The 72,089-nt window shown below is 36.4% G+C and overlaps 3 protein-coding genes across 3 annotated transcripts; 2 read left to right on the top strand and 1 right to left on the bottom strand.

Moving 5' to 3' along the window:
* Positions 1 to 9,940: 9,940 nt before the first annotated feature.
* Positions 9,941 to 14,664, top strand: LOC127090974 (polyadenylate-binding protein RBP47C). The gene is made up of 6 exons (XM_051029459.1): positions 9,941 to 10,641; positions 12,178 to 12,643; positions 13,598 to 13,653; positions 13,751 to 13,881; positions 13,980 to 14,076; positions 14,210 to 14,664. Exons 1-6 carry the CDS (start codon positions 10,288 to 10,290, stop codon positions 14,366 to 14,368), a joined length of 1,263 nt encoding a protein of 420 aa, XP_050885416.1. The 5' UTR covers positions 9,941 to 10,287; the 3' UTR covers positions 14,369 to 14,664.
* A 712-nt stretch (positions 14,665 to 15,376) lies between these two features.
* LOC127090973 (serine carboxypeptidase 1) lies at positions 15,377 to 18,679 on the bottom strand. The gene is made up of 8 exons (XM_051029458.1): positions 18,212 to 18,679; positions 17,041 to 17,148; positions 16,681 to 16,955; positions 16,349 to 16,594; positions 16,157 to 16,263; positions 15,961 to 16,050; positions 15,782 to 15,887; positions 15,377 to 15,632 (listed from the first exon to the last, which is right to left on the bottom strand). Exons 1-8 carry the CDS (start codon positions 18,612 to 18,614, stop codon positions 15,495 to 15,497), a joined length of 1,473 nt encoding a protein of 490 aa, XP_050885415.1. The 5' UTR covers positions 18,615 to 18,679; the 3' UTR covers positions 15,377 to 15,494.
* A 34,638-nt stretch (positions 18,680 to 53,317) lies between these two features.
* Positions 53,318 to 57,972, top strand: LOC127093637 (uncharacterized). The gene is made up of 3 exons (XM_051032577.1): positions 53,318 to 53,401; positions 55,788 to 56,953; positions 57,959 to 57,972. Exons 2-3 carry the CDS (start codon positions 55,834 to 55,836, stop codon positions 57,970 to 57,972), a joined length of 1,134 nt encoding a protein of 377 aa, XP_050888534.1. The 5' UTR covers positions 53,318 to 53,401; positions 55,788 to 55,833.
* The last annotated feature ends 14,117 nt before the right edge of the window (positions 57,973 to 72,089 follow it).

Below are 72,089 nucleotides of genomic sequence, written 5' to 3'. Positions count from 1 at the left end.
TCGAGGGAGAGGATGAGAGAAACGCGAATGGATTTTTCTTTCTGTCACTGTACATCTCACGTTTTCTTTTTTATTTATTTCATTTTTTAAAATAAAAAACAACAAACATAAAAACCATAAAAATATAATATGTTTAGTTTTTTTTTAAATAGTATATTAATGATTGTTTTTTTAGATTTCTCAATCCATTAACCTAGAACTCAGCAGCCAAGTGGCAGGATTAATTAGGGTAGTCCCCTTTTTTATTATTTAGTTTTTTATTTTATTTCTTTTTTTTAGTTTATCTTAGTTTATATATTTAAGTTAGTATTAAAATATCAGTCAGTTAGTAGGTGGTCTGGCGGAGAGGGGGTAGTTCCATAGTCTTAGGTGGAGTGAGTTCAATACTCATACATAGCATTTTTTAGTATTTTTTAGTTTTTCATTTTCTTTAGCATTTTTTTAGTATCTCATTTTCTTTTAGCTTTTATCTTTTATTATTTTATTGTCTTTTAGTATCTTGTTTCTTGTAATATCTTTTTTATGTCCATGCTTCTTTATTTAATTGCATCATCCAGTCAAAACCATTTTAAAATTATAAAAATCATATTTTTCTCGATTTAATATCGAGCCCTTTTTCACACCCTTGTAAGTCGATTGCTTTTTTAAAGCATCGCCGTCAACCTCACATAGCTTACTCTTGGGCTTTCTTACAATGAGCCGGTTCCCTTGCACTTACACTCATGCATTATTTGTTTGGGCCCGATTTTATTTATTCCATGATTGTTTAATCCCCATTTGACAAATGTACCCCACTCCCCCAATGTGTAATAATTTTGTACTTTTTATTTCTTTTATGGTTTGACTGTTTAATTAGCTACTAACACAAGAATAAAATCAACAAATTTCAAAAAAAATACAAAAGTATGACTCGATCCAACGTCGAGTGCTTTCTCAATAAACGAACCACCTCATTTCTCCCTCCTATTCCATCCCATCTTTTTCAAACTTCATCAAATGCTTGATCCAACGTCAAGCCATTTTTCATAATCAAAAACTCAAAAAATATTAATTCATATTCAACACTTTTCTCAATAAAGGTGGAAATGGAACATGATGTATATCATGCACTCCTGAGGTTAAGATTCGAGACGTATGCCTCGCCAATCTTAACTCTCGCCATCATCCAAATTTATCCACTTTGCTCTCTCAAACACTCATTCAAATTTCTCAAACGTCCATCAATACTTGATCTAGGTCAAGTCATTTTCACAATAAAAACCAAAATAACTAATTCTTACTTAAACACTTTTTCAAAGGTGGAAATGGAACATGGTGTATACCATGCACTCCTGAGGTTAAGATTCGAGACGTATGCCTCGCCAATCTTAACTCTCGCCATCATCTAAAATCGTCAATGTGGTTTCGTCAAACCTTTTTCTCAATCAAATCTAAGATACTTAAATCTTATTTAAGACTCTTTCAATAAAGGTGGAAATGGAACATGGTGTATACCATGCACTCCTGAGGTTAAGATTCGAGACGTATGCCTCGCCAATCTCAACTCTCGCCATCGTCTAAAAATTGTTAATGCGGTTTCGTCAAACCCTTTCTCAATCAAATTCTAAAATACCTAATCTTTATTAAACATCTTTGCAAATAAGATGGAAATGGAACATGGTGTATACCATGCACTCCTGAGGCTAGGATTCGAGATGTATATCTCGCTCATCCAAGTTCTCGCCATCACTCAAAATACATCAAACCAATCAAACTCTCTTTTCTCGCCGCCGTGCGATTAATCAAAAACCTTTTTCATAAACGAAAGATATATTGTCTTAAGTGATACAAAACAATGTTTCGACCACGATTGTTGAGTAGAGATAAATGACGCTTTTCCGAATGTAGATTTATAAATCCGTTCGATGTGTGGTATGCGTCCACTCCTCATCTGTTTTGGGTAAAACAATGTTTTCGTCGATTAATACAATATAGCTTTCGCTAAAATCGACCAACAAACAAACATTTTTCTACCCAGAACTACGTAAGCCTTGATTTCTCTTTTGAGATACGTAGGAGCAGGATTTATAAATCTTGTCAGGCCCACTAATAAAAAACTTAGGTTTAGTCCTTCGTTAAAAAAGTTCAAAAACATTTCTTCTCTCTTATATTCTTTCTTTCCAACCTAATAAATTGAAAAGCCTAATATTTCAACTAACACTAACGCACACAACTGACCTAATGGTTCCCGTTGAGTACAACGGACGTGAGGGGTGCTAATACCTTCCCCTTGCGTAATCGACTCCCGAACCCTGATTTGGTTGCGACGACCATAATCATTGTCGTTTTGTTTCTTGGGTTTTATCGATATTTCCCCTTTCCTTTTTAGGAATAAATAAAGTTCGGTGGCGACTCTGTTCAGTCCATCATTGCGAGCGTGCGATCGCGCTTCGCTTTGAAGTCGTATCCCCATTTTTTTCGAGGTGCGACACCGTGCATATCCCGTACGCCCTTTTTTGTACGGATACACGGGTTTTGATGCCCTTTTCCGATTTTTGTCGCTTACTTCCTGGATAAAAAAGTTTAAGGCATATTAGAACCAAGTAACTTAACAATTGTATAATACCATAATTAATAGACATTACATGGAATTTTTCGTTTCTTCGTTTGGCGACAAAGTTATCCCATTCATCGGCTGAAATAATCTCGGCATACTTCATTGGCCGTTCTGCTTCAACAAATTTTCCTTCCTCATCCTTGAGAAATTTGTTGGACAAAAAGGATCGAAATCCTCGGAGTCTTTTTCCGGCCAATTGAATACAATATTTTTGCCGGCTTTCATCGATGTGAAAGGATCTCTAAAAAACATACACATGAGTGTGTTATTATAAAGTAATATTATAACAATATATGGTCAACAAATAGTCAACAAAAAAAACATATAACAATATATGGTAAGTACCTGTATCTCCGACCATATTTTTTCTTTGCCAACCTTCAAGTCCGGACTTCTCCAATTATCACATGTAATCGGAATATGTTGTCGAACAAGGAAACCAATGTAACTTGCCAACATTGAACCGTTAGGCTCAATTAGTTGGTCTTCAGCACTCCAATGTACTTCAAATTTTACACCCTTGTCTCTTGCACGAATGATTGACTTCATAACAGTCAATCCTCGTTTGATTTCTTTTTCAACATTGTTACGTGATCCATTCGCGTCATGGGTATCGTCTTGGTTAGCCATTTTATCTGTAATATAGAAATGATTCAATAAGACCCAAGTAAGACAATGATTCAATACGTGAACACATTCATATACCTTCCATTTCTCTCATGTTACAACAATCTAAACTCTTTTTTTTTATCATTATTGAATACAAACTCACACACACCTACTGCATGCAAAAGACCAATGCAAACTTATGGTGTTTGGAACATGAACAAACTTGCATCCATAATCATCAAACTTCTAAGCACAAGCTCAAACACACTTCAAATGATATCAGTTTTCAATCAGAAATAAAAAACTCAGTTTGCCCTAAACAACATTAATCAACATAATGCATAAAATGTAAAACTAAGTTTAGAAAATGCCCTAATCAAACACATGAAGAAAGTGAAAGGTAACGATGGAGGAGAGAAATACCTTCAAGGTGACGGTAACGATGGAGAAGAAAGTGAACAGTGACGGTGGACGCAGATAACTCAGTGAACGTGAACGCAGCAGCAGAAAAAGGCGACGACGACGATGACGGTGAGGGAGGGAGAACGAACGGAGGACGAGAGTAATTGCAGTAGAGAGTAATCGCAGTAGAGAGAAAACCCAGTTACGTAAACGAAATAGCTTATAGAGAGGGAAAATAAAGAGACATGCAGTATATGTTATAATTTTAATGTTTACTAAAGGGGACCTTAGAGGGAACTTTTGTAAAAAAAGCGCCCTCTAAAGGGGGCCTAAGAGGGCGCTTCTGAAAGCGCTCTCTAAGGCTTTCCAAAAGCGCCTTCTAAACTGGAAATGTACATGGACTTAGAGAGCGCTTTTTTAAAAGCGCCCTCTAAGGGTAACCTTAGAGGGCGCTTTCACTAAAGCGCCCTCTATTGTTGTCCCTCCATTTCCTCATTATTATTTTTTTGGCTTCACTTTAGAGGGCGCTTTGTTACAAAAGCGCCCTCTAAAGGGGGCCTAAGAGGGCGCTTCTAAAAGCGCTCTCTAAGGCTTTCCAAAAGCGCCTTATAAACTGGAAATGTACATGTACATAGAGAGCGTTTTTTAAAAAGCGCCCTCTAAGGTTACCCTTAGAGGGCGCTTTCAATAAAGCGTCCTCTATTGGTGTCCCTCCATTTCCTCATTATTTTTTCGCTTCACTTTAGAGTGCGCTTTGTTACAAAAGCGCCCTCTAAAGTGCGCTGTCTATTCCAATAGTATGCTCCTTATTTTTTCTCTTCACTTTAGAGTGCGCTTTTGTAATAAAGCGCCCTCTAAGGGGCGCTGTCTATTCCAGTTTTTGGCGTAGTGAGAGAAAAAATAAGGAGAAGAGTTGAGAAAATCCTAGAAGAGAAATTCCTAAGGTTAGAAACTTCTATCACCAAAAAGCTCAAGATTTTTCAACTTAATCAAGATAGGGGGGAGATTATTTCATGATAGGTGTTAAACTTAAGGCATAATGGCGATCCCTTAGGCAATTTCTTCCTTTGTATGAGATGTTGTTGAATTATGTGAGACTTGTGAAAAATCTCGATGATTATTAATTGTGGATTTTTATTCTATATTACTGATGTTGAATTTGTTATTATTGTTGTGAAATTAGTGTAAATCTCTACTAAGGATTGAATTGTTGATGTTCATATGTTATGTGATAATTTGATGAATGAAACATGAATAATTTATGTGAATTGTTATTGATAATTAATGATAATGATAATTATAGCCTTATAAGTTGAATACTTAATATAGTTGATTATATATGATCATCCATGTTCAAAACTTGATTGGGATAGGTCTAGGTAGAAGAAAATAGGTTTATGAGTGATATTTCTGTGAAAACTTAGCAGAAAATGCTCCATACTAGTTTGATTTGAATCAAGGTTTCAACATGATTCGAATTGGAGGTCAAAATTTAGCAGAAAACACTTCTGATTGGTTTGATTCGAATTAGGAAAACAACATGATTTGAATAAGAAGAGGCATATTTTGTTTAGATATTATTTTCATTGTAACTTGAGTTCTGTGACTCCGTTTGACGCGCGGTTTGAAGAGTGGAAAAGCTAACGCATAAGACTACTATATGGTAATGTCCCAAGATGTTTAAATATATAAACGAGGCCGTGAATTTAATAATTTACATATAAAGTCTATTAGATAAATGAGGCAGGAAAGGTTAATTGAGTAAGTGATGTAATATTGGGAACGTAAACCTAATGTTTCGATGAATACATGTGTAACTCCAGTTTTGAGTGGTGTAAGATATGAGTTATTCCTTGATAATATGTATATGAGTTAATTGGTTAAAGACATGATGCAAGTCTAATGCTTATATGTTTAGGTTCATAAGAACCTGTGTTTAGCTCTAACATGCAGTGATTGATGTGATTTATGTGTAGGTTTGAAGAACCAGTGTATGTTATGTATTAGGTTCGAAAGGACCAGTGTTAGCCTTAACCGAAAATGTTAAGAATCAATAAGTAAAATATCTTTGATATTTAGGACTTCGGTCCAATGTTTAGAACTTCAGTCTAGTGATAAGATTGGTACTTGATTGGTGTAAGAGGTTCATATGAAGATTGATTGCATTTGTTTGTAGCATCATGCATTCATATATATTGGAGATTACCTTAGAACTTAGGTCCAATATTGTAGGACTTCGGTCCAGTTTTGAGGATCACTAAGTAAAATAACTCAGATATCCAGGACTTCGGTCTAGTGTTGTAGGACTTCGATCCAATGTTGTAGGATGGTACCACAAGCATGTGAGTAGAGGAAATACACATTACATAATGACTTTGTATATTGTGCATTTGTGTTGAATGGATATGCTTGATATGAACTATCATTGCTGTTTATACTTTGTTTAAATTGTGAAATATATTCTCACCCCTTTCTTGTTTCTATGTTTCATCTTTGTACTTTATACATGTAATTCCCATGTTGAGACTGAGGAGTGATATCTATGTGTTTTGAAGAGAATGACATAATTGACCTCTTTAGTAGTTTTATTTTTGAGTTATGTTCATCGTATCTTTTGTTGGCTTTGTAGTATTCATTATGAATTCACTCTGATAATGTAACATCGAGATAAGATACTTTTTCTATGTCTTTTAAGTTGCTTTGAACTAAATAACTCATGTTGTGTTTTTGAATTAAAATTTTAATTGGAACACGAAAGATGAAGTTTTGTCAATGTGACAACCTTGTTTTATCTTCATATTTTTTGCAATGTTTTATAAATTATATTTGAGGTTTAAGGTGTTACACGTACAAAAAAAAGATCGAAAAGAGCCTCAGGGAAGGGTTCCAAAATTTATACCTAACATAGAGTTGGAACACCTTCGTGAAAGCCCAAGCTCCATGATGAAGTTATGAGAGGGAAACTTTCAAATGGTCCATCACGACCACCTCAAAATCAGAGAAGGGTAGGTGTACGCCCAACCTGGTGAAAAGACACCAATATAAAGGAAACGAGCAACCCTCAAAGAGTTGTGTATCCTCTCAACTATACCTACTGGAAGAATCAACCAATCTGAGGGATTGCCAACCGTAATGTAAACTTTTGCAATGACATCGGTTGTATTTAAAACAAAGGGAGTCTCAATCACTTCGGCGGCCACCTAGTGATGCCTACTAGCATTAGTTGGTTCTATTAGTAGGAGTCCCTTGTGGGCCAGTACATCAGCTTTGTAACGACCACCGAGCTTGATCCATGACACAACATCAGACTGTCCCTAACACTTCAAATGACAAGCGATTTCAACATGGCTAGGTCCCTGACCAATCACTCTTTGGTATGTCTTAACAAAGCTACTGACATGTTCCCTTCTCTAATGGAACCCTATCAGGTTTCTCTAGAAATAGAGTCTCCGAAGAATCCCTAGAAGGAACCCCATCAAACGTGATCCAAGACACAACATCAGACTGTCCCTGAAACTTCCAATGACAAGTGATTTCAGCACGACCTCTCGACAAAGTTTTCACCTGTCAGGTTTCTCTATAAATAGAGTCTCCGAAGAATCCCTATAAGGAACTCCATCCGAAAGAGATTACCTAGACGTTCCTTCCATTTTTGAATCAGCAATCATATGAATAATTTCTGGTTAAAAATCCCCACTGACATAGGAAAAAGAATGTGATTCAGACTCCGTTCCCCCTCTTTCGAAGAATAAACACTATCCTTTGAATAATTATTTTTTTACTTTAATAGTAAGTTTTCCAAATCTTAATTCTTTGATTTTTTTTTTAATCTAAAGATTTTAATTGATTATTTAATCTATTTATTTTTGAAAATATTTTTCAATATAAATAATTAAAGTCATTAGATTAATATGCAAATCGAGGATTAGAATTTAGAGTACGTCTTTAAACTTAATTTTGGAGTAAAAGTACAAAATTAATTTTTTACTCATATTAAACTAATTTGATTTATAAATCTAATTCAATTATTTAGCTGTGAAATAGAATTTCGAACTATGATCGAGTTGGTGTTCATTATCAACCATAGTCAAATTTAATTTTAAATAAATCTTTGCAAAATATAAATTTTGAAATTTGATTTTCAAGTATTTATAAACAATTTTATTTACCTTCATATATTTCAAATATAATCTATCGTTGCCCTTAGGTACTATAAGATAAATTTTATTAACTTAAGTAACACTGTCATTTTATAAATATAGAATATTCTAATTCAAATCATTTGAGATTATAAAATTAAGCTCTCAGTATTAAGCTAATATCTCAAAAATAAGTTGAATATCTAAAAGTTGATCTAAGTACTAAATTGAATTGATTGATACTTTTCTAAATTTTATCATAAAAAACAAATTGAATCTCCAATAATTTATATTTAATTATGATTTTGGCCCTACTATTTGATTTGATTCATAAAATTACTTTATATTTTTAAATTATATGTCACTTGAAAAACGTAAAAAATTATTATATAAAAACTCTTTTGAAAGTTTGAAGAAAAAAATATAAACTAAAAAAATGGATAAAATATCATTTTTTTAGTAAAAAAAAAAAGAAGATAGGTTCAAAACTGACAAAACTATCTAAATTTAAAATTAAAACATTTAAATTATGATTTATCTATAAATTTTAAAACCTACTCAAAATTCCACTTGCAAGTTATTTTCGCTCCTATTAAACTCTTTTAGCCATTTTATGAGTAATTATTTATGTTGTGAGTGTATTTGTCAACAAAAAATATTATAAATTGTGAATAAACAATATTTTATTTTTGCTCAATGTATATTTCTTTGTTCATTGGTTTAGGTATTTTGTATTATCAACTTAAAATAACTTTGTAAAATTTTAAATATATTTTACTTTGATATTAATATCTATGTATTAACTGTATAAATCTTTTTATGTATCAAATCAAATCAATATTTTATGTAACCTTTTATATATTAGTTTTTAAAAATATTTTTTATAAAAAAGTTGCTTTTAATATTAGATCTTTTTATTTAAATTTAATTTTTATAAATTAAAAGACTGATTTTTGCATTCTATAACATAAATATATAGTATTGAAAATTAAAACATACTCAAAATCATAATTTAAAAAAAAAATATTTCAAAATTAATTTTTATAAAAAAACTATTTGAAATAACTTCAAATTTAAGTGATTCTTTAAAAAATTTGTTATAAAATAATTATAACAAAATAATGAAATACTTTATTTAAATAATCTTTTATTCAAAACTTTATTTAAATTTTTTTTAACAAATATATGGGCTCAGTTTATTTAAACTTTAAAAAAATAGATTTTTATTTATACTTTTGAAAATGAATTTTATAAAAATATTTTAAAAATATTATAAGTTTTTTTAACTTCTTTTTTTTATAAATTAAAAGACTAAATTTGATACTCTATAACATAAATATATATTATTGAAGATCAAAAAATAGTTAAAATCATAATTTTTTTAAAAATTTATATCTGAAAAATGTTTTTTTATAAAAAATCATTTAAATAATTTCAAAATTAAGTGATTGTTTGAAATTTTGATATTCAATTTTTTTTAAATAAAATAATAAAATGTATAAAATGATATTTTAAAAATAATTATTCAAATTAATTTTTTATTAAAACCTTTTATTAAAAGTTTTTTTAATTTTTTTTTAAATTAAAATATATTATATTATAAAAATCATTAAAAAAAACTAAAATAAATATACTCTATATAATATTATAAGAATCATTTTTATAAAACCTAAAACAAATATCATTTTATATAGTAAAGCCTTAGATTTATTCTCACCCCTATTAAACTCGTAGCCATTTTATCTTGTAAATGTTTATGATGTGAGTGTATTTGTCAAAAAAGTATTATAAAATGTAAAAAGAAACAATATTTTATCTTTGTTCAATGTATATTTCTTTGATTCCCATTGGTTTAGTTATTTTATATTATTAAATTAAAAAAAGTTTGTAAAATTTTAAATATATTTTAATATTGATATCTATGTATATTGACTGTATAAGCCTTTTTATGTATCAAATCAAATAATCTTTAATGCTATTTTTTATATATTACTTTTAAAAATATGTTAACAAATATTAATTGCACAGGATTTGTTTTGATATACATAAAAAAAAAACTTTACACATCAGGTAAACATATTAAACTAATAAAATTTGTACTTTATGATGTAAATATTTATGACATAAGAATATTTAGAAGAATAATTAAAAATATAAGATATTTATTTCTTAAAAAGGAAAAGAAAAATACAGTGAATAATCGTTGGGTTAGGATAGAGAGGGTAAGGGCCTGGCGGCGGATCCAGGTACTGAAACTGAGACATAAACTTAAACAGTAAAGTACAATGCATCATATCCCTGATAGTTAAATCCAACGGTTAATATCAAACCCAAATCATTTAATCCAACGGTTATCACATCAACCGCGTTTACAAAGCCAACCCATGAATCCTTCATCCTCTTATACCCTCCTTGCCGCGCCCTCTTTTCTCTCTCTCCTCATTCCTCAGATTCACCCTTTCTCTCTCTAGAAACCGTTCTTTTGTATTCGTTTTTTCAGTTAGAGACAGAGACTGAGTTCTGACCCTTAATTCAATTAAGATGCAACCATCCAACGGTTCTGATTCGACCACTACGCAGGCGGAGACAAACAAACCACCACGTCAACCGACGCCTCAGGCGGTGGCGGTACCGCAACAATGGGTTCCGATGCAGTATCCGACGGCGATGGTAATGCCACATCACATGATGCCGCCTCAGCATTACGCTCCGCCGCCTTATGTGCCGTATCATCACCATCAGTATCAGCAGCAACCGTTGCACGTGCCGCATCAGCATCAGAATCATCACCAGCAGCATGGATCCAACGGCGAGAATAAGACTCTCTGGATTGGAGATTTGCTTAACTGGATGGATGAGAATTATCTTCATCGCTGTTTTGCTTCCACCGGCGAGGTCTTTTTCTTTTTCTGAAACGTTGATTATAGTTATAGCTTATAGTTTATTTGTGAAGTTTGTTATTGATTTCGTTTGTGTATATTTGTTGCATTGTGTTAATTGTTTGCATGCTTCAATTTGTCATGTTGTAGATTAGTTTCTTTCGGTTACAATTGAATTCAATTTCGGATTGTTTTTTTAAGATTAATGGTTATAAATGCGTGTTTGTGAAAAAGATTAACAAGATTGATTAAAATATTGATGCTTGTGAAGTATGGACTGTGGACACCAATGTTTTAAAATAACGGTTTCTTCTAATAAATGTGGAGCTTTGGTATAATTTATAAAACTCAGATTTTGAGAATTGATGAAATTGTGATTGCAATTGGAAACCTTGCTACCACCTTATAGATGGAAAATTATACAAATCTAAACTTTTGAGATTTGAATTAAATTATGTTCTGTATATATGTTATGTACAGTATATTACCTAAAATATATGTCAAATAGTTAAGATATATTCATGACCAATTATATGTGAAGAATTTTTCTCGACTATATATCTAGACTGTCAACATGTTTTTAGTAGCGTATATATGAAAAATACTCTTTCCTATGAATGAAATCTGAAGGACCACACAGTTTAAGGTGCAAATTAAAGTCATTAATATTTGTGAATTGAAGATTGAAGAACGGAAAGTTAATTGTTCAAGTCACCTTTGACCTATCCTATTAATATTGTGTTTGCTTGTTTGGAGACCCATTGGGGAGACATTAATTCAAATGTCTTTTCTTTTCAATGGATTTCCAAACATGCATTAAATTGTGGTTAATGAAGCTGAAAATAGTTTTAACTTTTCAAGCCAAAACGAATTTGTGTTGTGTTTTTTTTTATTATCACCACTGTGTTTAAATTGTTATACTAGAACGAAGTATGCTAGGCTCAACTAAGTTTTACTCTATCTTGAGTTGTGACAAATGAAATTCAATCTTTTATTTTATTTTAATTTATTTTCTTCCTTATTCATAAGCTACATGGAAATAGATGAAAACCAAAGCCTAACACAGTTTATTTTCCTTCTTTGGTTTGTTATCTGACTTTTAATTCGATGAATTGAAATGTTGTATAATGATGGTAACTTTTGACATTCAATGTTTGATTAGCTATTTGACAATAGATGAAAACCACCAAAGCCTAACGCAGTTTATTTTACTTCTTTGGTTTATTATCTGGCTTTTAATTCTGTGAATTGAAGTGTTGCATAATGATGTTAACTTTTGACATGCACCATTTGATGCATGTCAAAAGAAAATTGATGGGAACTTTCGGCATTATGTGTTTGTGTGTACGCATTTCTGAATCTTTTAACAGATCAGATTGTTTCAGAGTAGTTCTGATTCTCTTTTACTCTAATTTGTCGAAAATAAACTTGTATTTTGGACAACTTAATTTGTTATGACAGAAGATGTTGCTTTTTTACCTGTATTTTTCGTATTATTTCAGATATATAATTCTATTAACCTTTAGACTGTTATTTATTTTTTATCTTGCAGATTACCTCCATCAAAGTTATTCGCAATAAGCATAGTGGTATTTCAGAGGGATATGGGTTTGTGGAATTTTTCTCACATGCCACAGCTGAGAAAGTTTTACAGAATTATGCTGGAATATTGATGCCAAATGCAGATCAATCTTTCCGTCTGAACTGGGCTACATTTAGCACTGGGGACAAGGGTTCAGATAATGTTACTGATCTTTCTATTTTTGTAGGAGATTTAGCTGCTGATGTTACAGATATCGTGTTGCATGAAACTTTTGCTAGTTCATATCCTTCTGTTAAAGCTGCAAAAGTTGTTTATGATGCCAATACTGGCCGTTCAAAGGGCTACGGATTCGTCCGGTTTGGAGATGAAAGCGAGAGATCTCAGGCTATGACTGAAATGAATGGTGTTTACTGTTCTACCAGGCCCATGCGTATTGGTGCTGCAACTCCAAGGAAATCATCTGGCTATCAACAAGGTTTGCCAAATCACATTACTTGTTTCTGATATATGAAATTTTATTCTTTCCATTTGGGAAAGAAAAAGAACAGTGCATTATTGTATTGTACATTCCATCCAAATATGTTTCTAGCCACCTATTTTACCTCATTAATTTGTTCTGCTGCAGGTTGTTACTGAAGAACTATGATCTGAACTGCATTTCTTGCTAGTATTAACAGTAATTATAGTCATATGGTTTAGCTTTTGATTTCATTTTAGAAGGGATATTGTCATATCTTTCTAAATGAATATAATCTTTGAAATGACAATTATCATATCTTTTTCACTTGAAAAAAATCATGTCATGTCATTTACTGAATGCAAATGAACATTGAATAGTTTCACTAAATAGGAGTGAAGATAGTTGAGAAACCTTCTAGTTTATTAATTGCTACTAAGTATTTAATGCATGCTCAAATGTCCATTTGGTCTGGTGTGCTGCGTGATGTTTTTCTTGTAGCTGATTAGGCAAGTAGCTATCTCATGTAAATTCTTGAATTCACCCGTGCACTTATTTCCCAACTTGTCTTGGGTTTAGACCCCCTTCAAATTGTTTTTGACAAAACATGTCTCATTTTTTAATTTATATTTTGATTGCATGTCCATTTGGTCCGTTGGTGCAATGTGTGATGTTATTTTATAGCTGATTAGGAAAGTAGCTATCTCATGGAAATTCTTGAATTCACTTAAGCACTTACTTCCCAACTTGTCATGGCTTTAGATCCCTTCAAATTGTTTTTGACAAAACATGTTTCATTTTTTAGTTTATATTTTGATTGCATCGTTTGAAATATCTGTTCCAGCTTTGTGTTTATTTTGTTCAAGATTATCAAATTCAGATTTGAATTGTGAATATCTATTTCTTGAATTTTATAATGAAATCATATAATATACACGATGAATTGTTTTGTCTGTTTCTTTCTTTATTTAGGAGGCCAGTCAAATGGCACATCGAGCCAATCTGAGACAGATTCTACCAACACAACTGTGAGTTTTCTTTCTGCTCTTATATTATTAGGTTTTTCTTTATAGCAACTTATGATTAATTACTAGTTTTCTATAGCTAATCATTGATCGATTATAGATATTTGTTGGAGGACTCGACCCTAATGTTACAGATGAAGATCTTAGGCAGACATTCTCCGAGTATGGTGAGATAACCTCTGTTAAGATACCTGTTGGAAAGGGCTGTGGTTTTGTTCAATTTGCAAACAGGTAAAAAGTTTTAAACTATCTCAAATGTTTTCATTGATATGCTTTTTAATCTCCATTAATGTAATCACCATAATAATAATATTTAAAAACCTTTTCAGAAATAATGCTGAAGAGGCTTTGCAGAAGCTTAATGGGACAATGATTGGCAAGCAAACAGTCCGTCTCTCTTGGGGCCGCAATCCTGCAAATAAACAGGTAATCTTTCTCTCCCTCCTTCTCATCTCATTTCCTCATAAAATTCTTTTTAAGTGCTATAGTACTAGATTGTTTGCAGAATGTCTGTCACAGAATTGAATTTTTGCTGATTTTATCTCAATGATGATAACAGTTTAGGTTTGACTTCGGAAGCTGGCCCGGGCCATATTTTCCATCCCCTATTTATGATGGATACGGATATATGCCTTCTCCTCATCATGATCCAAGCACGTATCCTCTCGCTTATGGGGGTTACCCTATTTATGGAGGTCACCAACAACAAGTAAGCTGATTTGCAGGAGGAGCAGTCACAACAAGTTACAGCACTATCACTCTTGAAGGAGCAAACTATTATGTAACTTGTTTCATCTGTCTGAGTTCTCAAGAATCCCTCCTAATTGTGGAGTGGAGTTGAATTTTGATTACATGAGGTAGAACTGTAGGGATTCAATTAATCGTTATTTTAGACTTGTAGGAGTAATGGTTATTGAGGAATTTGGAACTTAATTATGGCAATAATTATCTTAAGAATGACAGCGTGTGTGCTTGATTGAAATCTTTTGATCCGCACCATTGACAATTGTTTGACATTGTTAGCTTTTTAATGACTGCTTCATTTGAATTCTATAAGGGTGTGTAGTGGCACAACTGTTGGGCGCTTCTGTCCAAGAGGAATATGGTTTGAATGCTAAGATTGAAATTACATTTTCGAGAATGTCACTCTGAAAATGCAACAATCTTACATTTGGTTCTTCAGGTTTTTAGAAATTGTTACACATGATTTTTTTCCCTTTAGTTATTTGTATGTTTAGAGGATGAGAATATGGTATTTTCATGGAAATTTGAAGTAACTACAATTTTCCACTACCAAATCAAGTTTAATTTGAAGTACATTTTTAGGTACCTATTACTTTGAAAGGGTGTGTGTCACTACACCCTATTAAGGTATCTTACCGAGGGAGGTATCACTACTCTGAAAGGTAGGGTTAGGATATTTTCCTAGATCTTTTTATATTCAACCCTATTGGGTATCCTACTATGGTGACCCAATAGTAACGCTGTTTATTCAAATGAAATTACATTTTGGGGAAATAATTGGTGGAAACATAGCTAAGATGGCTTCAAGAAAGAAATTTCATTATTTTCATGCTCCTCTGAAAATTTAGTGACTTTGAATTTTCATGTTGTTGTGCTGATGTTTATTTTACAGATATCAAATCTTGCTGAAACATCGTGTTATTTATTGCTCTTGTTCAATAACCACCATAAAAATCTATTTAAAAAGAAATAAACCCCAGAAAAAAAATACAATATAGTGACATTTTTTTTTTTATATAATAATGAATTATTATTTATAAATTTCATATCAAGTTTCCACGTAAATTTTGTGGATACAAGGAATAGACTTAATAGAATGATTATGGAGGAAGTTTTCCTTGAAGGAAAGATGAGATGAGAGTGAGTGTCCTTTGTGGTTGGTAACTTGGAACCATGTGTCCAGCTCCTCTAACTGTGATAAGTGTAAGTCCTTCGTAACCAATCAAATATCCTCCAACCTGCATGATAATGTAGTAACATTAATAATCTATAAGTAGATTTATCTTGTTAGTCTCCAGAATCCGACACATTCTAGTGTTCGACACTGTGTCAATGTGTTTATGTTGGTGCTTTATAGATATAATGTAATAGTTATATGGTTCTTTACCTCTTTGTCATTGTACCATGGACGCCATGCTGTATGTATTGGTAGGTTTAAAGAATTTATTGAATACCTTGTTGAGGTTATGGGAACACGACCATCTGTATCACCACTGCAATTTCATTAAACAATGTTAGTTAAACATAAAGTATTGATAATTTTTTATATAAAAGAACATTTTATACCTGTATATCCACAGGCTTATTCCACTCAATCTTAACCTATTTATAGTTGGTAGAATACTCGCCGGACTATCCGTCCAATTTAGCATATTACTGAAAATAAATTAAACGTAATCACATGTGTCAGAGTCATTTCAATGTCAAATACTAATATATCACAGACACAAAGACATTCATTTGTTCAGAGATAGGAATGTACCTGCAAGGAGACCATTTAATGGCTTTAACATGAAGAGCCTCTTGAACTTCAGGTTGATTTAAGTAAGCAATGGTATAATCATCGGAACAAGGATCAAAATTATTTTCCTGTAATATTTCATTGAAGAATCATTATCATTATGTAAAATTAACATAAAAAATGATAAAGAGTAAGGAACTATATTCAACTTACAGAGTAACTAGTTTCTGTTGCAGATGAATTACAAACTGGAGCATATATGTTGTAATTGTCAATAGTTCCAACCTCATCATTCGCTTTATTTTGATATCCAAAGCATTCATTTGATTCGTTAAAGCTCTTAAAGTGACAATGTTTTTCCATTCCTTCATGAGTTTCATCCGAGTTTAGAGCATGCGTCCAATAATAATCATACATTCCCTTCAAACACAAATTGTCATCTATCCAACCGTTCCCAACCTGCGCGATGAATATTTACGAAATGTGATTTACGCGAACGTAACCGATTAAATTTAAACAGAACAATCTCTCTAGATTTTTCTTACCGCGATTCCCTTCAGATTGATCCTTTTGTGATTTTTACTTTTCTTATTTTTTGAATGAATTAGATCAGCTAGCTGAGGAATATAATGGCCAGCATAACTTTCACCGGTTATGAAGAAATCGCGCGTTTTATACTCTGGAAATCTCTGGAGCCAATTTCGAAGAAAAATGTATGAATCTATGGATGCTTTTTTGTCACCAACGGTATAATCTGATGTATTATCTGAGTAAGAAAATCCAACTCCAGCCGGAGACTCTAAGAAGAGTACATTTGCCACTGCCAATTATCGAAACAATAATTTTTAATTAACGACTAAAAATATATTTAACCCTTAATCGAATGATAATTATGGATGATTTACCTTTGTTCCATGGATGTTTATCAAGGGAAAGTGTCTTTGCATCACTGTTAACTCTAAAAGGTCCTAATTCTTGCATGGCTCCATATCCAAATGAAGAACATCCTGGTCCTGTATATAATCAATTTTATGACATTCCTTAAATTATTCACATATTTATTGTGAAAATTATTTAATTTTCTCAAACTAAATTCAACCAAATTTAATACATAAGCTCTCAAAATGATAGATTGCCCAATCATCCATAAGGAGAAAACACTATTCCAATTCAAAAATGAAATTATTGAAATTGAATATGAGATTAATGATTAGTGATACAAAAGAAAAAGAAGTTGTACACGTTTTCATAAAGTTTAAATAATGAATAATTTTCAAGAAGTTAAAACTTCATATCGTAACTGTTTTTGAAAAGACAAGTTAATGTACATAAGTATAAAATTTGTCATTTTAGTGAATAAGTATATCTCATAAAATATGTATCACATTTAAACTATAATTAAATACTATATTTATTTATTTGATCATGAATAAACTATGATTAATCTATCCATAATCTAATCATAATTTTGTATCTGTGGGCTTTATTTTTTTTGGAGTTACGTGTTTGAAAGGAATGTTTGTGTCGATGTTGTTGTAAGAGAAATGGTAATTGAGGCAAAAATTCAAATAAGAATATTCCAATGCATGCTAATTGAGTAGTGAACTATAACTTGTAGCTATAATCAAATTTGGTGGAAAACATAACTAATGGTTTAGCTTTCGTCTTGAAATTCCACTAGCGTATACTGCCAATGTTGGCATGCAACGATTGATTTGAAATCAATTAATTATCTTATCATGAATATAGTAGCAAGAAATTGATCATGAATACAAAATTAGAAGAAAACAAAATTAAACATTGATATTTTTGTGTTACCATTCAACAATATCTTTCATATTTATCAATATAAAATAACAAAAATCAAATATATTCAATCTGATTGATTCAAATATAAATCAAATATATCTGACTTTTTACTTGTATTAAAGATATGATCCTTGTCTATACACATTCACATATTATGAATTTATGCGATTGTTTGGTCTTGATAAAAAGACGATTTAAAATAATAACAAAATATTTTTTATTTAATAATTTAAAATATCAAAATTGAAAATGAATATATTGATTTACCTCCATTGAGCCATAGAACAAGAGGTTTTGTGGAAGAATTCAAAGGTGATTCCACAAAGTAGTAGAAAAGTTTTCTATTTTCTTTTGCATCCACACTTATATAGCCTGCATATTGATCAAAATTCACTCCTTTTGGTTGACCAGGCAAAGCCTTCACTTTATCAGCTTCCTTCAACCTTAATTGTTGTTCAACATCATGTTCATGTGAAACATATTCATCACTAAAATCACTTAAATAATAAGCTTCTTCACGTGAAGAAACATCCTTTTGTTGAGACCTCTTTGATTGAATAAGCTTGTGGAGGTATTCACTTTGTTGGTTGGCTTTGCATGAGATTGCAAAGTGACGCACTAACAATATCAAAGCCCACAAAAGTGCTTTTTGTGACAAAATTGAAAACATCTTTTTGTTGTAGTGAATGAGTGTCTTTTCTATAAAAACCTCTCAAATTTTGTGTTATATATACACTTAGATTTTTGCTAAATTCATAAAGTACTAATGGATATTAATTTCTTGTTTTATTAAAATTTAAATTGGAAAATTCAAATTCATACGTTTTTCTTTTTTAGGACAATAATTCAAACGGCTTTCTATTTGTATATATAAATTAATTGTAATGTTTATCCATGCACCTCTAAGAGAAAAACTGCAAAAAGTTAATTGCATAGAATATAAATTTGAATCTAGACGTGATGTTAATTATTATTCAGCCTATATACAATAAAGGTAGCCATTTTTTTATTAATGTATTTTAATTAAATACTAGTCACTATTTTAAATAAAATTATTTATTTATTTATTGAAGAATTGTTGAATCTCGTTTATATATAAATCAAATAGGCTAATTGTTTAATGAATTATGTATCAATTATAAGTAGGATGTCTCATATCCATATGCATCCATATTGCATAGAAGAAATTTGATCTACTAGATAATAATTATGAAGGAAGTACGAAGGGTGGGAATAAACATCTAACATAATCAATATTTGCTCGTCAATTAGACACATTAAAGCAGGTGGACTTATGCTGATATATGAACCTCTTGAAGCTCTCAATTACTAGTTACCACGATTTTTCTAGAAAGTTATGTTAGATCTGCTCTTTACCATATGATTTCTAATAGTATAAAATTTAAGAACATAACTCTAAATTAACTAATCCGTATGAGTTGATAATCCATCAACTCATATCACATTAACTCATATAAAAGTTCAATCAGAATCGGAAGCGTACCTGAGTTTGTCACTGAAACTGTTGAAGGTTTGCGGGTATGCGATCTTTTAATTTGTTGAGTTCCTTAGGATTTCTCGAACCTCTTCTGATGGGGATGAAGAGAGAATCCTGATAAACCGCGTGTTTCGACCGTTCTACAAATGAGAACCATAACCCATATAAATAACCTTAGGTTTATTTCTTAATTTTCAATATTCTAATTTTGTCTCTTATCTAATTAGATATTGACTTATGGTATCTACACAATAACCTTACCTTTCATGACATTTATTATTTTAGTAACAGTTTTAATATTAATTAGATCACTATAATTTTGGATAGTTAAATAATGACCCTAACACATGTAATATTACATTTGTGACCCAAAATTTTAACAATCTCTCACCGGTCACATCTGTAACTTTACACACATGTTAGACTTTACGAGCTTAAAATTTGTCATTGTATACTTCAAGCATATCCAAATTATCTCGTCCATTAGTTATGCCAGCACATAAAACCAAAGTGATCTTCATTATATCAATCATAACTAAAACTCATCAATGATCACTAATAATGACATAAATTCATCATGAAATATGTAGCATGAAAATCACATGAAGTTAGTATGTACATGTCAATTTTTAACTGGTCTTGATTTACCTTAGTGAGATCATCCAATACCATTATTGTAAAATATGTAAATAGCTGAGCATCAAACTTTATTAGTTGGAAAATATCAAAAACCATAGTATGGATACATAATACCAATCATAGAACACAAAACTCATAAATGAATAACTCCCACTAAAATAAAGATTACTAAAACTATAAAACACTCATGTGAGCAGTGTACTAATGAAAGACTTTGGGTGAAAGACCTTTTGTAAGAGGGCCTGCTATAAAGGAGTTTATCCTTAAGTGTTCTATGGAAATTTATTCACTTTGTACCCTTTCCTTAACAACTATGAAATTTATGTAAATATGTTTTAACTTAGTCGAACTCCTATTTTTGTTGGAATATATGATGATTGATTTATTATCACAATATAACTTAAGTGGTCTTTCAACTTCTTCTATAATTCGCAACTCAGTGACAAGGTTCCTCAACCAAATCCCATGGTTAGATGCCTCAAAACATATTATAAATTTCGCTGCCATGATGTGTGAAGTTGCAAGAGTTTGCTTGGAACTGCACCAAGAAACTGCACCTTTAGCCAACATGTAGATATATCCTGAAGTGGATCTTTTACTATCTTAGCATCAAGCAAAATCTGATTCAGAGTATCCAATGATCTCTAAATAACTCATAACTCATAACTTTTTAGCTTTTTTTTTTCCAATGATCCATTTTTAGATTGATCAAATATCAGCCTAACATCCCAACTATGAACGCAATATCCATATGCGTACAAACTTGGGTATAAATCAAACTCCCTTAGCTGACGCATAAGGAATATTTTGCATTTCTTGAATTTCTAAGTTTCCTTTTAGGCACTTACTGAGACTAAATTTGTCTCCCTTAGCAATTGGAGTATCCACTGATTTATATTCCTGCATGTTAAACCTTTTAAGTACCTTTTTGATATAGCTCCTTTGTGATAATCCTAGAATACCTCGAGTTTGAACTCAGCGTATCTGAATTCCTAATACAAATAACACACCACCAATATCATTCATTTCTAACTTTCTTAATAAAAATTTCTTAGTTTCATGCATCATGCATATATCATTGGCAGTAAGCAGTATGTCATCGACATACAAGACCGGATAAATGTACTCGTTCCCACTGAATTTGTGATACACATAATCTTCAACAACTTTCACCTTAAAACCAATTGAGAGAATTACTTCATGAAACTTATGGTACCACTAACAAGATGTTTTCTTTAGTCCATAAATGAAAGTTTTCAATTTGCAAACCATATTCTTTGAGTCTTCTGACACAAAATTTTCTAGTTGCACCTTATAAATCGTTTCATCAATATTACCATTAAGGAATGATGTTTTGACATCCATTTGATGGAGTTCCAACTCATAATATGCAACAAGAGTCATGATTGTCCTAAAAGAGTCTTTCGATAAAACTGGAGAGAAAGTCTCTTCAAAGTCAATTCCTTCCTTTTGAGTAAACCTTTGGTCATAAGACGTGCCTTATACCTCTCATATTACTATTAGAATCCGACTTGGTCTTAAAAATCCATTTGTAACTAATGGGTTTCACACTTTCTGGTAATAGGACAAGTTCCCAAAACTTATTTTCTTGCATGGACTCATACTCTTCCTTCGTTTCTTCAATCCAATTTTCCGAGTTGTAATCTTGCATGGCTTGGCGGAAGTTGATTGGATAATCTTCCGTATACCATTATTTTTCTTAAGTTCTTGGAGAAAGACTATATAATCATCCGAAATAGCATTTATCATTTCTCTAGTGGACATCTACAAAGGTATTGGTTCTTGTAACACTTGTTCTTAAGGATTTTGAGTCTGTTCTTCATGAATTAGCAAACCATATTGATTAGGAGGAAATTCAACAATGTCTTGTGGAGGTTCCATACTTGCTTGAACAAAAGCAAATGTATCAATCGGTTATGGAATTGTTACTGATTTTTCCTCTAAAACAAAGTCTATAACCTTATTCTTTCCCCCAAAATCAATATCCTCAAAGAATGTGGGTGTTCCCGTCTCAAAAATTGATTTTAATCTGTGATCATAAAATTTGTAGCCCACAGTTCTTTCATTATAACCATTAAAGTAATTTCTCATTGTTCGAGAGTCCAATTTCTTTTCATTTGGCCTATAAGGCCTTGCCTCAGCTGAACATCCCCATACGTAAAAAAATTTCAAACTAGGCTTTGTCTCACTCCAAAGCTCATAAGGTGTTTTGAAAGCTGCCTTGGTTGGTACTATATTTAGAATGTAAGTCTTTAGTCTGGCAAGGTAGAATGACAAATCATACTTCTTGCCATATCCTTAAGAGTCCAGTTTCGTCTTTTAGCTATACCATTCATGCTAGATGACCCTGGAATAGTGTACTGTGGGACGATTCCACATTCCTTTAGGTATTTGGCAAAGGCCCTAGAAGTTGTTCACCTGAACTGTCATATCTTCCATAATATTCGCTGCCCCTGTTATATTTGATACTCATAATTATTTTGTTTAGTTGATTCTCAACCTCAGCCTTAAATGATTTGAGCACATCCAATAATTAAGATTTTTCATGTATAAGAAATATGTATGCATATCTAGAATAATCATCAATGAATGATATAAAATATTATTGACCATTCCAAGAAGGTGTGGGGAATGCTCCACAAATATTCGCATGTATCAATTCTAATACACCTGTAGCTCCACATGCACCATCCTTTAATGTACTCAACACAAACAATAAATTTTGTTAAGCCAATGGAATCCAAAACTCCATCAAACACTATTCGCTCAACTCTATTTTTAGAGATGTGACTTAGGCACTTGTGCCATAATGCTCTTGAATTGTTATTATCAATTTTACGCTTAGTACCACGTGATTCCATATATAAGGACTCACCAATGGTGGCTATTGTGTCAAGCGAATATAGATTATCTTGATCCATAAGTGAACTAGTTCAAACAATATTTGAATTAAAAGATAACTTGAATACATTATTTCCAAATGAACACAAATAACCTAATTTTTCCAAATAAGAAACTGAAATTAAATTCTGTCTAAATGACAGTACTACAAAGGTGTATTTCAAATCACATAAAATCCAATACACATTAATAATCTAAAATGCCTTACAACTTACACCTACACATACTTTCCGTCTCTAACATATATGTATCTTCCAACATCATTTGGCACCCGGTAGTTCAGGAAACCATACGTTGAAACACTGATGTTAGTAGTTGCACCAGAATCTAACCACCAAGTGTTTTTAGGTACTAAAGCTAATTTATCTTCAGAACAAACCAAAGTATGTAATGTACCATTCTTTGCACGCCAAGCGTGATATTTGGTACATTTCTTCTTCACATGTCCATACATTTTGTAAAAGAACACAATTATCATTTTTTTTGTTTCTTTTATGCTGGAACATTTGCAGCTTCATTCTCAGGATCATTAGTTTTATTTATTTTGCCCTTTTCCTTAGAGGTGTCAACAAAATGATCACTTTCTATCTTATATTGCATCATCCTTTCCTAATATTGCACACAAAATAAAATAAGATCATTAAAAGACCATTTCTACTTTTAACAGTTATAAGATATCTTAAACTGACTAAATTGTGAAGGAAGAAAAAGTAATACTGAAGGAATGAGAAAGTCTTCAAACAACTCAAGCTTTAATGTCTTAAGTTTTGAAACAATTTTTGACATGCCCATAATGTATTCCTTTATATTTCCTTTTCCTTGATACTTCATGGAAATCAAGTTCTGAAGAAGAGTACTTGTTTCTGCCTTATCGCTTTTCTTGAAGCGTTTTTCAATCTCAACAAGGAATTCTTTTGCATTTGTTATATCTTCCGATATAGTTCCCCTAAAGAACCCATGCATTTCACGCTTAATGACCACGAGATTCATGTGGTTGGAGCGATCTCACTTCTCATAATATTTCCTCTATTCAGAGGTACTAGATCCCGTAAGAGAAGCTGGTTGCTCCGTCCTTAATAAAAGGACAAGATCCATGCAGCGAAGAACAATTTCCATGTTCTATTTCTAGTCTTTGAAATTTATCCCATTAAGGACCAAAACTGAATTCAGATTAGCAGATATTGAAGCAATTGTAGTTGAAAATAGAAGAAAATTAAACACTTTAAATATACTAATATAAACGAAAAAACCGAATCATCGATATGTTCAAATAATGGCATAACCCATCATAAGATACCTAGTGCACCATCAATATCGAGTCTTTGGCCACTAATATTAACTACTAGTGATACTCTTGTTGTAATGGTCAAAAATTAATAATAAAACATGTTAAATAATAAATCCCTATTTGGATTGATTTATTATTCACATACAAGACCTTATAATTATCACATGTTTACCATCATAGATGTGTATCAAATATGGCCAAACACCAACTGCCCTTTGGGTCAATTGATACCATGTAGGAAGTATGAAGCATGGAGGAAGGCATATAACATAATTAATATGTGATCACCAATTACACATACTAAAGTAGGTAGACTTACATTGATACATGAACCTCTTGAAGTTCTCATTACTAGTTACCAAGACCTTTCTAGAAAGTTATGTTAGATCTTCTCTTCACCTCATGACTTCCAACAATATAGAAATCAAAAATAAAAATCTAAACTAATCATATGAGTCGATAACCCATCAACTCATATCCCATAAACCCATACCAAAATTCAATCATAGAATGAAAGCGAAAGCGTACCTAAGTTTTCCATTGAAATCGTTTAAGGTTTGTGGTTATGTGATCTTCCAATTTATAGAGTTTCTTAAGGTTTCTTGAATCTCTTATGATGGGGATGAAGAGAGAATCCTGATAAAACTGTATGTTTGAATCGCTCTACAAATAGGGACCATAATCCATATAAATAGCCTTAGGATTATTTATTAGTTTTCAATATTCTAATTTGGCCCCTCATCAAATTAGACATTGGATTATAGTATTTACACAATAAACTTACCTTTCATGACATTTATACTTTTAGCCACATACTTAATATTAATTAGATAACTATAGTTTTGGTTGATTAAATAATGATCCTAACACATGTAATATTATATTTGTGACCCAAAATTATATCAAGTTGATCCACCAGTTCTCAACAAGCAAGCATCAGAAGGTATCAACCACGAGTTTGTTCAACATGCGCAAATGAAACTATGAATCTTTACAGAAATATATTGCACACTTTAACAAGGAGACGATCAAGGTAATCAATCCTAGCCAAGAGATGTTTATAAGGGAAGTCTAGAGAGGGATGGAATTTAGGCTTTAATGGAAGAAATAATGGCAAGGGGAAATGCTATGTCAAAGGCGAAAAAAGAAATGCGGAAAAGAGAGTCAGAGGTGCAAAGGAATGCAACAGTAGGGCATCTGAGTAGAGGTTGAGAGTGATATAAAGGACCTATCTGGACCTTAGAAATAAGACACTAATTCAATGTCATTATCACTAGGAGACCCACTCCCGAATTACCACTAGACGAACACTTGCAACTATTGAAAAACTTCATATCAACAAGTTTCCAATATACTTTCCTTGTACCCTATTTCTAGGTTTTCAAGCACTGAGTCTAAAACTCTCACCTCTCAGCATCAGGGCTATATGACCTCTCTTAGATGAATCATATTCTCAAATAAACACCAATAAAGAGTATATGAAAAGCACGAAGGAAATAGAAGGTTACATGATGTTATGAGTGGTTATTGGAGATGCAAGACAAAGGGAGAAAAACACAAGAGATACTTGGTGCAAAAATAATAGATGAAGCAAAGAGGTGAGCGAAATGAAAAATAGTGAATCCTATTTAAAGGAGTGAATAGAAGGTAAAAGAACTATCACATTTATTGTTATCCTCACATGGATGCAAGAGGTATGGATGTGTCATGATTTACTATTATTCCCAAGGCATTTTGCAATCATTAAAGTACATGTAAATGGAATAGTCATGAAACCAACATTAACCAATCACAATCAAAATAATCCATGCCCGAAAAAATGAGTGCAAGTTCGCCGAAGAATGATTGCTTGTTAAGGAACATCAGATAATCGATAATCGGTCTAAAGAAAAAAATTCTCCCTTATGTGACTCATGATTAATGGGTTGTTTACAAGTCAGGTCTTTCAGTATATATCATGAAAACATTTCATCCATTCATGACTCAAGCTTGAGGGAGTATGTACATATTCTATATATTGAACTGATTCATCTAGAATGAGCCAGGTTAATTCGTTTATAAGACCATGGTTGGACTATGGTAGGTGATGAGCCGAGTTGATCATGCAGACCTAAAACTAATACGGAGGGAACATATGGATTGAAGATATGAGGGATAACACATTTATGACTAATTGAGGTAATTATGGCCTAGGATAAAATAAACAAACCCGATTACCAATTACCATAAAGAGATCACGATAATCATATGCAATCACTTTAAATGGTCTCTGATGGATCTCAAGCAAGGTAAGAGTCATAACTACTATATAAATAGATGATCACAAAGGAAAAAAGACATACACAATTCATAGAGCATTCAACGATGACTTTACTGGCCCTAATGCTCTTATCATGGCCATGGAGTTTTCTCGGGATTGCAAAATCATGGACATTTAATTTGAAACTGATTTCTTGAAAATGGTGGAAGCGTGTGAAGGAGACAAAAGAATTAAGGTTACATGGAAAATATTATAAAGAGAAAACCATCTCAGACAATGTTTCAAACACACTAGTATTGTTTTGACCCATAGGACAAAAACGTTGCAACCCACACATTGGCAAAAATAACCAATATTGTAAAAACTAAATATTGGGTTGAAGAGATTCTTGATTATATTTAGACCTAAATTTCAATTGAGTTGGGCTTAAATTAATGATTTCAATTTTATGTATGAGTGTTGTTTTCAATTTTAAATATTCTCTAATTTGATTGGTGCACCATCTCTTAAGATAAAAGTTTCAATTGAGCAATTTTTTGTATAAACTATTTAAACCCTTAAGGCTCAATGCTAGGGATATGCCACCAAGACCATTGGATGAAATAACATGGTATTTTCTATCTTAACTAGAGTTTTTGGTTCAAGATCAACTTTAGGAATGCAACATTAGGAATGCAACAATATTAAATCTTTTGATAGAAAAAGTTGCAAGCCGTTTTGGCCCTCACTATCTCGAAGGATTAATATTTGCAATTGTGTGAAAATGATATCTAGATTATACTCAAAAAAAGAGATTTGATATTTATCAATGTTTTACTTTTAGGAATATTGGCAATGCTTTCTATTATAAAATAATGAGAAGAGTAATTCGATAGATTGATTTTATTAATGATTCAAAAGGAAAACAAAATCAATTTCAACAATTTAATAAATATTTTTATATTCCCATAAACCCAAAGAAGAAAATAAAAAAAAACTTAATTTACTAAAATTTATATATTTGGAAGAAGAGATGTATTGCATCTCTTGTCACTAGAAGTTGTCGTTGTTGTAATTGTTGGAGAAAGTCAAATATATTGTTTGGTGGTGGTTAAAGGGGCGAGAAACCCACACAAGGTGAAGCTCATGTACTTATCATGGCCATGGAGTTTTCTCGCGATTACGAAATCATGAACACTCAATTTAAAACCGATTTCTTGAAAATGATAGAGGCGTGTGAAGGAGACAAACGAATTAAGATTATATGGAATATATTATAACAAGAAAATCATATTAGACAATGTTTCAAAAACACTAGTATTGTTTTCACACCAAGGAAAAACGCAAAAAAAAGCCCATATACTAAATAATAAACATTGGGTTGAGTAGGTTCCTGATTGTATTTGGACCTAAATTTTATTTGAGTTGAGCTTAAATAAATGAATTCAATTTTGCGTGTGAGTCTTGTTTTCAATTTTAAATATCCTCTAACTAGGCTGGTGCACCATCTCTTAAGATACAAATTTCAATGTAGATAATTTTAGTACAAACTATTTGAACCCTTAAGGCTATATGCTAGGTATAGGCCACGAAGAACATTGGATGAGATGACATGATCTTTTCTTGCTTAACTAGAGTTTCAGGTTCAAAATCAGCTTTATGAATGCACCAACATTAAATCTATTGACGGAGAGCATTGCAACCCATTTTGGCGCTCCCTATCTCAAAGGATTAATCTTTCCAAATTACGTACAAATGATATCTAAATTATACTCAAAAGGAGATTTGATATTTATCTATTTTTTACTTTTAGGAATTTGGGCAGTGCTTTATATTATAAAACAATGAGAAGAGTAATTCAGTGGATTGATTTTTATTAATTATTCAAAAGGAAAATAAAATCAATTTCAGTAATTTATTAAACAATTTTATATTCCCACAAACCCCAAAAAAAACTCAAAAAAAAACTCTTAATTTACTAAGATTTATATATTTGGAAGAAGAGATGTACTGCATCTCCTGCATCTCCTGTCACTAGGAGTCGTTTTATTTCAATTGTTGGTGAAAGTCAAATACATTGTTTGGTGATGGTTTGAAGTTACAAATTTATCTTTGTATTTTAAGTTAAATTTTTGGTGGACTAACCCTTCGATTTGTCTTAGTTTCTTTAAAAAAACGATTGATTTATAAGGATCAATAATTTATTTATATTAGCATTATATAAAAAATATAAAGAAATATTGTCTTAGTTTATTTTTATTGTTTCATATTATACTAATATAAGTAAATTGTTGATACTTATAAAATCAATCATTTTTAACGGTCTAGAAGTATCATTTCTTTGCATTTATCACACATGGTAGTTTGTGAGGTATCTAAGCAATAACGGTCTAAAAGTATTAGTCAAAGAGAAAACTTGTCTTTTCCATGATTTAAGGAACAATTAGTCTTCCTTTACTTCCATGTTTTTTTATGGGAGAACACAAGAAACCGTCTCTCTGGATTTCTAGCCCAGTCCCAATAAGTCTTTTATTAATATCCCAACCTCATATTTGAGAAGACCATTCACTAAACCCGGAGAGAAAAATAAAAAGTATCTCACAATCCTTACCTGAGAAGTCTCTCTCTCTCTCTCTCTCTCTCTCTCTCTCTCTCTCTCTCTCTCTCTCTCTCTCTCTCTCTCTCTCTCACACACACACACACACACACACACACATAACTATTATACTTTAGTAAGTACAATTTACACCCAATGTACGACCCTCATAAAACTAAACTAGGTCACACTTATATTCCCATCACATATTGCATGAATATTATCCTCAAGATGGTACAAACACGAGGCATCATGTCAGTCGATAGCTATTTTGACAATGATCACCAAGACACGGTAGAAATGCAAGATGCCATGGAAGAACTGTGCCACCACAATCAAGCTTTGGAAGAAAACTTCTTCAAACTTCAACATCAATAACATGAGGTCTCCCTCCCTTAAGAATTCGAAATCTCGGACCCCTAGCCTCTTTCTGACAAAATTTGGGGGGCCCCCGTGCCAGAAAATTTCAAATCCCCTTGCTAACGAAGTTTCACGGAAGGAGCGACCCTCAAAATCACGTCACCACCATCAACACCTAGATGACTATCATCGGTGCCAGTGACTCCTTAAAGTGAAATCTATTCTCTAACACCTTCAAGGATGCCTCCTTAAGGTGGTATAGAAACATACCACGATTATTAGTTACTAGTTACCAAGATTTGGTGAAGTAAATAGTCCTCTAGTTCTCGGCAAGCAAGAATAGAAAGGTGCCAACCAAAATCCTATTCAACATTCGCCAAGGGACCTCTGAGTCGTTGAGGGAATATCTCGCATGTTTCAATGAAGATAACGTCCAATTCATAAACCTGAACCAAGAGATGTTCATATGGGCATTTCAAAATGGTTTAAGGATGAACATTTCATCCTCCTCGTCTAAAAGATGGAAATACTTGATCATTTTTTAATAAATCAAGTTGGTTGAGATTCAGGTCAGGGTAGAAGAAGGCCACTTGTTCCTTATCCCATTCAAAATACTTGTCAGAGGTCTCAACCATTTTATATTTTCACTATGACAAATCATCCTCTACCTCTTTGGGAGAGAATAACCTCCTTAAGATATTTTTTAGAGTCCTTTAGCTTATTATTTTTCTAATCAAGTTTCTCGCCAGCCTCATTGGCATCTTCATATGCCTTCTTTTGAGCCTCTTTAAGCTTTTCCTATAAACACTCTGCCTCATCAATCTCCTCAGTAATTGTCTTTAGCAACTCTTGCTTCTGAGCTAGCGCCTCCTTCGTGTTGCTCAACTCATCCTCCAACTCATCGATGAACCTATCCATTTTATCATGGGTGCTGAATAATACACACTCTAATATCAGGCCCTATAGAAGATAACTCTCCACCATGTTGGAAAAATACATTGTCCCTATTCTATTCACCACATTGAAGTCATTGGAGAAATTTTCTGCAAATGAGAGGCGAGTACCAACATAAATTTTTAGCATTATGATGCTTATTCCATAGGGATGACATTGTAACACCCTCTAGTTTTATTTTAGGGACCTCCGCCTGGATGGGTGATTCATTTTGATCATCGAACTCTGCTCATTTTCCAAATGATTGTATCATTAGGTTTATATCATTATCTTTCTGGTCTTTAGTAGAGTTCGAACTCCCTCAGAGCCCTTTAGGCTTCATGGCCTTGATAGGCTAGGGGTTCAAAATGATATTCCAACTGCCTCTCTTCTGCCCTTAATCATGAGATTGCCTAGATTTTTGGATTGTCATTCCATTGCTTAACCTGAGAAACTTTCTTCTTTATATGGCGATCTTTCCTCTAAGTGACTTGTATGAATCCATTCTTTCCGCATAAGAAAAAACACTAAACATTAAACAATTGGAAAACCCTAATTGAAAAACGCCTACAGAAATTAAATGTACACAAATAATCGTCAATTTTGATATATACACACCGATCGAGTTCTTCCATATTAAACGCCTACAGAAATTAAATATACACAAATAATCGTCAAAATATTAAACTCGTTCAAAAAATTAACCGCCTCCCCTTTTGTGATGGTTAAGTGTTCAAAATCGAAGCCACGTATGGCCATAAGATCATTCGTTCAATATAAGGGAAAATGGTTGTCGTCTTTTTCCTCGATGGTAACCATGGATACACCATCTCACACCCTCACCCTCATGAACCTATCTTTCCAGTTCGTGTAATGGTTAGAGTGGTGGATAAATAAGATTCTTCCCGACAAAGCACCCAGAGTTACCCAATCACCTTTGGGTCTAGTCTTAGTACCATAAAAAGATGAAAAATGTACCTATGTCCGGGTTAGAATCTAGGCGCTAACAAATGATCTCGAAAACCATTATGAAAGCTCAACCATTGAGTTTTATTTGGGAGGGGCGACATTAATGGTCGCAGGAACCTCTAACTTGAAATGAGTAAAGGGAGTGATAACTCCAAGATTATGGACGACTGAAAGGTGCATATAGAAGAAGGGATATGGAAAATCATTTGTTGGGGGAGGGGGGGATCATGTTAGCTTGTTAGTCTTTGGAGTAAGGCTCCAAGATAATGTCCCCCTCGTCGCCCATTCTAGAAAGGTTTATCTATTTTCGGAAAGAGGCCACTATCTTCTCGGAGATATATCAAATTTCAAATTCCTCTACTTCTGGATGTTTGGATGAGCAGGACGCAATTGACAACTCTGGATTTCCTTAGAAAGAACATGAGAAAATGGGGTCAATATCACTACTAAAACCAAAGGTGTTCTCATAACTCGAAAATGTTGAACAAGTGACTCCAAACACCAGGAGGGTGAATTGTGATATTCATAAACCGTGATTTATTTAAAAGATATTTTCTTGAAAAACAATTTATGTTAGTTAAACAATTTAAACAAAGATCAAGCATTGATTAATAGGAACAAAATAATTCGAGATAAGAGAAAATAATTAACAAAGAATAAAGATATATGGTTAGAGAGATTGCACCAAAATTTATACATGTTTGGCCTAACCACTCGGCATACTCATATCCCTAATAATTTATTCTTGAGAGTTCCATTAATAAAATATTTTGATATTTTAAGGATATGCTCAGAAACCTTATTACAAGAGGTTGGATGTTTTACATGGGTTGATCCCCCAAAGCAAACATAGCTTTTGAAGGCTCAACTCACGAACCAAACATGTATTTTGAGTAGCTAATATCAATAACCAAATAGAGATTTTACAAGGATAATATCAAAAACCAAGGAGATATTTTACTAGGATAATCTCAAGAACCAAACAAATAAATCAAACATAACAATAACACTGGATAAAAAAAATTAGTACGAACACCAGTACAACCAAACTCTCACAAGTATTTTCACTCATAAGGGACTAAGACAACTTTTGTGAAATAATAGAAAAAGAGTAGAAAGTGAGAAAAAAGAGATTCAAAGCTAATTCTGGTGTGTTTTAGAATGAGGAGAAACCCTCTATTTATAGGATAAAAATATGTCTCAGAAAGGAAAATGATCCATGGAATTTTGTATGCATCTAATTAATTAAGCAAAATATGGATGGTTTTCAAATATGTCGTCACTCCTAAAGGTTTAAGTAAGCTAGTAACCAACTAGGTACGTGCATAAAACATTTTCAGGTGATTTTATAAAATGAGAAAGGCCTCAAAAAAATTGAGTTTGTGTGAGAATTGCCTTTGTATCTTAGGAGATAGTATTATACTTTTAGAATACAATGATCACTCAGACACATGACTAGACGAGCTTTCACACTTCCTCTCTTTCACAACCTTGAAGCTTTAAGATCTCTTCCTTGATTCATCATACTCAACACTTCATATGGGACTTAAATTCTTCTAACTGATGAGGCTTGATATAGCTTCTTTGATAGGCACCATTATCATAGGTTGTTTGACCATAGATCCTCTGTGACACCATCGTAAGAGGCATTTTTTTGCAAGCTCTCTACTATTGGAAGGCTCAATCATGTTACCTATCTCGTCTAACTCCATAATGATCTCCATTTTAGAAAAAAGGAGTGTGACGATAAATAAGAAAATGTTATACATGCGAGCGAGGAAGGAAGGCTGGTGGAAAAAAAATAAACTGAAGTTACTCTCTTATAGGATCAGGAGCGTAGGTTACATAGGAAATAATTATCTCTCCCTAGATGCGCACCAACACTTGCAAGAAGAAGCTTCACATGTCTCCCTTCCTGACATGTGTGAAGGAACCAACTCTTCTTAACAGACTTCCCTTCCCAAGAAATAACCATCATGAGAAACATTTAATGTTGCATGTACTTCCCCAATCAATGCTTGAGAGACTCTTTCCATGCTGCACTTGAGGGACTTGCCCCTAGTTTCGCTTGAGGGACTCTCCCTAAGCTTCACTTTAGGGAGTAATAGAAATTTTGAGAATGAAATTTGATTGAACTAAATTATTTCGCCCTTTCCAAGACTTAGTGGTTAAGGGATTGTGCATTGAGGTACTTTTATTGGGTTTAAAAGAGAACGATCAATGATAAAACAAACCGAACTAAGTGGAGTAATGTGGCACGAGCACCCAAAGTAAAGTTGGTCACCTAAAGCGTATGATCGATCACCCCTCCCTAACTGAAATCCATTATCCGTCTCATCTATCACACGTGTCGTGTAAGGTGTCTTAGAAATAACGATATGGAAGTATCAGTCAAAGGGAAATATGTCTCCCCAACGATTTAAGGGACGACCAGTCTTCCTCTACTCTGAGGTTTCTGATCATAGAAAAAGGGGAAAATGTCTCTCTGACATTCTAGCAAAGTCCTAAGAAGTCTATACAAATATACAACCCTTAAAATTAAGAAGATCATTGACTAATCCCAAAGAGAAACACACATAATCTCTCACAATCTCTACGTGAGTAGCTTTAGACTTTAGTAAGCGGCGTGCGCACACACACACACACACACACACACTCACACACTCACACACTCTCACACACACACATACACACATAACCATACACACACACACATATTAACTTATTTAAACATTTCTTACTAAAATATTACTATTACTTTATAAAGATTCAATTTTAATTTTGTTTCATGGTTTTTTTATGGCAAAAAGGTGGACCATTACCACTACAAAAATATATTAGAAAAAAGATGTAGATACAGAGGCAAAAATAGAGGGACCAAACAAAAATCCCTTAATTAAAAACTCTATACAAGGGAGTCATATGGAGTTTCTAGAAAAATACATCAGAATATCTCTATGAACTACATCCCACCATGTAAAACCATGTACATGTATCATATGTTAGCGAGTTTATCCGTGCAATAATTACCTTCCCTAAAGATATGAGTGATTAAAAAATGAATGGATCTAGTATGATGCAGGACATTTTTCCATATGTTCTAAAGAATCTAAAGAATCATGGTTCGATATGTGTTTGACTTGTCCTTAATCTCCTCATGCTCCATATATAAATGTATAGATTTATACCACAAAAATATATTATCTATTGAATTTCAATATAAAGATTATTAATGTTGTGATTCTAGATTTTGACCTTAGCAGTTTTACTAGAAAGGACATTGTCCCTTCTAAAGCATAATATGTTTTGGCGAGTGCCATTTTTAGTAAAAGTATTCAGAACATGGATGTAAAATTTGATATAACCACAAGACAAAAATCAGTTTTTAATTGTTTGCAAGCAACACATGCTCAAGATTTTCGCCTTACTATGCTTATTAATGGTCTAGGCCAACATATTTCCCCGGTAATGTATCGTACCATAATCAAATATCGACTTATGATCCCCTTATTTCCCGTTGATGATGTTTTCCCTATTTGTCACAAGGTGTTCTTAGATACATTTAGGAAACACATCATTCATTATAAGGAGCTTCCAAGATTCAAATACTGACATGACTTTGTTATGGATATCTTATTTGATATCTTTTGGAGTGCAGGGGGTATTTGTGAAGAAATATACACTTGTAAATTTCTTGACTAACCCACAAGAGGGGATATCAACACTTAGGCGAGCAGATGTTCTGGTGTACAAATGGGTAGGAGAAAAATATGCATGTGTAGACTTGACTGAGGTTTTCCACTGATGAAACTGAGGACTATAGGTTTCACTATGGCATAAACAACTCTCAAAGCCGCTTCAAGTAAAGTGACCAAGCATGAAAAAACATGTTTTGACAATCAACATGCTTTCATACCATTTTCTTTTGACACTTTTTGGTTTTCTAGCACCAAAAACAATGAATCTTTTAGAGGTAATGCAAAAGATCATACATAGTAATGTTGTGTCTCCTAAAACAATGAATGTCACTTTTAAGAGGATTAATTTTTCCATTCAAAAAGGAGTAGCGACACAACTTGTTCTCTGTTTTCCTGCTATTTTTGTATAATCTTAATTATATATTGAGTAATTAATTATTATTATCACTATTAATTTCAAAAATTGCTTCCTCTTTAAAAGAAATGATGCAGTGTCTATTATAAACAAAACTAGATTAAGATCTGCGCGATACGCGGTTGTAAATTAGTTTATTCATTTTTTAATGAATCTTAAATATGATTAGAATTTGTTTTAACAAAAAAATTTATAAATTTATATTAGACTAATTTATTGTGAATAATAATTGGGACAATAATACTAATTAATCATATATAAAAAGGTAATTTTATTTGAAAGAAAAATACATATTGATAAATTAAGAGTGACATCCAGAATTTAATTTTGCAAATTTAAATAACTATAGAGGTTTTTTTTAATTCTCATATCTTTTTAGTACTTATATTTGATTTAAATATTTTATTTTATACATTGTTAAATATGTGTACTTTTTTAGTCTTAAATAAATTTTAAAGTTTATTTGTAACTATTAAATAAAACTTCCAATATCTTTATAAATTTATGTGTATTTTTTAAACTTTTATTATATGTTGAATAAAGAGTTGCAAATTAGTTACTATATTATCTTAATTTGTTTTTTAATTAATTATTTTAATTTTTAATAATAGAATTATAAATAATTTATCTGATTTTGTCGTTGATATCTTGTAAAATATAATTTTTTCGTTGATATTGTTGGTGCAAAGGTAGAATAAAAGATGAATATTCTATTAAGAGAATGACGGCTACAAAACATGATAAAAGTTACAATGATTGTCACCCTATTTATAAGCTAAAACTAGGGTTACTAGAATATAATAAAATACTAAAATACCCTCTAACAAACTTAGGGCTAAGAAAATAATACAATTTAAATATGAATTAAATCTAATAAAATCTAATACCATCCCTTAATTCATATTCCATCAAAACTTGTAACACCAATTCCATCCCTTAATATGAGAAATTGGTCAGTCTTGATAGCTTTCGTCAGAACATCTGCCAACTGCTTCTGAGTGCTGCAGTGTACAACTTCTAACACTCCCCTCTGAACTTGATGTCTCAGAAAATGATACTTGGTCTCAATGTGCTTGCTTCTCCCATGCAACACTGGGTTTCTGGCAAGATTGATTGCAGACTTGTTGTCAATCATCAACTTCAGAGGTTTGTTTACTTTAATCTTCAGATCCTGCAATAGATTCAGAATCCACACAGCTTGGCATGCAGTAACAACACCTGCAATATATTCAGCTTCACAAGTTGACAACGCCACAACAGGTTGCTTCTTGGAACACCAAGAAATGGGACCTCCCAGAAATTTGAATAAGTACCCAGACGTACTTCTTCTGTCAACTCTGTCTCCACACCAATCAGAATCTGAATAACTCAGAAGTTCTGACTCATCCTTTCTTCCAGAAGGAAATAATACTCCATACTTCAGAGTTCCCTTGATATACCTCAGAATCCTGACTGCAGCTTGGTAATGGGACCACTTAGGTTTACTCATGAACCTACTAACCATCCCAACTGAATAGCAAATATCAGGTCTGGTATTGCACAAATACCTCAGAGAACCAACCAACTGTTTGAAGGTTGTAGCGTCCACATCCTTTCCATCAGAGTCAGAATCCAGTTTCTGATTTGTATCAGAAGGTGTGACAGCAATCTTACAATTCTTCAGTTCAAATCTTTTCAGAAGTTCTAATTCATACTTGAGCTGATGCAAAATAATACCTTTCTCAGAGTATCTGAACTCCATCCCTAGAAAGTATGTCATTTTGCCTAGATCAGTCATTTCGAATTCATTCATCAGAACTTTCTTGAACTTAGCTATCTCCTGTTCAGAACTTCCAGTCAGCAGTATATCATCAACATATAAACATACCAGAGTCATATTTCCTTCAGAAGTATGCTGAACATAGACACCATACTTCATCTCACATTTCTGAAAGCCTTGCTTCTTGAAAAATGAATCAATCTTCTTATTCCAAGCTCTGGGCGCTTGTTTCAATCCATATAGAGCTTTGTATAATCTGTACACCATCCCTTCCTGATTTTTTTTCACAAACCCAGGAGGTTGTGACACGTAAACTTCTTCTTCTAATGGACCGTTCAGAAATGCAGATTTTACATCTAAATGCATCAGAGGCCAATTCCTGTTAGCAGCTATTGCAATCACCATTCTGATTGTTTCATGTCTTGCTACAGGTGCAAACACTTCAGAGTAATCCAGCCCAGGTTTCTGTAGAAATCCTCTGGCTACCAACCTTGCTTTATGTTTGCCAATTGAACCATCTGGCTTTAACTTCTGCTTGAAAACCCATCTGACGCTGATGGCTTTCTTGTCTTTTGGAAGTTCTGTCAGCTTCCAAGTCTTGTTCCTCTCTATAGCATCAAGTTCTTCTTTCATGGCCTTCAGCCAGAGCTTCTGCTTAAGAGCCTCTTCTGTACTTATGGGTTCAGAGTCTACTAACATGGCACACTGAATAACTTCTCCTTCAGAGTCTACTTCAGTGTCTTGCAGCATGTCAAATTCTGCATATCTTCTGGGGATGTTTCTGACTCTTTGTGGTCTCTGAACTTGTTCAGAGTCTTCAACTTCAGAGTTTCTACCTTCAGATGGTTGACTTCCTCCAGAGCTTTGACCATCTGAAGGTTCTGGCATATTTCCAAAGTCTGAATTGCCACCAGAATCTGGATTACCATCAGAGTCTGGGTCATCAGAGTCTGGATCATCAGAGTCTGAAACATCAGAGTCTGGAACATCAGAGTCTGGAACATCAGATTCTGGATCACTATCAGAGTCAGAATCAACGTCAGAGTTTACTCCAACCTCAGAAATTCTGAACTCTGACCTTTCTTCAGAAGTTCTAACATCAGAATCAGATTGAGACTTATCCCAATTCCAAACTTCTGATTCCTTCACAATCACATCTCTGCTGAATTCAATTTTATTGGTTTCTGGACAATAGAGCTTGTATGCACCTGTACTGTGGTACCCTATCAGAATCATCACTTTGCTTCTATCATCCAGCTTCTGTCTTCTGGCTTCTGGAACATGTTTATAGCAAACAGAACCAAACACCTTCAGATGACTAACATTTTGCTTATCTCCAGTCCACTTCTGTATTGGAACTATTTCCTTCAGCTTCTTCGTAGGACATCGGTTGAGTACATACGTTGCGGTGGCAACAGCTTCTCCCCAGAGCTTCTGAGGAAGCTTCTTCTCCTTTAGCATGCTTCTCACCATATCAAGCAAAGTGCGGTTTCTTCTTTCAGCAAGACCATTGTGTTGAGGGGTATAAGGAGCAGTAACCTCATGCTCAATTCCATTCTCCTCACAGAACTTCTGGAACTCTTTGGAGTTATACTCACCTCCACCGTCAGTTCTAAGAATCTTCAACTTCTGACCACTCTGATTCTCAGCCTTCATTCTGAACTTCTTGAATTCATCAAACACCTCGTGTTTAAACTTAATAAGGGATACCCATGTCATTCTTGTGAATTCATCAACAAATAACACAAAGTATTTATTCCCTCCAATCGATGCTACTGGAAATGGACCACACACATCAGAATGTACAACTCCCAAGGCATGTTTTGCTCTTGGAGCAGTTTCTGACGCAAATGGCAATCGTGGTTGTTTTCCTTCCATGCAAACTTTGCATGACTTTTCAGGCTTCTTAATTGCAGGAATTCCATGTACCAACTTCCTTGAATTCAGATGTTTTAAGCTTCTGAAATTCAAATGACCAAATCTTCTGTGCCACAGCTCACTCTCCTTCTCAGCACTTGTTGCACTAAGACATTCTGAGTCTGCAGTTCTGACATTCACCTTGAATGTTCTATTTCTTCCCTGTTCTGACTCCATAATCAACTTCTGATTGCAGTCATACAGCTTCAGAAGATTGTCCTTCATGGTAACTGAAAAACCTTTCTCAATTAATTGTCCCACACTCATCAGATTGCTTCTGATGCCAGGTACATACCACACGTTCTGAATCAATGCTGTTTTCCCATTGTTCAGAGTCACTCTGACATTTCCCATACCTTCTGCATTAAGATATTTGTCATCAGCACATCTGATCTTTGTCCTTTTTTCAGAGTCAAAGTCAACCAGCCATTTCTTGTTTCCAGTAAGATGATTTGAGCAGCCAGTGTCCATATACCACCAGTCTATCAGATCCATATTATCAAATTCAGAGGCCATCAATAGCACAGATTCGTCATCAGAACTTCTGGCTATATTTGCTTCTTCTGATTTTCTCTCCTTGTTTGACCAACAGTCTCTAGCAAAGTGACCAAACTTCTTACAGCAGTAACATTGGATTTTCTTCTTGTCATACTTCTCTTTTCCCTTCTGAGCATTCTTTTGTCTATCAGAGGTTGAGCTTTCTGACTTCTGACCACCATCAGATCTTCTCCTGACTTCTGACTGCTTCTGATACCTCCTATCAGAAGTTGCTTTCAGAGCCTGTTGCTCTATTTCCCTTTCAGAAGTTCTCTCAGTCAAACGCAACTCTTGCGCTTCTAGACTGCTCTGCAGCTCTTCAATTCTCATGGTGCTCAGATCTTTGGAATGTTCTATTGCTACCACAATGTAATCAAATTGAGAGGTAAGGGATCTCAATACCTTCTCCATGATTGTTTCTTCAGAAAGAGTTTCTCCACACGCTTTCATCTCATTAGTGATCAGAATCACTCTGGAGATGTATTCAGAAACTTTCTCATTATTCTTCATGTTGAGATTCTCATATTGCTTTCTCAAGGACTGAAGCTTCACCTTCTTCACTGATGCGTCACCACCATAACATCTAACCAGTGTGTCCCACGCAGCCTTTGCTGTCGTTGAATCTGCAATCTTCTCAAACACATTTACATCAACACATTGATGAATGAAGAACAATGCTTTCTGATCCTTCTTCCTTACTTCCTTCTGCGCGTTTTTCTGTTCATCCGTCGCATCTGCTGCTACCTGAACATAACCATCAGTGACAAGATCTAGAACATCTTGAGCACCGAACAGTACACGCATTTGGATCATCCAACGATTCCAGTTTTTACCGTCAAATACTGGAAGTTTGGTGTTCATGTTGCCGTTTCCGTTCATCTTTCTACCTTGCACAGTACACTCAGATTTCTCACACAGTGTTTCCCAACCCACAGAATTAAAATTCTGATCAGATTTTGTTCAAGATTCAACACGAATCTAAGAATCAAAATCAAACACACAAGACCTCACGTTCACTCGTGTTTCCCGTGTTTCCCAATGAATCCGAACCGGAGCTCTGATACCAATTGTTGGTGCAAAGGTAGAATAAAAGATGAATATTCTATTAAGAGAATGACGGCTACAAAACATGATAAAAGTTACAATGATTGTCACCCTATTTATAAGCTAAAACTAGGGTTACTAGAATATAATAAAATACTAAAATACCCTCTAACAAACTTAGGGCTAAGAAAATAATACAATTTAAATATGAATTAAATCTAATAAAATCTAATAGATATTTGGTGAAATATGAGTGCTCTTCTTTTAGACATTATTATCTCTAGTTTTATTATATCCCTAGGGTCACTATTAGATAAAAAAAGTAAACTATAATTTATTTTGGGAAAATTTTATATTTTCATATGTGAGAAATCAATAATCTTATTGTTTGTCTTTAGTATATTTGTTTGATATGATATGAATAATATAACATTGAAGCATATATGCGCATTAAAAGATTATTGCATATTCTATTATATTTTAAGATCAATTGAAAGTGAATTATATTTGACAATTGTATAAGAAATATTTTAAGATTAAAGATATTTGTTTTAAAGTGTTATTTTTATTACAATAATATTCAAATATCAAAAAAATATTTTATAATGCTCGGGGTCACGCATAATTTTAATTTTGAAATATATCGTTGGAATAATGATTGTTTTGTCAGACCATTTAATTTAAATTATAATTTTTTATTTGTTTTTATTAGAGTTTGAACTCATAATCTTTAATAAAAAAATAGATATTATATTTTATCTTTTGAATAATAAAAATGAATTTTAAAAAGTGCACCTGTACATAAATGAAATTGGAATGTTAGCGTTAAAATGCATATATTTTTTAATATATTGTAAATAAATATATAATTCATCTTGAAAATATTATGAAAGAAGGGTTTCTTTTTCAAGCAAATCAATTTCTATAAATCAAATTTAAAATATTGAAATGAAACCTATACCACAATTTTAAAGTTTGGCATTACACTTCACGAATGAAGGTGCCGTGAGTCATTTTATTCATTATATTGTGGTCGCATCGCATTAAGCAAATTATTTCTCATTCATCTTTATCTTACTAAACGTTGGTACTCCTAGTATACTCCCTATCATAAAGCACTTTAAATTGAATTATTCCATTTTCTTAGCTACTATTATTAAGCAAATGTTAACGGAAGATTACAAATACTTTATAAATGCTTATGCTTTGATGATGCATGTATCTACAAGATGTGGTCAATATGGATGTTACATGCTTATAGTTTTGTAAAGAAAGATTCAATTATTAATAGTGTCGTGTCAATTTGGATCGAGAAAAGCCATTGTCCAACACAACTTGCCGTTTAAGAAGAATTAACCATTCTATGATTATGATTTTCTTTCCCTACTCCTTTATTTAAAAAATTTTCATGTTTTAGTTATTTATTTATAAATTCAGTTTTGTGGTCTTTTTATTTAACAATTTTTAGAATTTTTTATTTCATTCTATTCTGATTACTCGACAAATTTTTTATATATGTTGCATTCACGTGTCAATTTCACTATGATGCCACTTAGGTCAACTATTTCATGTCATATTTAAAATAAAAATTTAATTTTTATATTAAGATTTAATAACAATATAAAGATTTAAAACATTTTGTCTTGTTTAAAAATGATAATTTGAGTTCAATTCTTTTACTATTTTGAAATTTTTTATTGAAAAAATTAGTGGGTTGAGTCATGTACTATGTTACTCTCTTTAAAACGCTTCGTGACACTGCTCAAAGTTATGCAAATCAGTCAATCACTTAACCACGACGCCTCTAGGATAAAACATCTCTGTCATATAATATACGATTATTACTTGCACAGTAGATAATCGATCTAAAAATATGTTAGTTCGTGAGACACTATTAGTGCGGAGAGAAAGAGAGATAATAAGGAAATAAGGATTGATATTATTCAAATATCATTGTATTACAAAACTGAATTACAAAGTATTTATTTATATACACCTAAGTGACTTGACTACTAAGTAACAAATATAATAAACTAAATAACAAAACCTAAACCCTAATTAACTTTGGACTTGGGCCACACAACTTAGATTATATCACAACATAATCTCCTATAATCCAAGTTGTCGAACATACGCTAATAATAGTCGATTTGTAATATCCATAATTTCTTTCACAAATTCAGGAATCTCTTGATCTTCAATTCTTTGGTGAAAATATCGGCCAACTATGCTTCACTTGAGCAATGTCTCACTTCAAGTTCACCTCGATTTATATTCTCTATAAGGAAATGAAATCTAGCTTCGATGTGATTACTCTTTCCATACAAAACTGGATTCTTCGCAAGATTTATGATTGACTTATTATCAATTTGCAACACCAGAGGTTTCTTCACTTCAAACTCAATCTCTTCCAGCACATATCTGATCCAAATTGCTTGACACGCAACATAGGATCATGTTATATATTCAACCTCACACGATGACAATGCCACCACAGGTTGCTTTCTCGAGCACCATAAGATTGGGGCATCAAATACTTGAAAGAGATATCCAGTAGTGCTTCTTTGATCTTTCTTATCTCCATATCAATCAGCATATGAATAGCAAGTAACTATATCTTCTTTGCTTTCAGAGTCTCGTCGAAATAAAATTCCATAGTTTGTCGATCCTTTTAAGTATCTCAGGATTCTTCTTGCAGCCTTCATGTGTGACACCTTTGGTTCACTCATGTATCTTCTCACTAATTTGACTGAGAAACATATATCAGGTCGACTGTTGCACACATATCTCAGAGATCCGACAATTTATTTGAACAAAGTTGCACCGACTTTGTCTTCCTCTCAATGCTTCTCCAACTTTAAATTTGGTTCGACAGGTGAAGATGCAGGAGTCGAATCATCAATCATGAATCTCTTGAGGATCTCTTTTAAATACTTTCTATGATGTATCACAATCCCTTGCTTCAACATTTGAAATTCCATGCCTAGGAAATATGGTAGCTTTCCCATATCCGACATTCCAAGTTCCTTCTTCATCAGCTTTTTGAACTTCGACAGGTTCTCCAAGCTATTTCAAGTCACTAGAAAGTCATCGACATATAAGAAGATGATTGTTATATCTTGTGCCACAACTTGAACATAGACATCATACTCAGATTTTCATTTGATGAATCCCAATTCGACTAAGTATGAGTCAGTTTTCTTGTTCCATACCCTAAATGCCTGCTTCAGGCCATAAAACGCTTTGTGAAACTTATACATTTTCCTCGCTTCCTCATGTATCATAAAGCCATAAGGTTGTATGATATATACCTCTTCATCTAGAGGACCATTCAAAAATGTTTATTTCACATCTAAGTGAAACACCGACCAACCTTGCTTGCATGCCAAGGCGACTACTAGTCGAACAGTCTCCAATCCTGCTACTGGTGTGTATACTTCAGAGTAGTCAATTCTTTCTCTTTATAGAAAACCTTGAGCTACCAATATCGCATTATGTCTTACGATCAACCCATCAACATTGTGCTTTAACTTGAAAACCCACTCCACTTTGATAGCTTTTGTGTGTGCTGACAATTCGACTAACTCCCATGTGTTGTTTCTTTTGATTGCTTGTAACTCTTCGACCATAACTGACTTCCACTGTTTATCGTTTAAGGCTTTTCTATAGTTGATTAGTTTAACACATGCAAGTAAGGAAAAATGAACTAATTCTCCATTTGGTGTGACTTCATCATCACCAGTTACTTTATAGTATTGAAGTCTTGGTGGACGAGCTCTAGTTCTTTGAGGTCTTTAACTAGTAATAGCTACACCATCTTTGACTTCGACTGTGTCGGGAATGTCAACAACTGCTTCGACTGGAATATCAATAATATATTCGACTTCGACATCATTTCTTGCTTCATCGAAATCATAGCTCATCAATGGCTTTTCAATTGCACCGCTATTCCAATCCATGGTAGAATTTTCATCAATCACAATATCTTGACTTATCACGATCTTTTGATTAATTGAATTGAACAACCTGTGTGCACCAATTTTATGATATCCTACCAGAATCATAGGTTCACTCTTGTCATCAAGCTTCCTTCTTCTAGCATCAGGAACATGCTTGTAACAAATAGATCGAAACACCTTTAGATGACTTACTGATGGTCGTTTTCCATTCCAAACTTCTTTAGGAACCTTGTTCTTCAGCTTCTTGGTAGGGCACATGTTCAGAATATAAATAGTAGTGGAATATTCTTCTGCTTTAACATGCATCTCGCCATGTCCAATATGGTCCTATTTCTTCTTGTGATTGAAATTCGTTCAACATGAACGCGATTAGATATCCTTGGGCACATCTTGCATGCTTCTATAAAACATCTCCAATGTACAAACTAGATGATGTCACAGAAGACCAAGTCAAACTACGGTTGTTTGGTTTCCCACTAATTCGAAGGGCTAAGGATTGATTACTTTTTCTTATAAAAGGAACAATTCTAACATGGAAGGAGTAGAAGGACAAATTCTTAGAGAGATTCTTCACCACTACGCAGTTTGCTGAGCGAAGAGCAGAAATTGTGAATTTTGAGCAACAGAAAAATGAGTCACTATATGGATTGAGGGAAACGTTTAAACTTTTATAAAGCAGGTGACTAAGTCATAATATGAACAATATGGTGCAAATGCAAAATTTCATCAAAGGTCTCAAGAGTCAGACACGCATACTGTTAGATGCTTTTGCATAAGGATGGCAATGGGTAGGGTACTATAGTACCCGTCCCCAAACTCGCAGTTTAAAAAAATCCCCGTACTCGATCCCATACCCGCGGGGGCACCAATGTTTGTACCCGTACCCATACCCTATGGGTACCTAAGCAATCATACCCTATGGGTACCTAAGTACCCATACACATACCCGTTTATCCGCATTTCTAATAAAAAATGATAGATCAATTATAACATATCATGTCATTTTAATTACATTTAAAAAATTTGAGGATGTTATTGTTGAGATAAGAATTAGTGGTTAATTACCCGTGCCCATGCCCGTGCCCATTTTGAGGGTTTTTACCCTATCCACTGTGGGTCATTTTTGCGGGTACCCACTAGGGATGGGTACAATTTCCATCCCCACTTCCGTGGGAGGCACGTTCAGATCAATGACCAAACCACAAATTAAAGGCCTGATTGAAAAGATGTGCTTGAATGAGTATCGTTCAAAGAGTGACAGGGCATTAAAAATTGAAATTGTGGGCAGACCCAAAGGTATGTTAGCTGTTGATACCCATATTCCACTTTTAGCTTAAATTGAGTTGTTAACTAAAAAGCTAGCTAAAAGCAGCTCAAGTAAATCTAACGTGAGCCAAGTACAAGCGCTTAGGTGTTATTTTTATGGAGGAGGACATAAAAACGAAAGGTGCTCTTTTGAAGGGTCAAGTGAAGAAGCTCAATTTGCCAAAGTTCAAAAGAATAGCCCTTATTCTAACACCTACAAACTGGGATGGAAGGATCACCCAAATTTTTAATGGAGCAATAACCAAAATTCAAGTGCTAATCAAGGTTTGTAACAAGGCCAACAAATTCCAATCCAAAGGAAGCCTTCACAACTAGAAGAGACCCTGCAAAATTTCATTAAGGCCATTCAGAGTAGTTTAGATTAGGTGAATAAAAACCACAAGGCAATGAGTAGGAACCATGATGTGTCTATAAATTTTTTGGAGATGTAGATTGGTCAGTTATCTAGACAAATAGCTGCTCCACCTAGCTCGAGTAGATGATTTATAGGTAACACTATAGATAATCCTAAGAATGAATCATGTAAGGTTGTAGAAATAGGTTTTGAGGTGGCCACCAACAAGGGTGAATATGAAATAGTTGAAGAGGTTTTGATTGAAAAGGAAGAAGTGAGGATCGGAAAAGAGAAGAGTAACAATCAGGGTGACTAAGAGGAGAGAGGAGTTCCCATTGAACAATTAATAGGTAAAAATTCCCTTTGGAGAAGGACCAAGAAGCATATCCTAAATGAGCTTAATCCAAAACTACTTGATTACATCAAATCGCCTTATCCTACAATTAAGAAGAAACAATTAAAGGAAGATGAGGCAGGATTGTTTGCAAAGTTTAAAGAGATTCTGACTACACTTCAGGTAAGTATTTCATTTCATGAGGTTTTAGAACTAACTCCCAAGTTTGCTAAATTTATGCGGAATTACTAAAGGGTACAAAGAAGAAGTTGTTAAAAGAATAGGTGAACATGACAGAGAAAGATGAGATGGTAGTGCCTCAAGCATTGCCACCAAAGATGAAGGATCCAGGAAAGTTCACCATCGCTTGCACCATTGGTGGAGTGAATATACCACACACTTTATGTTATTTAGGGTCTAGTATCAATGTCATGCCACTGAATAAGTTTAAAGAATTAACAATGAGGGAGATCATACCGAGTAATATGACTCTCACTTTAGTTGATTCACCTGTTACTCATTTGCTTGGTATCGTACAAGACATGTTGGTGCATGTCGATGGTTTAGTCTTCCCTGCATATTTTTTGGTAACTGACATGAAAGGAGATTCATGAGGGTGAGTTATTCTCAGGCTCCCATTATTGGCAATTGGGAAAGCATTAATAGATGTAGAAACATGTGAACTTGTTTTGAAGTTCAACAATGAAAAAGTGGTGTTTAATGTGTATGAATGGACACCATATATGGATGATCTAGAGATATGCTACCAACTAGAAGAAAAAAGTAGTAAGGTTGACAAAGGAATGAAAACAAGTGAATTGACTGGCGTGAGAGTATCCCATATGCCTGACATGCCTTAGGTATGAGGCGTCAAACTAATGATGGAAAATAAGCGTTGAATGGGAGGCAACTCATCGATTATAACCAGTTTTTTTTGTTTTCATAATTTGCATTATGTTATTCGAGACCTTCATTAAGAAGAATTAGCCACTCGAGCATGCCCTTCCATTACTAATTTGCATCTTTAGCATTGAACAAATGAACCAAGAGAAACTTGAGCATCAGGAAAGTGACTTATAACTTGAAGGTAAAGGATAAGAAAAGAATCAGAGGACTTATACTCAACCTTGAGATAGCTCAACTAGTAAGGTTTGAGCCAAATAAATTCCATTGTTCACTAATCTTTCTTATTGAGTGCATCCATGTATTATTGTTTTATCTGGTTTGAACTATTTATGATTAAGTTTGTCTTGATTGATTAACATACACTGAGGCAATTGTTTGTTTATAACTTTGAGCCTTTTTAGTAACCCTGTGGTAATAGGTATATCCGTTGCTAACCACTTTTCTCTTAGTTGTGAGCAAAGTTCTAAGTTTGGGTACTAGAGAAATTTGGTCAAAAAGTTAAAAAATTTGAGAAAATAAGAAGTGAAAAAAAGAAACTTCTACAAAAAAAAAGGATTAAAAGAATGTATATTAAGGACCACAATTGAAATATCTCTAGTACCTTAAAAAAGGAACAAATGGGTATGATAATAGAAGGAGAACTAGGCACCTAACTCCAAAAGTCTAAACCTACTTTCCTAAAAATATTCTACCCCAACATAAGCAAGGATACAACCGAAAATGCCCTCAAATGTGTGTGTTTTGATTTTTTTTTTATGAATTATATTAAAAAATGGTCAAGATAAGCATAAACTATTTTGCATGTTGATTGAGAGATTACCTTATCCATTGAGTGAGTCAAGGTGATATGAGAGGCAGATTGAGTACTCGTTAGAGTTTGAGGATATTTTTTGATGTTCAATTGTTATTGTGCAACTTGTTTTCTGATGAGATGTGCAGTTGAAGGCAAGTTACTTGAGGACAAGCAATGATTGGGGTTGTGATGACAATCCGTCGGTGCATTAATTCAGACGAAGAAACGGATCAAAACAAGTTAAAGAGGAGAAAAATGATAAAGAAAGACCAAAGAATGCAGAAAAAGAGCTAAGTGTGAATAAATAGGGACTTAGTGAAAAATCAGGTGAAAAAGGAAGCAAAAGCGTGCATCTACTGGAATAATCATGCGCAACATCGTGCAACATCACACGCGAGATATGGATGTATCAATTGCATCGTGTGCATGGTGCAAGTTATCACGCGTGCGATGACCCTTTTTTTGGGTGTTTCTAACGCATTCTGGTTCATTCTGAAGGCTTTTTAAAGAGGATTTTGTCACTTTTTCAAGGGTTACGAAATTTGGCACAAGTACGAGTTTTGCAGCACTATAAGGGATTTTGAGAGCATTTGAAGCCATTGGAGGCCAATCTTTCAAGGGATATCATATGCAATTCTTCTTAATTATTTTTGGTATTGTATTTTGAATTATAAGTAATTAAATATCTCTAGGTTAGGTTGTGTTTGATGGATATGTTTTAATATTATTGGGACATATGTTTGACTTGACATTGCATGAGTATTTTGACCTATAATTCTATTCAGTTGCTTCTTGTTCGTAATGCTTATTTATGTGAGACACTCTGTTAATATGATTTTGGGCACATTGGGAATATTGACCATTATGTATGTGTTGGATCTAGGGAAATTGTTGTGTTTACGCTTGTTGAATAGGGATAGGAGACCCCAAGTAGTGTCTAGTGAATTAACGTTATGTTACATTGCCTAATCCTGCTTATGCTGGTGGACTAGGGGTAGAAAACCCCGAGTAGTGATTAGTGAGCTATATCATAAGGGATTGGTTATAGCGATTTTGTTAATTTGCGTGGGATTATAGTGTCAATATCATTCATGTAATGCATCGAACATCAATAATAGAGAAATAGAGGGTTCTATACACAACCTAACGGTTTTCATAATTATGTCTGAACACTTTATTTTATTTTCGCATTTGAACTTAAAAACCCCATGTTAACTATTTCCTACGCATTGCACAAATTTGGCTTGTTAAATAACAGTCCTTGTGGAATCGATCTTTTTATCACTGCGACATTATCGATAAATTTGCTAAGAGGTCATCAACATTCTAACATGAATTTGCTCAACTAGCTCTTCAGGTTGTGCAACCTCAGCTATAACAGGAGGATCAATTACATCTTCAACAAGTGGTCCAACCACATTTTCATTTGGAGCAAAACCTCCATGAGTAGTGAATGATCTAGCATTATAAAAATTAGGCAGTGACTGTAACACCTCAAAATTTGCCCTCCTCTCTTGGGACTAGCATTTAACATATTACATATCATTTTAGGTCATTAGGCATTGCATATTGCATATCATGTGGTTACATTGTGCAAGTCATTCTCCCAAGTCTTGTCCAGCAGATGAGAAAGTCAAAGTGCAAGCCTAGGGTTTATTGACTGATCATTGGCCATCTGAGGATTGGGCTGTGAATTAGGGTTTTGTGATTCTCAAAGGATATTGGTCTTCATCTTGATTGAAATGATACATCATCATCATCATGGTTTGGTATCATCAGGACATTGAAGCATAGTCCTTGAGATTAGGGTTTTGACCACTGGTCAACCCTAATCAGTTGCATTGGGCCAATCAGGGCATAATCAGGAGATGGGGTTTATGAAGGAGATGAGGATCATTTTGTGACTATATGGTGCTTATGGAGGCTAGGGTTCTATCCTTGAGCCATTTCATCAAGAGTTTGAGGCTCAACTTGATCAGTGCGTAGCCAAATTCATCTATCAATCAGAAAAGTCAACTGTGGTCAACTGTACATGATCTGATGGATTTGGAGGTGGAAATGAGTTGGATACATTTCATTCATGTTGGAACAAGTGTTGAATGACATCTCAAAGCTTAAAACTGAAGAAAATCAAGTCAGGACAAAAACTGCCAAAAATAGCAAGTGACTTGTAATTGAAGTTTCCAAAAATGGAAAGTTTTGGACTTCAAAGCCACGTGTCCAAGGAAGCTTCAAATGAAAATTTGTCCAACATGAAAGTTGTAGATCTTGCTCTCACCTTTCCAAAAAGTCCAAGAACATGAATTTCTCATTTGTGGTTGGCAAGTTATGGATTGATCTAAGCACAAAAAAGTTGAATTTCGAAGGGGCATAACTCTTGATTCACAAAGCCAATTCATGTGGTTCTTTTTTTGAGCAAACTCCATTTGACATGTACTATCATAATCCATCATCACATTTCATGAAAACTCATCACATAAAAAGTCCATTTTTCAAGTGATTTAATTTTAAAAAGTGGAGGGAAAAAGTGATTTTGAGAAATATTCATGGTTTACACATAATTTCACTTGCATTGGCTTACAAACATCATTTGAAACTTGCTTCAAAACATATTTTTGAGTAAATTTGAAGGAAAATTCATGCACTAGTCACCATGCATTTTCATGCATAGGGTGAAAACTCAATTTGCCAAAACACTCCCTAATTCATTCATTTCATTAACATTTGGCTTAAGTGTGATTAGAGAGTGATTAGTAGAGCATATATATACTCTAATCATAACAGAATGGGGGAGGTTAATCATTTTTTCACCATTTTTGGATCTTGAAACTTTTTCCCTCCAAATTTTCTCTCAATCAAAACTTGAAAATTCTCCACATAGCATAGCATTTTTCTTCCATATTCTGGTTTATTGAGTGTAGTGGATGCAGAATCAAGCATTGGATCATCAAATTCGAGCAAAATTTGTGTACATTTCAAGCAAACTCATGAAGATGGAAGTGGAAAATTAATCAAGATCTAGTTCGTTTCAAGCTTCAATTCACACATAAAGCTTCAAGTTATCATCTCAGGAGCTGATTTGGATCGTTTAAAGCCTTGGATCGTGCACATTTAGGGACTGCTCTTCAAGAGGTTCAGTTTTCGAATCTCTCAATTCTTAATTCCATTAACATGTTTAGATAGAGTTTTTCATGCTGATTAATCTGATATAAAATTCGTGTGAAATGGATAAAAAATGAATGAGTTATGCTTGCTTAAAGTTTGACATGTCAAAATGTTTTTGCTCGGATCTCTTAATCCATGGATTGTTAGGTTTAGATATTGATTGATCTGTAATCTACATTGAAAGAGCTTTCTGTTGATGTATGCATCTCAAAATTCTGGAAACTTTTCTGAACACAGCTCCGCCGTCTTCGCGAAGAAGATGGTGGAAACCACCGCTGGCCATACGCGTATCACTATGCGCCATACGCGTATCACTGTGCGTCATACGCGTATCACTATGCGCCATACGCGTATCACTGAGCCACCACTGGCCATACGCGTATCACTGTGCGCCATACGCGTATCACCTGCAGCATGTTTTCAAACTTAAAATCCATTTTATTTTTCCCTACAATTTCCATATGCATTGTTTTCCAAACTTCAAAAATTCATAAGTTCTTCATTTTTTGTCCAAATTTGATGAGACTTTTTGCATTATTCTCCTTGTGATGTGTAGGTTTTTTATGGTGATTTTTAATATTTTTTTCACGTGTAGAAAAATAAATTGCCTAGGGTTTTCTCATGTATGTCCATTTTTGATACATTTTGGTAATTGATCCATGAAATGCTCATATCATAAAATAAATTTGTGCCAATTTTTTGTGATGATTCCTGACTGGTTGATGGTCATTTATATGTAAATTTTGTGGATTTTTGATACCTGGCCTTTGAGTTATGATTTTTGGAACATAGGTGTGACAATTTGTGTCACACCTCTTGATGTCAACTTGTGGAATTTAATTGATTGGCCTATACATGTTAGAATTGAATGAAATTTTGCATGGTGTTTGGTTGACATGTTAGGATGTTGTATGAATTTTTGTAGAATTTTTCACTGCCTTTTCTAATTGATCATGATTTTTCATTTCTGGTGATTGAATGTGCAAGTTCATATGACCTAGGTTGGTAGAATGATTGGGAAATGCTCATGTTGTACTGTATGGTCATGAAATTTGGTATGAATGTTGTAGACACATAATGTGACCTCCCTGTTTTGGTCTCATCCATTTCTTTTTTGTTTTCAATGAGATATGAATTTTTGAAGTGGATGTATGCATTGATGGTGTGAATTGGAGCATAAAATTGTGTCAGTTTTTGTTGGTTTTCATTGACATGGTTCCATTTGCCCAATTGAGCTCAAATTTGACATGGTAGACCTTGATTGACCCCTGTTTAGGTGTATTTAATTTGAGATTTTTTTGATGTGTTTTGGTATGGATTTGAATGCAATAATTCTGTTTGGATGTTTGATGCTTCTTTTGAACCAATATGGATTGTTGTGTGCATGAATTGAACTTGATGGATGATATAAACATGAGACCAAGGATGTTTGCTCTTGTTTGATGTTAATTTGATGTTGGATGGTGGATACCTTGCTGTTTTAACTTTTTTCTTGCTTTGGGACCCTAGGCTTGGCCTAGTGGTCTAGTTGCTAATGTTTGCTTGGTTTTTCAGGATCAAAAGCATAATGTACATGGAGAATGATACAAGTTGATTTTAATTGATGTTGTGGATGTTTGTACACTAACATAACATTGTTTTGTAGGTGTTGGAGCTTGGGCTTAAGCCTTGAGCTTGCTTTGTGTTGTATTGTTTAAACTGTTTGATTGTTTGCTGTACAATTTGTCTGATTGAATACTAACTGAGTTTGATTGTTTCCAGGTACTTTAGTTGCTTAGTTCCTTGTGAACTTTTGCTTTGCTTTGCTTAAGCAACTTGCATTTGAGGTATAACCTTCTTACTTCATGTAGTCTGGAGACCCGGCTGTTACCGGGCCGGGCAAATTGTCTGAAGTCCTCCTTAAGAGGCAATGATTGTGTATGTTTATTTTTAAGCCCAAGCAGGAAAAGTCCTTCAAAGAAGGCAATTGGTGGAAGTTAGGGACAAGCAGCCTGTCCCCCACTATTCAGTGAGTCTTCTCCTTGCTCCCATTACATGGTTGTAGCATTGAGATCAAAAGCCCAAGATCTGTTGTGTCAGAGTCATCGAGTATAGAAGGGTTCCCCTATTCTGGACCCATGCTCATTTGTCAGCTCTCCCTGGTTAGGGATAAGAGCTGTGAGGTCTGATCCTCACTTCACCCTTTCATCTGCTTCACCTTAGCCTCGTAATGGCAAGGTTAAGAGCAAAACCAGCCTGTACAGACGACTCGCTTCGGCAGTCAAACCTGATTGATTGAGCCCCTTGTTTGGTTATAGTGCGTGTTATGTGGATATCTGATTGACATGCTTGTTTGAGATACCTGTTCTCATTTGATGATATATGATTGTGTGCTTGTGTGCTAGCTTCTTTCCTGGTTAGGTTAGTTTGCTTATGCAAGTAGGATAGAAACCTGAACTTAGGGCGACTTTGCATGACAACATTAGGCTCGAGTCTCAGCTCCCTAGTGTCGTGTCTTTCCCTCTGTTTCTGGTTAGGAGAGTTTCTCCCCTGTTAAGGGGAACTACATCGCCCTGATCCTCGTGCCAGACGAGGTATGTAGGCAGGTGGTCGTGCGAGACCACTCCGGGCAACCTTTTTCTTTTTTGCGTGTGTTTACTTGTTATCTGACTGTGCTGTTTGGTGTTTTGGTTCGGATGCCGACGTAAGCCCAGTGATTGGCAGTCGGGCTCCCCGTTTGCCCTTTCGAGTACATGTTTTGGTTCGGATGCTGACGTAATTCCATCCAGTGGTTGTCGGGCTCCATGTTTGCCACCCTTGTTTGTTTTTGTTGTTTTGTGTTGTTTGGCGTGCGTAAGCCGAACTACAGAGGCTCTGATTCTTGTTCCAGACAAGATATGTAGGCATAAGGTGCGATACCTTATCGAGCTCGTTCTCTTAACCCCACCTGCGTTCCCTGTGTGTGTGTGTGATGTTTAGCAACCTTTTCTTTATTCTAGGACGTGGATCCCTAGGAGTACCTAGGACGTGAGGGGTGCTAATACCTTCCCCTCGCGTAACCGACTCCCGAACCTTTTCTCTCTGGTCGCGAGACCATGTCTTTCCAGGTTTCTCTGAGCGTTTCCTTTCCCTATCTTGGGATAAATAACGTTTAGTGGCGGCTCTGTGTGTTTTTATTTTTAGGCTCGCCGGTTGATTTTTCGCAGGATGCGACAGCTGGCGACTCTGCTGGGGACGTGGATGTAGACCTATGCTGGTCCATCGTCCCTAAGCGAGTCCTTCCTAGCGTTTTAGGGTTGGTTTGGGTTGCTTATTGTGTGTTATTTATTGCATTTATTATTCTAACCCTTGTTTATATATTTGCATTAAATACTTGCATGCATCATTACTGTCATGTTGCCATCTTCCTCTGCAGGTGGTTCTGTTGTTTGGGGTGGGTGTTCTGAGTGGGGCTAAAACCCAGGCCCGAGTATACACCTAGGACTAGTGTGGTCTCACGTTGCCTCTTTCATGTTAGATCAACATGTGCCTGGCGGCGTGATGTGCCACAAGCCGGACGAGGCTCAGTTGATAGTGCTCATCTTTGTGGAGTATCCACTTTGTTTGAGTCACTCCATCTGAGTTGTTGACTCTGGTGACCGATCATTTCCCGGATCTTTGGTTTAGAAGATTTTAAGAGAGCTACAATGGCACACCCGAAAGGGCAAACCCATTGAGTATCTCCGCCCGATTGTCGAGACTATTATCCGCCTTAGGATGGCTTGATTAGAACTTACCTGTGAGGGGAGGGGGTTCTGTCAGATGTTTGTTCAGATAGCCTTCAGATGGTGACTTTTGATCAGAGATTCAGAGACATAACTATAAGTCGGATTTATGGTCATTTATTGCCGTGACGCCGGAGTGCTGTCCGTGACTTATCAGTGGGGATCCGTTTATTTCAGGATTCCCCGGGCCGAGTTATTTATCAGTGGGGATCCGTTTATTTCGGATTCCCTGGGCCGATTCAGATAGAGATGGTTCAGTGATGATGATGATGTATCTGTCTTCCGTTTATTTCGGAACCCGTGAGTCAGAATTGTGATTGTGTATTCCTCAGATGGTTGTGATCAGTTCAGAAGCCAGATTCAGTGCAGAGGATCAGATGACTTGGAGGATGGCAACGCATTGCATTCATTCATCAGCATCATTACATTTTGCATTAATTGCATCTAACACATGTTTACCCATATGCAGGGACACTTTTGATCGAGATTCTGGTTGAGAGACTTGCTGCTCCGATATGAGGACCGGTCTGAAGCCCGATGTTGTATACAGTTTCTTTGATCCTGAGATTGGTGTGCTGAAGGATATGGTAGCATTGATTACTCCTGACCATGTGGGGATGTTTAGAGAGTCCTACGGTGGTATTCTGAAGACGGTTTTCAGGCTCACTGACTGTGACAGGAGCGCCATCCACACTCTTCTTCAGTTCTATGACCCGGGGCTGAGGTGCTTTGTATTTCCAGACTATCTGTTGGGGCCTTTGATGGAGGATTATGTTAGCATCTTGGGTATTCAGATCCGGGATCAGATTCCTTTCCATGTTACGAGGGTAGATCCAGATGTCCTTGGGATTTCACGTGCTCTTTATTTGAGTCCGGAAATGGTCAAGGAGGGTTTGAAGGAGAAGGGAAAGCTACCTGGGTTTCATTTGAGTTTCTTGGAGGCTAATGCCAAGGAACATGCTGCAATGGGTAACTGGAAGACGGTTTGTGCTCTGATTGCTGTGAGCATTTATGGGATCGTTCTGTTTCCTAACCAGAAGAATTTCGTGGACCATAATGCTATCAGGTTGTTTATGCAGAGAAACCCTATTCCTACTCTGATTGGAGATGTGTACTACTCGGTTCATAACAGGAACGAGAAGCGGCGAGGTGGTCTGATCAGGTGCTGCTCTCAGTTGCTCTTTAGATGGTTCATGGGATATTTGCCTTCCCGAGGTGCCTTTGTTCAGATTGATCCCAGTGTCAAGTGGTCCTTCCGGTTGATGGGTCTGCGGGCTGAAAACATTGCTTGGACTCACAATGGTTTAGCTGGTCGGGACTTCGTATGCAGTTGTGGGAGTTTACCTAATGTGCCTTTAGTGGGAGTTCAGGGTTGCATTAATTACAACCCGATGCTTCTCCGGAGACAGATGGGATTCGCTATGGAGGTTCCTCCTCTCGGGCGAGAGATTCAGGAATCCTTTTACTTTCCGATTGATGGCACCCAGGCCAAGCTGAGGCAAGTGTTAGATGAATGGCGAGATATCCAAAGGAAGGGTAAGGTTCCGTTTGGTAAAGTCAATTGTCAGTATTTTCCACTTTTTGAAGATTGGTTGCGGAAGAGGATTGAGTCTACATTTCTACCGTTTCCTGGAGGTGACTCTGTGTGTCATATGATTGAGGGTCCTAGTTCTTCTGTTAGCATGGAGGAATTCCTTGAGATGAAGAGGGCCAGAGATCAGTTACTTGCAGAGAAAGCTGAATTGGAGAGAAGTGTTGCTCGTTTTCAGGCGTCCAACCAAGAGATCAAGATGAAGATGGAAGATCAAGACAAACGGCATGCCTTGGAGGCCAAGCGCTTTGAGATGGATACAGCCTATTATGGGAAGATCAGTCAGGCCTTAGCGTCGTCCAACCGGGAGCATGACATCACGAAGGAGAAGCTGTTCAGAGCATCGAAGGTGATTGAGGATGAGAAGAGGAGGCAAGTCCTTGTCAAAGATCAGAGAGATGATAGAGTCAGAGGTCTCATTGCTGAGTGGGAGGCGAAGCTGCAGGTCAAGGAGTCAGAGAAGCTAAAGATCATTGCAGAGAGAGATCACTATATGGCAGAGAGAGACCACTACTTCAGGCAGATGAAGATTCATCAGAAGGAAGTTGGGAGACTACAGCAGGAGAACACCGAGCTCAGGTTCGCCGCAGAGTTCGCAGGGATGGAAGGCGAGATGGGGCCACCTGCGGGACCCTCATCTGGATAGATCTTGCATTTGTGTTGGATTACCGTCAGGCTTGTTGACGGAATCCACTTGTCTGTATTTCTTTCTTATTCTGGAGGATTGTATTTGATATCTGGTTGATGTATGACTATAGCACTGTTTGTGCAATTTTTTGGTTATGTAATGATGGTTTCTATTCAGTGATTGGTTGTCAAGCTTTATTTGCTTTACCGTATGCACTTACACAAGCACACACATGGTTGGGGGTATCATGCTAAATCACGTATCTCCGATCTGCACGATGAAATCAAACACTACTAATCAGAATATTGATGCCGGATTGTTATTTGTCTCGATGATGCCAGGGTCGAGAGACAGAGTGTCCTTCATATGGATAGGCACTGCATACATGCATAATCATGATAACTTGTGTTTTATTTTGCAGGTGACTATTACTAACGTGTTTGTTTGTAACCAGGAATCATTGCTCGCGCTCGAAGAGTAGTACCCCTGCACTCAACTCGCCCTCACAAATATTACACAAGAAGAAACACTCCCAGACTCATGGAGCTTCCCAGTGCTGATATGCTGGAATTGAAGGAGAAAATGACCGAACTGATCAATATAATGCAAGGTTTTGCCATTGGTCAGAAGGCTCTCGCAGATAAAGTTGAGAAACTCGAGCGGGTTTCTGCTCAGAACAGTGGGGTCAACCTGGATGGAGTCTCCAACCAGGGGCAGGGATCTCGTGATGGTGGAAAGAGGACAACAGTTGGTCTGGTGAATAATGCTGGTGCTGCTGGTCAACCTGGGCCTAGTCAGAATATGAAAGACAACTTTGTGCCTCCGTTTTATGGTTTTGACGAAGATCAGGAGGAAGATAGAGAGGCTGACCAGTTCTCTATGCGAAATGAGCCTTTTGTGCCTTACGACATTCCTCCTCAGAATAAGGAAATCCAGCTGCTGGCTGAGAAAATCAAAGTGCTGGAGAGCTATGCCACGCCTGGGGTGGTAAATATGTCCAACATGGGGCTGGTGGAGGGGATTGTAATCCCTCAGAAATTCAAGGCGCCCGCATTCGACAAATACAATGGCAGTTCTTGCCCGGAAACTCATCTCCAGGCATTTGTCCGCAAAATCTCAGCATACACCGCGGATCAAAAACTGTGGATGTACTTTTTCCAGGACAGCCTGTCTGGAGGCTCCTTGGAATGGTACACCAAGTTGAGATCGTCCGATATCAAAAGCTGGCAAGATTTGGGAGATGCTTTCTTTAAGCAGTACCAGTTTAATGCAGATATGGCTCCGAGTCGTACCCAGCTGCAGGGTATGTCTCAGAAACATAATGAGGGCTTTAAAGAGTATGCGCAAAGGTGGAGAGAGTTGGCTGCCAGAGTTCAACCTCCGTTGGTAGATCGGGAGATGTCTGATTTGTTTATGGGGACCCTGCAGGGGCCATTTGCTGAGAGGATGGTAGGTTGTCCTGTCACCAACTTCTCCGACATTGTGGTGGCGGGGGAAAGGATAGAGAGTTGGTTAAAGCTGGGCAAAATTCAGGGTGCGTCTTCTTCTTCTTCTGGTTCGAAGAAACCTTTTGGAAATAATGGTGGGCAGAGGAAGAAGGAAGGAGACACCAGTGCAGTCTATACACAACATGGACCCAGTAGGGAACGTTACTTCCAGCACACCGCTGCGGTAACAATTCCTGCTGAGTCTCATTCAGCACAACCGCAACAGCAACAGCAACAGAGACAACAACCCTTTCAACAGAGACAACAAAGGGCTGGTTATCAAGTCCGGGGCAGAGCGCAGGACAGACAATTCGATAGGCCTCCGGTGACCTATGCCTTTTTGTTCAAAAAGTTGATGGATTTGGGCCTTGTGCAAACCAGAACTCTGGCACCTCTGAGACCTGATCAGAGGCCAGCCAGTTATGATGAGAATGCGAAGTGTGAATTCCACTCGGGTGCGCCCGGGCACAATATTGAGAACTGTAAAGCTTTTAAGCATTCAGTTCAAGACTTAGTGGATTCCAAGGCCATTAATTTCGCGCCATCTCCCAATGTCAATGCCAATCCCATGCCTGCGCATGGTCAGCGGGGAGTAAATGCAATTTCTGGGGAAGACAGAGTGGGGCTGTTGGATGTTGATCAGCTGAAGACGCCCTTGACTGAGGTCAAGGGGCAATTGCTGCTGAATGGGGTCTATCCGGGCTGCGGGTCTGATTGTGCTGAGTGCACTATTTCTGCAAATGGTTGTGAGCTTCTGAGGAAGCATGTCCAGGGTTTGATGGACGGTGGTGAGATTGTGATCGAGAAGGCTGGAGGAAAGAAGGGAGAGGTCTCCACCATAACCATTTTCTACGACCCGGTTGATTTGTCAAACCTGGTGGAGGAGGCTCCAGTTACCATCACGGTACCTGGGCCGATTCCCTATGACAAAGATGATGCCGTACCCTGGCATTATGGTGGGGAGGTATATTGTAATGGTGAGAGGTTGGAGGAACAATCTGCTAGTGAAACCACCGTGCTAAAGGTGGATAATGCCGGTCCCAGTGGTTTCACTCGCAGCGGTAGATTGTTTGCTCCCGACGCATTGAGAAGGGGGGAGGAAGAAAAAGATAAAAAAGAAAAGGCCGAGGCTTTAGCCAGGGCAAAGGGAAAGGTTGTGGTGGATAATGGTAGTACTCCTGTGATGACACCGGCGCCTGCGGGGTCGGATAGTAAATTTGATGATGAAGCTGAAGAGTTTCTGAGAATAATTAAGAAGTCGGAGTATAAGTTGGTTGATCACTTGCAGCAGACTCCTTCTAAGATCTCCATTCTTTCATTGTTGCTGAGCTCAGAGGGGCATAGGGAAGCTTTGTTGAAAATTCTGAAGAAAGCTTATGTTCCTCAAGAGATCACAATTAATCAACTGGAGACGGTCGTATCCAATGTGCATGCCAGCCATGGGCTGGGTTTCACGGATATGGACCTGACCGTGGATGGGAGAAATCATAACCGAGCCTTACACATTGCAATGGAATGTAAAGGAGCCGTGCTTTCGCATGTGCTGGTTGATACCGGCTCCTCTTTGAATGTGTTGCCCAAGAAGGCCCTGGCGAAGCTGAATTATGACGGACTGATTTTGACCCCGACTGATCTGATTGTGCGGGCGTTTGATGGGTCAAAACGGGCCGTATTTGGGGAAGTGGAATTGCCGGTGAAGATTGGCCCGGAAGTGTTTAAGTCGACCTTTTATGTTATGGACATCCAACCAGCTTACAGTTGCTTGTTGGGTCGCCCATGGATCCATGCTGCGGGAGCAGTTACATCGACTTTACACCAGAAGCTGAAGTATGTCTGGGGAGGCCAAGTTGTTACTGTCTGCGGAGAGGAGGACATCTTTGTCAGCCACCTGTCTTCGTTCAAGTATGTTGAGATGGACGGAGAGATCTGGGAGACGCCGAGCCAGGCATTTGAAACCGTCAAGGTGGAGAATGCTCTGTTCGCTAAGCAGGAAGAAGAGAAACCATCCATCGCTTCATATAGGCAGGCTGCTGAGGTAGTCAAAAGCGGAGAGGCTCCAGGCTGGGGCAGAATGATGGAGGTCCCTGAGAAGAAGGACCGTTTTGGGGTTGGATATCAGCCGGGCCGAGGCTCAGGGCGAGGAAGAGGACGTCGTGCGTCAATTACCTTCACGAGCGCCGGAATGCTGGATCCGGACCACATCTGCATGATGAGTGAAGATATTGACAGCGACTGTGATATGGATCAATGGATAACGCCGTGCGAACCAGGGATGGAAATCCGCAACTGGAAGGCCGAAGAGATCATCCGGGTCACTCTCCTCGAAGAGTAATATTTTTCTTGTTTCTTTCTTATATGCATGAAAGCCATACGTGTTGCCCGACACGTAATGGTCCATTGTAAGGGCCACCTCATGTTTAAATTTGCAGAATTTTGCATCATTAATAAAAGGATGTTTTTCAATCAAAAGCGGTGTTCCCTGTTTTTCATTTATTTTTGCAGTTTAAAAAGTAAAAACGAATAAAAATGGCAATGTTTTCATTTTTCTTTTTGTTTTTCTCGCACCGGTTCTAAAGCAATGCATGAATCAACATTCATGCAGATGCGATTCCTCTCCGGATCTCATTGATAACAATCCTGTTACGCCTCTATATGATTTCGACAATCCGATCTATCTTGCTGAAGAAAAAGACGAAGAAGATTGTGAATTGCCGGAGGAATTAGCCAGGTTGTTAAGACAAGAGGAGAAGGTGATTCAGCCGCATGAAGAGCAGATTGAGGTCGTGAACCTGGGTACCGACGAGGTTAAGAAAGAAGTGAAAATCGGGGCTGCTTTGGAGGAAAGTGTCAAGAGCAGATTGGTAGTGTTGTTGAAAGAGTATGTCGACATCTTTGCCTGGTCTTATCAAGATATGCCAGGGTTGGATACCGATATTGTTGTGCACAAGCTACCATTGAGAACAGATTGTCCTCCAGTGAAGCAGAAGTTGCGCAGAACTCGACCTGACATGGCAATGAAGATTAAGGAAGAAGTGCAGAAGCAGTGGGATGCTGGTTTCCTTGCTGTCACTAATTATCCGCCATGGGTCGCGAACATCGTGCCGGTCCCGAAGAAAGATGGGAAAGTGAGAATGTGTGTGGACTACCGGGATCTGAACAGAGCTAGTCCGAAAGATGATTTTCCACTACCTCACATTGACGTGTTGGTAGATAATACAGCTCAATTCTCGGTATTTTCCTTCATGGATGGCTTTTCTGGCTATAATCAAATCAAAATGTCGCCAGATGATATGGAGAAAACAACGTTCATTACACCGTGGGGCACCTTTTGTTACAAGGTGATGCCATTTGGTCTCAAGAATGCCGGTGCTACTTATCAGAGAGCCATGGTGACTTTGTTTCATGATATGATTCATCATGAAATTGAATGCTATGTTGATGACATGATAGCGAAGTCCCAGACAGAAGAGAGGCATTTGGTTGATCTGGCCAAGTTGTTCGACCGGCTGAGACAATTCAGACTGAGGTTGAATCCGAACAAGTGCACATTCGGAGTGCGGTCCGGTAAATTGCTGGGGTTCATTGTAAGTGAGAAAGGAATCGAGGTTGATCCTGCAAAGGTAAAAGCGATAAGAGAAATGCCTGAACCGAGGACAGAGAAGGAGGTTCGTGGTTTCTTAGGTAGATTGAACTACATTTCGCGGTTCATATCTCACTTAACAGCCACGTGTGAACCGATTTTCAAGTTGTTAAGAAAAGACCAGACGGTCAGGTGGAATGATGATTGCCAAGCGGCATTTGAAAAGATAAAAGAATATTTGCAGGAGCCTCCGATTCTGATGCCTCCTGTGGAGGGAAGACCATTAATTCTGTACCTGACAGTCCTCGAGGGGTCTATGGGGTGTGTATTGGGGCAGCATGACGAGTCTGGTCGAAAAGAGCATGCCATATACTACCTTAGCAAAAAGTTTACCGACTGTGAAACAAGATATTCACTGCTCGAGAAAACTTGCTGTGCTTTGGTCTGGGCTGCTCGCCGACTGAGGCAGTACATGTTGGTTCATACCACTTTATTGATTTCCAAGATGGATCCGATCAAGTACATTTTTGAGAAGCCAGCATTGACCGGACGGGTTGCGAGGTGGCAAATGATTTTGACAGAATATGATATTCAGTATACTTCTCAGAAGGCGATTAAGGGGAGCGTATTGTCTGATTACCTCGCTCAGCAACCCATTGATGATTATCAACCGATGAAGTTTGAATTCCCTGATGAGGACATCATGTTTCTCAAATCGAAAGATTGCGAGGAACCAATCCCGGAGGAGGGGCCTGACCCTGAATCCGAATGGATTCTGATGTTTGATGGGGCCGTTAACGTGAATGGAAGCGGTGTTGGTGCTGTTTTGGTTACGCCTAAAGGATCTCATATTCCTTTTGCTGCCCGGCTGACATTTGAATGTACCAACAACGTGGCTGAATATGAAGCTTGTATATTGGGGATTGAGGAGGCAATTGATATGAGAATCAAGAACCTTGTCATATATGGAGATTCAGCTCTGGTGATAAATCAGGTTAACGGGAAATGGTATACGCATCAATCTCATTTGGTTCCGTATCGAGATTATACGAGGAGATTGTTGACGTTTTTCACCAAGGTGAAGATGCATCATGTGCCCAGAGAGGAGAATCCTTTGGCAGATGCTTTGGCTACTCTGGCTGCCTTGATTAAGGTGCAGAGGTGGAATCAGATCCCCAGTGTGGAGGTTGGACGTCTGGATAGACCGGCTTATGTGTTTGCTGTTGATGCAGCGCCTGATGATGAGAAGCCGTGGTATTATGATATCAAACGCTATCTTGAGACCCAAGAATATCCTGAGGGAGCATCAAAGAAAGATCGAAAGACTCTGCGGAGGTTAGCCATGGTATTCTACCTGAATAAGGATGGGGTTTTGTATAAGAGGAATTTCGATTGGGTCTTGCTCAGATGTGTGGATGATGCAGAAGCAAGCCAATTGATGAAAGAGGTTCATGAGGGATCGTTCGGTACCCATGCCAGTGGGAATGCGATGGTGAAGAAGCTGCTGAGAGCAGGTTATTACTGGATGACAATGGAGGCCCAATGTTTTAATTACGTGCGGAAGTGTCATAAATGCCAGATTTATGCTGACAAGGTGCACGTGCCTCCAAATCCGTTGAGTTTAATGTCATCTCCATGGCCGTTTGCTATGTGGGGCATTGATATGATTGGGAAGATAGAACCTACGGCTTCGAATGGGCACAGGTTCATATTGGTGGCTATTGATTACTTCACCAAGTGGGTTGAAGCAGCCTCGTATACGAATGTGACAAAGCAGGTCGTTGCCAGATTTCTCAAGAGAGACATCATTTGCAGATATGGGGTTCCCGAGAGAATCATTACAGATAATGGTTCTAATTTGAATAATAAGATGATGGCAGAGCTGTGCCGGGAATTCAAGATTGAGCATCACAATTCTTCTCCCTATCGTCCGAAGATGAATGGGGCGGTTGAGGCAGCCAACAAGAATATTAAGAAGATTGTGCAGAAAATGGTGGTAACCTACAAAGATTGGCATGAGATGTTGCCGTTTGCGTTGCATGGGTATCGAACGTCGGTACGTACATCTACTGGGGCAACTCCTTTCTCGTTGGTATATGGGATGGAGGCTGTGTTACCTGTTGAGGTTCAGATTCCCTCTTTAAGAGTCCTGATGGACGTGAAACTGCAAGAGGCTGAATGGGTAAGGACCCGATATGAAGAGTTGAGCCTGATAGAGGAAAAGAGGCTAGCAGCCATCTGTCACGGGCAGTTGTATCAGCAACGAATGAAGCGTGCTTTTGACAAGAAGGTGCGACCTCGGGTATATCACGTAGGTGATATGGTGCTGAAAAGGATCCTTCCTCCTCAAAACGATCGAAGGGGCAAGTGGACGCCGAATTATGAGGGTCCATTCGTGGTCAAGAAGGTTTTCTCTGGTGGAGCCTTGTTGTTGACAACCATGGATGGTGAGGATTTTCCATCCCCTGTGAATGCGGACGCAGTTAAAAAATACTTCGTATAAATTGACCCGCTGGACGAAAAGAACAAAATAGTCCAGGCAAAAATGGGCATCCCGGCGAACCAAAAACAGAAGAAAGGTTCGGGCAAAAATTAGGAATATAAAATGAAAAAATTATACACCCGGCAAGTCGAAAACCTGAAAAGGCGACTTGGGCAAAAATGGGTATCCCGGTGGACTGAAAACCCGAAAGGGCGGTCCAGGCAAAAGAGGGATTGAAACGAACAACTGTGTCTAGCATGATCGTTTGCGCTTTGGTTAAAGCATCATGGATAATACCCGGTAGGGATCAGTTGGAATCGTCTTGTTCAGAAGGCAGAAAGCATGGAGAGTCTGAGGACATATGGGGTGTAACCGAGTTGGAACTCGATGAGATCACGGGTTTCACATTGCCATTAGGATAGATTTTTCCTTTTGAGCGCAATTACCTCTTTTCAGGAATTGCTTCCCTTTGTATTGCTCATTTGAGCCACACTTTTCCAATCAATAAAATGCATATTCAGTCAAATAATTTTGTTTTTGTTTTTCATTACCGCTTTGATTGCAAAAACATCCGATTATTTTGATAAAGAATCTTTGCATTTTAAGACATACAGGTTCCTTCCAATGCATGTTTATAAGATTGAATGCTGGAAATCTTATTTGGAAGGTTGAGTGACCCAAGTGTTGAAATCTTGACACGCCTGGGGCACGGTTTTATCTGACGATCTGTTTGCAGGTACTGTTAGATATTCTTCACTCACTTGCAGGTTGTGATGTGGAAGCTTTGTAATAGATCCCCAGAGAGTTCGCTCAGGGATAAACGAATGAAGAATGACGAAGACGTTGCGGCGTACGACGATCCTTGATGATAATCAAGAAGACTCTTCAAAGTCGGAAGATTGGAAAGTATGTAATTCCCCGCAGAGCCCGATCAGGGGCAAAGCAAGTTAGAGAACGGTAGAGGACGACGAGAGACGTCCGATGACCCTTGAAATTAACCAAGAAGACTCTTCAAAGTCGGAAAATTGAAATTTCTGTATAATCCCAGGAGTACGTCTCTCGTCGAGCGCGGAGCGACTTGGAATGTAAGATGATGGAGCAGAAAAGGTCCAGTTGAGTCTGGGAATTCTCAAAAGTGGAAAGCGGATGCGAGTAGTAGAGGTGGATACCGTGGTTCGACGAGTCGACGGGTGTTCTGTGCCAACTTTTCTCATTTCCCAGCTAGTCCCCCAAGCAGAGTTTAGGGAGCCAACTCCCCAGCAGATTCCAGATCTGTGGACTTCTCCAGCCGAGTCAGGATGGTTATTCCTGGCGGGTTTACGACGATGTTTCCTCCGCAGCCAGGCCAGAAGGTTGTTATCCCCGAGTGGAGCGGGTCTTTTTCAATGAAATATATCTCCAACAGTGTTCATCCTACCAGTAGATTGAACAAGTTCCCGTAGCGGACGGATTTTTGCATCCCCAGCTGAGTTGATTCTAACTATGGATTGCGTGGGTTGTCCCCAGCGGAGTAGTATGCGGTTCCCTAGCAGGGTCAAGGAGGTTCTTCCCCAGCAGGTGATGTATTGATGTTTCCCCAGTTGAGCCTGGAGGTTGCTATTCCCCTGACAGAGTATCTGTGAGTATTTCCCCAGTGAAGTCAACGGGTATCTGTGAGGGTTTTCCCGAAGCGGAGTCAGGATTGATATCCTCAGCAAGTCAAAGACTGTGGTATCCCCACAGAGTGTTGGTGGTGCTTATCCCCAGCGGTTTCTCGAGTGGATTGGGTGCAAAGGAGGTTCTTCCCCAGCAGGGGTGGCCTTATTCCCAGCAGCAGTGCTATTCCCTAGCAGGGCGGAATCGGAGCGGTGACGAGTTCCTCAGCAGAGCGTCTCGTGTTCCCCAGAAGAGTCCCTTGAGGGGGATGTTTTTATCCTTATGCATTCATCATGAAGAAATAACATGGCATATTGCATAGAAAAATAAATAATAGCGTAGCATTTCCATAATTATGGAGCATTACGCAGAAAAAATTAATCATGCATCATTGCAAGCATAAGCTAGTCTCAAGCCGTGGTTACCGTTTGAGAAGTGGTTTTGGCCAGACAGTGAAGGTGTTACTCCGAGGAGTTTAGCCTCATGATTTGATCAAAGGTATTTCCCCAGTAGTGCGATACTGGAGGAGGTTTTTGTCATGCGAGACAAAAGTTGGATGTTACTCTGAGGAGTCTAGCATCATGACGTCAGATCAGCAATGTTCCCCAATAGTGCGATATTGGAGGAAATGTTTCCGTCGGACAGAGATGGGAATAAAGTCAGTGGACGTTACGCGATCAGCGCGATTCCGGGGTTCAAATGGAGAAAAGGAAGTGCTGAGGCGTTTTCTGGGGTTCAAATGGAGATGGAGTTGAAGATTTTATCCGGGATGAGGTCCTCAGGATTATCTTCTGTTCATGTGTTACCTTAGACTCTGGCTGAGGCCAATGGAGGTCGTTATAGGTGTCTTCCGAGGAAGAGTTACACATGCTACCTTCTTTATGAAGGTTTACCCTCTGACATGTCGCCCTCAGAGTGGTGTGGTGTAATTTCCGATGTTGCCAGCGGAATTATCACGAGAGATTGGAGAAAAGGGTATGCTGAGGCATTTTCCTGGGGTTCAAACGGAGAAAAGAGATGCTGAGGCATTTTCTGGGGTTCAAATAGAGAAAAGGAGATGTTGCGACATTTTCTGGAGAACGGGGTTCATATTGGCGATCGCGAGTTATCGTCAGGCGACTGGGGTTCAAATTGGAGATCGGGGTTCATTATGTTGGCAAAGAGGAGTGCTGAGGCATTTTCTGGGGTTCAAATGCAGAGATCCGAGGATCGTTTGCGCACAGAAAATTTCGGGGTTCAAGAAAAGCAAAAAAGAAAAGAAGAAATGACAATCCCGAGCGGATATGTGGTGTTCAGGCCATAATTCTCCCTGTGTTACCATTTATTTTGGTACCCAGGTCGACGTTGTTTCGGTGATCAGGCCGACTTTCTCCGTTCCAGACGGGTTTCTTCAGAGTTTGTTTCTTCGCCGATGCTGACAGGCGTTGTTAATTATTATCCCACCAGAGTGCAAATTGTTCGTCTGTTCTTGGTATTCAATCACTCTTCATCCTGATCATCCGAAAGCCGAGGCTATTTCGTGTCGACAGGTTCACAGTGGATTGAATAGGGGCAGCTGTAACACCTCAAAATTTGCCCTCCTCTCTTGGGACTAGCATTTAACATATTACATATCATTTTAGGTCATTAGGCATTGCATATTGCATATCATGTGGTTACATTGTGCAAGTCATTCTCCCAAGTCTTGTCCAGCAGATGAGAAAGTCAAAGTGCAAGCCTAGGGTTTATTGACTGATCATTGGCCATCTGAGGATTGGGCTGTGAATTAGGGTTTTGTGATTCTCAAAGGATATTGGTCTTCATCTTGATTGAAATGATACATCATCATCATCATGGTTTGGTATCATCAGGACATTGAAGCATAGTCCTTGAGATTAGGGTTTTGACCACTGGTCAACCCTAATCAGTTGCATTGGGCCAATCAGGGCATAATCAGGAGATGGGGTTTATGAAGGAGATGAGGATCATTTTGTGACTATATGGTGCTTATGGAGGCTAGGGTTCTATCCTTGAGCCATTTCATCAAGAGTTTGAGGCTCAACTTGATCAGTGCGTAGCCAAATTCATCTATCAATCAGAAAAGTCAACTGTGGTCAACTGTACATGATCTGATGGATTTGGAGGTGGAAATGAGTTGGATACATTTCATTCATGTTGGAACAAGTGTTGAATGACATCTCAAAGCTTAAAACTGAAGAAAATCAAGTCAGGACAAAAACTGCCAAAAATAGCAAGTGACTTGTAATTGAAGTTTCCAAAAATGGAAAGTTTTGGACTTCAAAGCCACGTGTCCAAGGAAGCTTCAAATGAAAATTTGTCCAACATGAAAGTTGTAGATCTTGCTCTCACCTTTCCAAAAAGTCCAAGAACATGAATTTCTCATTTGTGGTTGGCAAGTTATGGATTGATCTAAGCACAAAAAAGTTGAATTTCGAAGGGGCATAACTCTTGATTCACAAAGCCAATTCATGTGGTTCTTTTTTTGAGCAAACTCCATTTGACATGTACTATCATAATCCATCATCACATTTCATGAAAACTCATCACATAAAAAGTCCATTTTTCAAGTGATTTAATTTTAAAAAGTGGAGGGAAAAAGTGATTTTGAGAAATATTCATGGTTTACACATAATTTCACTTGCATTGGCTTACAAACATCATTTGAAACTTGCTTCAAAACATATTTTTGAGTAAATTTGAAGGAAAATTCATGCACTAGTCACCATGCATTTTCATGCATAGGGTGAAAACTCAATTTGCCAAAACACTCCCTAATTCATTCATTTCATTAACATTTGGCTTAAGTGTGATTAGAGAGTGATTAGTAGAGCATATATATACTCTAATCATAACAGAATGGGGGAGGTTAATCATTTTTTCACCATTTTTGGATCTTGAAACTTTTTCCCTCCAAATTTTCTCTCAATCAAAACTTGAAAATTCTCCACATAGCATAGCATTTTTCTTCCATATTCTGGTTTATTGAGTGTAGTGGATGCAGAATCAAGCATTGGATCATCAAATTCGAGCAAAATTTGTGTACATTTCAAGCAAACTCATGAAGATGGAAGTGGAAAATTAATCAAGATCTAGTTCGTTTCAAGCTTCAATTCACACATAAAGCTTCAAGTTATCATCTCAGGAGCTGATTTGGATCGTTTAAAGCCTTGGATCGTGCACATTTAGGGACTGCTCTTCAAGAGGTTCAGTTTTCGAATCTCTCAATTCTTAATTCCATTAACATGTTTAGATAGAGTTTTTCATGCTGATTAATCTGATATAAAATTCGTGTGAAATGGATAAAAAATGAATGAGTTATGCTTGCTTAAAGTTTGACATGTCAAAATGTTTTTGCTCGGATCTCTTAATCCATGGATTGTTAGGTTTAGATATTGATTGATCTGTAATCTACATTGAAAGAGCTTTCTGTTGATGTATGCATCTCAAAATTCTGGAAAATTTTCTGAACACAGCTCCGCCGTCTTCGCGAAGAAGATGGTGGAAACCACCGCTGGCCATACGCGTATCACTATGCGCCATACGCGTATCACTGTGCGTCATACGCGTATCACTATGCGCCATACGCGTATCACTGAGCCACCACTGGCCATACGCGTATCACTGTGCGCCATACGCGTATCACCTGCAGCATGTTTTCAAACTTAAAATCCATTTTATTTTTCCCTACAATTTCCATATGCATTGTTTTCCAAACTTCAAAAATTCATAAGTTCTTCATTTTTTGTCCAAATTTGATGAGACTTTTTGCATTATTCTCCTTGTGATGTGTAGTTTTTTTATGGTGATTTTTAATATTTTTTTCACGTGTAGAAAAATAAATTGCCTAGGGTTTTCTCATGTATGTCCATTTTTGATACATTTTGGTAATTGATCCATGAAATGCTCATATCATAAAATAAATTTGTGCCAATTTTTTGTGATGATTCCTGACTGGTTGATGGTCATTTATATGTAAATTTTGTGGATTTTTGATACCTGGCCTTTGAGTTATGATTTTTGGAACATAGGTGTGACAATTTGTGTCACACCTCTTGATGTCAACTTGTGGAATTTAATTGATTGGCCTATACATGTTAGAATTGAATGAAATTTTGCATGGTGTTTGGTTGACATGTTAGGATGTTGTATGAATTTTTGTAGAATTTTTCACTGCCTTTTCTAATTGATCATGATTTTTCATTTCTGATGATTGAATGTGCAAGTTCATATGACCTAGGTTGGTAGAATGATTGGGAAATGCTCATGTTGTACTGTATGGTCATGAAATTTGGTATGAATGTTGTAGACACATAATGTGACCTCCCTGTTTTGGTCTCATCCATTTCTTTTTTGTTTTCAATGAGATATGAATTTTTGAAGTGGATGTATGCATTGATGGTGTGAATTGGAGCATGAAATTGTGTCAGTTTTTGTTGGTTTTCATTGACATGGTTCCATTTGCCCAATTGAGCTCAAATTTGACATGGTAGACCTTGATTGACCCCTGTTTAGGTGTATTTAATTTGAGATTTTTTTGATGTGTTTTGGTATGGATTTGAATGCAATAATTCTGTTTGGATGTTTGATGCTTCTTTTGAACCAATATGGATTGTTGTGTGCATGAATTGAACTTGATGGATGATATAAACATGAGACCAAGGATGTTTGCTCTTGTTTGATGTTAATTTGATGTTGGATGGTGGATACCTTGCTGTTTTAACTTTTTTCTTGCTTTGGGACCCTAGGCTTGGCCTAGTGGTCTAGTTGCTAATGTTTGCTTGGTTTTTCAGGATCAAAAGCATAATGTACATGGAGAATGATACAAGTTGATTTTAATTGATGTTGTGGATGTTTGTACACTAACATAACATTGTTTTGTAGGTGTTGGAGCTTGGGCTTAAGCCTTGAGCTTGCTTTGTGTTGTATTGTTTAAACTGTTTGATTGTTTGCTGTACAATTTGTCTGATTGAATACTAACTGAGTTTGATTGTTTCCAGGTACTTTAGTTGCTTAGTTCCTTGTGAACTTTTGCTTTGCTTTGCTTAAGCAACTTGCATTTGAGGTATAACCTTCTTACTTCATGTAGTCTGGAGACCCGGCTGTTACCGGGCCGGGCAAATTGTCTGAAGTCCTCCTTAAGAGGCAATGATTGTGTATGTTTATTTTTAAGCCCAAGCAGGAAAAGTCCTTCAAAGAAGGCAATTGGTGGAAGTTAGGGACAAGCAGCCTGTCCCCCACTATTCAGTGAGTCTTCTCCTTGCTCCCATTACATGGTTGTAGCATTGAGATCAAAAGCCCAAGATCTGTTGTGTCAGAGTCATCGAGTATAGAAGGGTTCCCCTATTCTGGACCCATGCTCATTTGTCAG

This window comes from Lathyrus oleraceus, chromosome 6, assembly GCF_024323335.1.
Source record: "Lathyrus oleraceus cultivar Zhongwan6 chromosome 6, CAAS_Psat_ZW6_1.0, whole genome shotgun sequence".
Classification (NCBI taxonomy): domain Eukaryota; kingdom Viridiplantae; phylum Streptophyta; class Magnoliopsida; order Fabales; family Fabaceae; genus Lathyrus; species Lathyrus oleraceus.
Note: the sequence above shows the minus strand (reverse complement) of the source record. Positions and strands in the feature narration are given on the sequence as shown.

Coding starts and splice junctions, on each gene's coding strand:
- LOC127090973 (XM_051029458.1), bottom strand. CDS start 18,614: ATGTTTTCAATTTTGTCACAAAAAGCACTTTTGTGGGCTTTGATATTG. Junction 17,149..18,211: donor TGTTCTATGGCTCAATGGAG/GTAAATCAATAT, acceptor GATTATATACAG/GACCAGGATGTTCTTCATTT. Junction 15,888..15,960: donor ATAAGCCTGTGGATATACAG/GTATAAAATGTT, acceptor ATGAAATTGCAG/TGGTGATACAGATGGTCGTG.
- LOC127090974 (XM_051029459.1), top strand. CDS start 10,288: ATGCAACCATCCAACGGTTCTGATTCGACCACTACGCAGGCGGAGACA. Junction 12,644..13,597: donor ATCATCTGGCTATCAACAAG/GTTTGCCAAATC, acceptor TTCTTTATTTAG/GAGGCCAGTCAAATGGCACA. Junction 13,882..13,979: donor TTTGTTCAATTTGCAAACAG/GTAAAAAGTTTT, acceptor AAACCTTTTCAG/AAATAATGCTGAAGAGGCTT.
- LOC127093637 (XM_051032577.1), top strand. CDS start 55,834: ATGAGGACCGGTCTGAAGCCCGATGTTGTATACAGTTTCTTTGATCCT.